Source organism: Haliotis rubra, unplaced genomic scaffold (assembly GCF_003918875.1).
Source record: "Haliotis rubra isolate DU_JTF1 unplaced genomic scaffold, ASM391887v1 Scf846, whole genome shotgun sequence".
Taxonomy (NCBI): Eukaryota; Metazoa; Mollusca; class Gastropoda; order Lepetellida; family Haliotidae; genus Haliotis; species Haliotis rubra.
The window spans coordinates 197,722-269,810 of record NW_025767575.1 but is presented as its reverse complement, the minus strand read 5'-3'; the positions used below and the strand labels follow the sequence as shown (position 1 = coordinate 269,810).

Below are 72,089 nucleotides of genomic sequence, written 5' to 3'. Positions count from 1 at the left end.
TGTAGCACCATGAGCGGGTATTAGTACCTGGATGTAGCGCTATATAAATACCCACATTATTATTATTATTATTATTTTGTTTTACAGTTTAAAGATACTATGCAGCAGAGAGGGTTCGGGTGATCCTGGCACAGTCAGGCTGGTAAGGCTCATCATCAGCTCAGGGACCTTGCCAACCACACGCAGCCCAGACAGCGAATGGGACTTCTCCCAGGAAACGCCGCCTAGTAGAACCCACCAAGAACTTTCCGAAGAATATGAAGACTCCCCAACACTGCAGCCGTCTGCATTACCCAGAGTGTCAGAAGGGCTGTACTCCCGGTGGAGAATCCGGGCACTCTCCTAATCTGCGCCAAGAGATCAGGAGGTACCAAACAAGGGCACCGAGAACAATGGGGAGCCTGACGACAGTGTACTTGGGTTGCAAGCGAGACATTTCAAAGGCGAGGTCCGCATATTTATCGTGCTTTTCCTGAATCTTGCAAATCACATTGGTGTCAAAAGGGACAGAAAATTAAATGATATAAATAAATTCATTGGCTTTATCAAAAAGGACAAGATCAGGTTTGTTGGCTGGAATTCTTCTGGGGCTGTATATGGGCCTATTCCAGAGAAGTTTGAAAGCATCATTTTCCATGACGCCCTGGACATGTTCAGGGTCGTACCATGGATGGACCTCGGAGTCAAAGCCACAGGCATGTCGGAGACGGTAGTAAAAGCAGCGAGCCATGCCATCATGTCGTTTAAGATATGATGTTTGTGCCAAGGAAGGGCATCCACTGACAAGGTGTTGGACAGTCTCCGTGAATTCATTGCAAAGTCGACATTTCATATTGATATTTTCTTTAAGAATCACATTTAGGCGATTGCGAGTGGGAAGTGACTGGTCCTGAGCAGCAAAAAGGAAGCCCTCAGTTTCACATTAAAGACCAGCCGACTTCATCCAGGCGAAGGAGTCGGTGGGATTGCTATTATTATTTTATTATTATTATTAGGTGAAATGCATCTCTTTCAGAAGAGTTAAATTGTCCTATATATATAAATGAACCAATAGTAGTGATTTTGATATCCAAATAAAGGTTGAAATATAATTCTGCTTGGGGACAATGATAAACCATTGAAAGTCACCATTTTTCAACTACTATAACAAGAAACAATTGTTGTTGAGTGTGTAAAATTGTTCGCGGTGGGCGAACTGGCTAAAGCGCCAGGCTGGTGATCCAGCGAGCTTGAGGTGACGGGATCGAGCCCACCAGTGACCGGGTGTAAAAACCTTGGAGTCAACTTTGTGTGCAGACTCTTTCAGTGTTGTCACAACGCCTAGTGTACAGTACACAACCCTATGCACTTAAAAGAACCCACGAATCCGTTGGTATATGACCAGATGGTGGCCACATGAATACGTGCAAACACCCGGTTGCGGGTACAGCAACGTGCAGTAAAAAGGGACAAAGTGCTGTGACTATGTGTCCCAGTCCACCCAGCTGTGAATGGGTACCTCGTAAGGATGGGAATGCCACAATAACTCGGTGCGCCTAGTGGCTGCAAGAGTTGTATGCTCCCCAGGGAGTTGAGATTGACATTACGATGTGCCGTTGAGATTGACATCCAGTGAACGAGGGAAAAACAAAGCGCCTTTGAGCAGCTCAGCTGAGCTGGATATAGGCGCTATACAAATGTTAGTATGTATGTATGTATGTATGTATGTATGTATGTATGTATGTATGTATGTATGTATGTATGTATGTATGTATGTATGTATGTATGTATGTATGTATGTGGGGCGGTGGGGTAGCCTAATGGTTAAAGCGTTGGCTCGTCACGCCGAAGACCCGGGTTCGAATCCCCACATGGGCACAATGTGTGAAGCCCATTTCTGGTGTCCCCCGCTGTGATATTGCTGGAATATTGCTAAAAGCGGCGTAAAACCAAACTCAGTCAGTCATGTGTATGTATGTATGTATGTATGTATGTATGTATGTATGTATGTATGTATGTATGTATGTATGTAAAAATAATCATTCCTATGATTTCAGTCTTTTAAAACATTTTCTGCTGATTTGCATTAGTTAAAACAAGTAAAACGTGTCTTTGATATTGTGAAAAAATGTTTAGGAACATCTAAAATTGTCTTTGTTAAAATTTTATCTTGCACAGTAACACTTTTCCATTTTCTGTTTACACATAGCAATATCAATCGCCAAAACGCAGCAATATTAAAGCAGTAATTACATCCATTCCACATGTAGAATGATTCTATAGGGTATAAAGAGAGCCTAGTATACCCATATTATTATTATTATTATTATTATTATTTATTAAGCTCAGTAGCACATAACTATGCTTGGTGAACTACAAAAGCCATGTTTGACCCGATACATTATAAACTGTACTTTCAATGATACATTCATATCATTTTCACCGCTAAGTTGCCCTCTGTTGGAATCTGTTTTCTCTATATTTACAAGCTATAGACGTTGTTCAAAATTAACACAGTTTCAAAACGTCAGTGTCAACACTGACTCAACGGGTTTTCAAGCCCACAATCACTTGAATGTCTGGTCTGTTTACAGGCGGCCGTTGTATTGCACGGTGTCAAGCAACAAACACAACTTCTGTACGCACACTGTGTGTGTGGCGGGTAGGGCAGGACACCCGGTGTCATTCATATACTTGTCTACGTTATGTTGCCTTTTACGGCCTATATTGACTGGTTATTGTCTGGCCATGGCGTTATATTCGTCTATCGTTCTCTCTGATTCTGTGTCAAGTACCTCCTTTGTTCTGTCTGTTACAAGGACACCACGCGTGGCCTGATATGTCAGGCATTCTGTGTCAAGTACCTCCTTTGTTCTGTCTGTTACAAGGACACCACGCGTGGCCTGATATGTCAGGCATTCTGTGTCAAAGTACCTCCTTTGTTCTGTCTGTTACAAGGACACCACGCGTGGCCTGATATGTCAGGCATTCTGTGTCAAAGTACCTCCTTTGTTCTGTCTGTTACAAGGACACCACGCGTGGCCTGATATGTCAGGCATTCTGTGTCAAGTACCTCCTTTGTTCTGTCTGTTACAAGGACACCACGCGTGGCCTGATATGTCAGGCATTCTGTGTCAAGTACCTCCTTTGTTCTGTCTGTTACAAGGACACCACGCGTGGCCTGATATGTCAGGCATTCTGTGTCAAATACCTCCTTTGTTCTGTCTGTTACAAAGACACCACGCGTGGCCTGATATGTCAGGCATTCTGTGTCAAGTACCTCCTTTGTTCTGTCTGTTACAAGGACACCACGCGTGGCCTGATATATCAGGCATTCTGTGTTCAGAGAAAAACTGTTTGGAGGAGACCATCATGGCGTCACCGAGACTCTAATTAAGTTACAGAACGGTTGAGACAATTGATGGTCCATCCACAGTCACGTTGGAGGTGAATCTGGAGACTGGCTGACCGGGACCAGCATTACAGTTATTTAAAGGGCAAGTGATTCTCCGGTAAACAGGACTTGTATGAGTAAGCCGCCGGTGTGATTCTACCAACAGTAGACAAGATTTGTTGGCTTGGCTTCTAAGTCACCAAGCTTCGTTGTCAATAACACCCAGGGGCGGCGCCCTGTTAGTAATCGAATTACGGTAACCTAGTGATGAGCAGTGCTCGGCGTACAGTGTCAGAACCAGAACATCGAGTGATTAACATCATGAGCATTAATATCCACGCATATTTTATACGATGATATTTAAACTTTAAAGTCAGTCAGCCTGACAACCCTAGGTAGTCAGAAGTCTCTTATTACAAGTACAAACTATAATCCGTTATCAGAAGTGTTTAGTCGTAACAGTGAGTACTTCCTAATTAATTCCTTCTTAATTAATCCTAATTAAATAACAAACAAGTGACACCTTCAACTCAATTAGCCCCAATTAGTTTACACTACCGCATCCCTTTTGATTCATGCCGCACCGAGAGTAAACGTCTATAAATCACTCACCACATCCCTCTAAAGCCATTAACGGGAATGTGATATGTGAAATCTGACAAAACGGTACCACCATCAGCTCACACCATTAGCCACGTGTTCCCCCTTATTACATGTAGTAGTCACACAGCATGGATCACTCACTCGTTTACTCACTCACATACACACCCACTCACTCACTAACTACTGAACTCACTCAAACTCACTCACTCACCCATACACACACCACATTGTTTACTCACCCACTCGCTCCCTCCCTCCCTCACTCACCCACCCACTCACTCACTCACCACTGAACTCACTCAAACTCACTCACCCACTCACTCACTCATCTACCCACGCACTCACTCACTCACTCACACTCACACACACCCATACACACACATTGTTTACTCACCCACTCACTCCCTGACTCACCGCACTCACTCACTCACTCCACTCACTCCACCCATACACACACCACACCACCACATTGTTTACTCACCCAGTCATCCTCCCATTCACTCTCTTATTCAATCAATCAATCAACCAATGAATCACTCATTCACTCAAACAAACTCACTCCACACATACACTCACTCACTCAACACTCTCAAACACACACACACGCACACACACACACACACTCATTCACACAGACACCGACGCACCCCACCCACACCCCCCACTCGCTTACTCACCCAGACTCACTCACTCACTCATAGTGAAAAGACCAGAATCAGACAGCGGGAGCAGGTTTGTTTATTATGTAACCCTGTGGAATTCATACAAACAATATCAACACATCTCGCTGCAATTGCGGGGACTTGAAACGCCAATAAAACCAACCAACACGTCTTTTCACCAATGTACAACTTATCAATATAACATTTTCCAACACACCTTCAAAGAAAGCTAAGTGATATGTAAGTGTCTGGATAAATCAGATGTCTGTTTGAGAAGACAGGGCTGTAGGTACAGTTCTCGTCAGTGTTTGGCTCAATACTCAAAGGGGCAGTCATCTTAGTTGATTCTTCAAGAAGACACCGGTCACCAGGGTCAACAGAAACCCAAGGACATGCGGACAGTGACCATTACTACTACTACTACTACTACTGTCGTCTCCGTTGCCAGGCAGCGGAGACTGGGTTGGAGCACCAGGCAAGGGACACTGGCTTGGAAACTGAAGTTTCGGTTTAAGACATTGAGATGACTCCCTTCCGCCCGGGCACAGAAGCGTGGCATTTAGACCATCTAAACGTCTCCCAGGGAACACAGTCGAGGTGTTGTGGCACCGGTTTCGGTTGAGCGACGCGGCAAGGTTCAGGTTAGTCTGCGCCGCCTCAAACAACCAAGCAAGCTGGCAGCTGCAGTTGAAGGTTAGCTGGTAGAACGAGAAGACGTTGCCAACGTCTTCCTGGAGGACGTCCAAGGTGTTGCAGTGAGTATTTGCGATGTAACTGGAGTATATGCTGGCTGATTTGGTTCCGTTGAAATCTTCGAAAGCTGAAGTGTCCATGAAGTCAATGTTTGCCAGATACAACGAGAAGGACTTGGCCGATATGTTGTGGAAGGCGAAGGACCTGATGATTGTAATGTTGGCGCTGTAGATGCTGAAGCGGGAGTCCGAGAGTGAAGAGAAGGCGTAGGGCTTGATGTCTCCAATAGTGATGCTGTACAAAGAAAACGATCCTGGATTTACGAACGACATGTTAGAAAACGCCCCGGACTCAATGGTATCAATGTTCGATTGGTAGATGTTCAATGACTTCATCTGGGCCAAGTTCTTAAAGGCGCAGTTTCTTATTTTCCCAATGGTGTTCTTGTACAGCGACACCGTGTTAAGGAGAGGCAGACCCTTGAACGAATCCGGCGGTATCTCCGGTAGGGAAGATAGATAAATTGTAACTACTTCCGTTGATGCTGGGAAGGATTTCGGGAAGGAGGAGAGCCCTGTACAAGACACGTGACCAGGTCTTGGACAAATACATCCGGTCGGACAGCTCTGTGCGGCAACTGTTGTGATGACCAATCCCAACACGACAAATAGACTGATCTGAAATAAAATCATTTTGTCTGATTAATACATTAATTAAACATGCGTCTGAGTTGCTGCAACATGTATCTAAGTATGCATAGTTCATTCAAATCATAGCACGACATAGTCAAACAATTCAAGCCGACATATATCACGGCTTGTAACAAAAGACACACAGTGAAGTGACGTAAGAACGACTCTTGTGTTTGATTGACCGTATCCGGTGTTTACAAGTGCTCCGTGTGTGGTGCGCGTCGCTCTCAATAAAGGTCCAGCTATGGCCGCGGTCGGTAACAGTCCAATCCCTGGACAGATACCATGATCCACGCCACAGGACAATTACCACAGTCCAATTCCTGGACAGATACCATGGTCCACACCACAGGACAATTACCACAGGACAATCCCTGGACAGATACCATGGTCCACACCACAGGACAATTACCACAGTCCAATTCCTGGACAGATACCATGAGTCCACACCACAGGACAATTACCACAGTACAATCCCTGGACAGATACCATGGTCCACACCACAGGACAATTACCACAGTCCAATTCCTGGACAGATACCATGGTCCACACCACAAGACAATTACCACAGGACAATCCCTGGACAGATACCATGATCCACACCACAGGACAATTACCACGAGTCCAATCCCTGGACAGATACCTTGTCCACACCACAAGACAATTACCACAGGGACAATCCCTGGACGAGATACCATGGTCCACACCACAGGACAATTACCACAGTCCAATTCCTGGACAGATACCATGGTCCACACCACAGGACAATTACCACAGGACAATCCCTGGACAGATACCATGGTCCACACCACAAGACAATTACCACAGTCCAATTCCTGGACAGATACCATGGTCCACACCACAAGACAATTACCACAGGACAATCCCTGGACAGATACCATGGTCCACACCACAAGACAATTACCACAGGACAATCCCTGGACAGATACCATGGTCCACACCACAGGACAATTACCACAGTCCAATTCCTGGACAGATACCATGGTCCACACCACAGGACAATTACCACAGGACAATCCCTGGACAGATACCATGGTCCACACCACAGGACAATTACCACAGTCCAATTCCTGGACAGATACCATGATCCACACCACAGGACAATTACCACAGTACAATCCCTGGACAGATACCATGGTCCACACCACAGGACAATTACCACAGGACAATCCCTGGACAGATACCATGGTCCACACCACAGGACAGTTGCCAACAGGAATGGCACTTCGATTTTTATCTGAAGTTCCTAAATATCATTTTGCCAAAGTTATATATTTTGCAAAATGCGAGGCTAATTCGAGGTATGATGTATTTGAAACCTGCATGTAGAAAATGGTCAAATGTGGACTCAAACACAAAATGTACTGGTCTGTACTTTACTGATAAAGTGTTATCCCAAATGAAACGCGTTACGTTAAATATCTCCGTTATTTGACACAAACCTGTATATATACGAGGTTCGCTAGAGAAACCACTCATCGATCTCTACTCGAAGTTAGACGAGACAAGCCACTGGTCAATATATACTCGACGTTCGGCAAGATAAACCGCTCATCGATATATACTCGAGGTTTGCCAGACAAGCCACTGATCGACCTTTACTCAAATGTTCAGCCAGACAAGCCACTGATCGATCTGAACTCAACTTTCGACCAAACAAGCCACTGATCGATCTGTACTCAACGTTCGATCAAACAAGCCACTGATCGATCTGTACTCAACGTTCGACCAAACAAGCCACTGATCGATCTGTACTCAACGTTCGACCAAACAAGCCACTGATCGATCTGTACTCAACGTTCGACCAGACAAGCCACTGATCGATATGTGCTCGACTTTCGGCCAGTCAAACCACTGATCGATCTTTACTCGACTTTCAGCCAGACAAACCACTGATCGATCTGTACTCGAGTTTCGCCAGACAAGCCACTGATCTGTGTTTGTTTCAGTATTGCTGTGATTATATACGACCGCCGGCCGAACAGGTACTTTGTCAGCATCACTTTCAGACAAGTAGTGTATAGCTGTATCAGGGAATGGGCTGATGCTGTAGATACATATGATCTGTTTAAGGTAAGGAAATACTCACATGTCCCTCCATCCTGGCTGACAGCAGTTCAATAACAGCTCGTGGAAAGGGATTCTATTTAAACACACACACGACGCAGAACACAGTCCAAACTGACGTCGGGAACAGTTCCTGTTTGTGTGTCCTCTCGTGTCACTCACTACAAGTGTAGAGACAGTGGAGCAAAACAACAAAACTATGACGTACATACACTGCCGACTTAGTACTCGAGTAGACAATCACCCTACAAGTCCCGAAGTCATAGGATGGTACTAGAACCGGGGCGGGCCTATTGAAGTGATGATACGCCTGTATGCCGCTGATGGAAAGAGTTTGTTTTGAGAGTCGAACGGTTGAGGAAGTGTGTCATGTCATGAAACATTCTTTTAAAGAAACGTAGAGAAGGTTGTAATGGTTGTACTGAATTTATCAACATGGAGTGAATGTGCCGTCCTGCCACACCCAGACACTGTGGTCTCAAGTACAAACACTTCCAGGTGTCGCGCAGGTTTCAGCGTTCGTGCGTGCGCTCGCGTGTGTGTCCACACAATGTATAAAAGCATTAACAATATATCATAGCGGAAATAGAATAAATAGGCATGATACATAAGATTATATATGACTGTTTGGGGGCATGAGGCTATAGTAGTGATACACACAGGGAGAAGCTACCCGGTACTTGATGATGCTGGTGTCGTCTCAGTTCGCCGTTACGTCGCTAGTGTAGCTACTACTCGTATTTCTCAGGGATCAAGACCCAGGAAGATCCGGGCCAGAATTGGTCTTCAGTAACCCATGCTTATCGTAAAAGGCCACTAACGGGATCGGGTGGTCGGGGTCGCTGACTTGGCAATATCCCAATTGTGTAGATCGATGCTCATGCTGTTGATCACTGGATTGTCTGGTCCAGACTCGATAATTTAGAGCCCGACGCCATATAGCTGGAATATTGTTGAGTGCGGCGTAAAACTAAACTCACTCACTCACTCACTCTTAGGAATCAATCATATAATAATAGATAATAATCCAACAAATAATAACTGAAATATCCTGGTATACAAAGCCTGGGTAAACCACATAGGGCCTCACCTACATGATGAATGAATGGACAGAGACATACTATCCGATCGAAGTTCATCTGCACGGAGCAGGTGACAACAGCCACACATGCAGCTTGGGAATGGAAACCAGCTCCTTGGAATGGCATTGTACATGACTGCAACTCGCAAACAGCGAACATTGATTGAGGTGCTGTAAAATCCCGCATGGCGACAATTATTCAGCCAGACGAATGTCGTGATACACGGCCGTTGTTGTGTGTACTTTCGGAATACAGCTGTGGGTCACGTGGGTGGTGCAATAGGCTATGCAGAGTTGCGTCCCTTGATTAGGGGGGTTCGAATCGCGATTGCTCCACATGTGTTTCTGGATTGTCAGCACCAGTCACTCTCACTCTCATGTAACCGTATGCTGTAAGTGTATTACTTGTTCAAGCCGTTTACGAGCAGTTATAAATGTTTTTGACATTCCATAAATATATAGCGTCACTACAAATGAATACATATTCCTGACGATCTTCACATACAGATTTCATTTGCAAGACAGTTAGAGAAGTGCGAAATAGTGGAAGTTGTAGAAATGGACCACCGAATATAAGTGATGACATCACGGGCCATGCACACAATTTACCTTGAAAAGTAAGAGTTTACAGACCGACGCAGTAACAATTTAAATTATCTATAAACTACCGGGCAAAAGGGAAAAAACGGGGCCATATCTCTTACACTGGGAAGTAGATGTACAGTAAACGTTCGATTTGACTTTACAAGTGTAACCGGTGGTCCGTCGCTGGCAGACGAACGGGCAAATATTCTGGATAAACTTTGGGCAGTGCAATATGCGTGGAGGGCGATATAAGTACTCTTCTATCACCAGGTAATTGCCATACTTCAATGCCTGGATGGCCATGTAACACATCATCATAAAGCTAGTTATCATATAATGGAGGGTGTTATCGGTGCAATAAAGCAATCTGATAAACTTGGTATCCAAATCTGATAACTATGCAAATTACGTCAATCCACGAACTACTTTCGCAAAACTCCATACACGCCATGCGAATCCTAAAACGTTTTAACATTTCATTGATGACGTCGTCGCGAGATTACATTGTTTGTAACCAAACATGGCTGCCCCCATTTCTCAAAATTGGTGATTCTGTAAGAATTGATGACAGAGGTTCTGGAGTCGCTACTGCAGTCTTTGGAAAACATGAAACAGAGTACTTTGTTCAAATTGAAGGTACGGATTATGAGGCACAACTGAAAGGCAATCGTCTAAGAAAGGTACCAACCAAGGATCTATCGATCTATCGATCACATTACAGACGACGAATCGATTCCGTCAGGTATCAACTGATATTGATGAGGTGATTACCCGCAGTGAAAATAGAAACACCCCCAAGAAAACCCTCTCCACTGCCCTCTGGTTCAGTACTGTCTCAAGGAAGAAACCTACAAGACTAGATTCTTAGGATCTTCACCTGATGGTAAGCGGATATGAATTGCATCAGTTTATTTGCATTCTTTTCACACTATCAGTTCTCTCTACACTTGCTTTAAGGTTGAAGTAATGCCGATTCGACGTAAAATGGTACCTCACTTTAACTTGCGATAGTGTAATTGAAAACGAAAGCAAGATATGTGTGAGGGACATTGCAGTTGTGTAAGTTAGATTCTCAATCCGTTTATAACAGGTACTTTCTGATGCACGAACGCCAAGTACCAAGAGACAGATACTTGAGAGGGATGTTCCAAAACCGAGAGGATCCAAATGGTATTGGCCATGTATGGAATGATCGTGAGTAAGTTGTACCTAAAGGGGCCATCCAGATTGTCTAGTTGTCTGCCTTTGGGTTACTCTGTCTGGATCACCCATGCCTGCTCCACTACCGTCAGAAACGGTACTTTCTGCCTCTTTCTTCGGGCCTGCAATACCCACACCATGTCAAAGTGTGGTGCAGCCAACGAGGTGGGGCAGACTGAACTGCTCATGACGGTGTTGGTCATGCCTGGAATGGTCCTTACAGTGTTGAACCAAATGGGGGTAAATTGGACAGTCTGGCTAGTTGCCTTTGGGTGCTAGGCTCTCTTGATCACCCATGCCTGGTCCACTGCCCTCTGGTTCAGTACTGTCTCAAGGAAGAAACCTACAAGACTAGATTCTTAGGATCTTCACCTGATGGTAAGTGGATATGAATTGCATCAGTTTATTTGCATTCTTTTCACACTATCAGTTCTCTCTACACTTGCTTTAAGGTTGAAGTAATGCCGATTCGACGTAAAATGGTACCTCACTTTAACTTGCGATAGTGTAATTGAAAACGAAAGCAAGATATGTGTGAGGGACATTGCAGTTGTGTAAGTTAGATTCTCAATCCGTTTATAACAGGTACTTTCTGATGCACGAACGCCAAGTACCAAGAGACAGATATTTGAGGCGGATGTCCCCAAAGCGAGAGGATCCAAATGGTATTGGCCATGTATGGAATGATCGTGAGTAAGTTGTACCTAAAGGGGCCATCCAGATTGTCTAGTTGTCTGCCTTTGGGTTACTCTGTCTGGATCACCCATGCCTGCACCACTACCGTCAGAAACGGTACTTTCTGCCTCTTTCTTCGGGCCTGCAATACCCACACCATGTCAAAGTGTGGTGCAGCCAACGAGGTGGGGCAGACTGAACTGCTCATGACGGTGTTGGTCATGCCTGGAATGGTCCTTACAGTGTTGAACCAAATGGGGGTAAATTGGACAGTCTGGCTAGTTGCCTTTGGGTGCTAGGCTCTCTTGATCACCCATGCCTGGTCCACTGCCCTCTGGTTCAGTACTGTCTCAAGGAAGAAACCTACAAGACTAGATTCTTAGGATCTTCACCTGATGGTAAGTGGATATGAATTGCATCAGTTTATTTGCATTCTTTTCACACTATCAGTTCTCTCTACACTTGCTTTAAGGTTGAAGTAATGCCGATTCGACGTAAAATGGTACCTCACTTTAACTTGCGATAGTGTAATTGAAAACGAAAGCAAGATATGTGTGAGGGACATTGCAGTTGTGTAAGTTAGATTCTCAATCCGTTTATAACAGGTACTTTCTGATGCACGAACGCCAAGTACCAAGAGACAGATACTTGAGGCGGATGTCCCCAAAGCGAGAGGATCCAAATGGTATTGGCCATGTATGGAATGATCGTGAGTAAGTTGTACCTAAAGGGGCCATCCAGATTGTCTAGTTTTCTGCCTTTGGGTTACTCTGTCTGGATCACCCATGCCTGCTCCACTACCGTCAGAAACGGTACTTTCTGCCTCTTTCTTCGGGCCTGCAATACCCACACCATGTCAAAGTGTGGTGCAGCCAACGAGGTGGGGCAGACTGAACTGCTCATGACGGTGTTGGTCATGCCTGGAATGGTCCTTACAGTGTTGAACCAAATGGGGGTAAATTGGACAGTCTGGCTAGTTGCCTTTGGGTGCTAGGCTCTCTTGATCACACATGCCTGGTCCACTGCCCTCTGGTTCAGTACTGTCTCAAGGAAGAAACCTACAAGACTAGATTCTTAGGATCTTCACCTGATGGTAAGTGGATATGAATTGCATCAGTTTATTTGCATTCTTTTCACACTATCAGTTCTCTCTACACTTGCTTTAAGGTTGAAATAATGCCGATTCGACGTAAAATGGTACCTCACTTTAACTTGCGATAGTGTAGTTGAAAACGAAAGCAAGATATGTGTGAGGACATTGCAGTTGTGTAAGTTAGATTCTCAATCCGTTTATAACAGGTACTTTCTGATGCACGAACGCCAAGTACCAAGAGACAGATACTTGAGGCGGATGTCCCCAAAGCGAGAGGATCCAAATGGTATTGGCCATGTATGGAATGATCGTGAGTAAGTTGTACCTAAAGGACCCATCCAGATTGTCTAGTTTTCTGCCTTTGGGTTACTCTGTCTGGATCACCCATGCCTGCTCCACTACCGTCAGAAACGGTACTTTCTGCCTCTTCTTCGGGCCTGCAATACCCACACCATGTCAAAGTGTGGTGCAGCCAACAGGTGGGGCAGACTGAACTGCTCATGACGGTGATGGTCATGCCTGGAATGGTCCTTACAGTGTTGAACCAAATGGGGGTAAATTGACAGTCTGGCTAGTTACTTTTGGGTGCTAGGCTCTCTTGATCACCCATGCCTGGTCCACTGCCCTCTGGTTCAGTACTGTCTCAAGGAAGAAACCTACAAGACTAGATTCTTAGGATCTTCACCTGATGGTAAGTGGATATGAATTGCATCAGTTTATTTGCATTCTTTTCACACTATCAGTTCTCTCTACACTTGCTTTAAGGTTGAAGTAATGCCGATTCGACGTAAAATGGTACCTCACTTTAACTTGCGATAGTGTAATTGAAAACGAAAGCAAGATATGTGTGAGGGACATTACAGTTGTGTAAGTTAGATTCTCAATCCGTTTATAACAGGTACTTTCTGATGCACGAACGCCAAGTACCAAGAGACAGATATTTGAGGCGGATGTCCCCAAAGCGAGAGGATCCAAATGGTATTGGCCATGTATGGAATGATCGTGAGTAAGTTGTACCCTAAAGGGGCCATCCAGATTGTCTAGTTTTCTGCCTTTGGGTTACTCTGTCTGGATCACCCATGCCTGCTCCACTACCGTCAGAAACGGTACTTTCTGCCTCTTTCTTCGGGCCTGCAATACCCACACCATGTCAAAGTGTGGTGCAGCCAACGAGGTGGAGCAGACTGAACTCCCTCATGACGGTGTTGGTCATGCCTGGAATGGTCCTTACAGTGTTGAACCAAATGGGGGTAAATTGGACAGTCTGGCTAGTTGCCTTTGGGTGCTAGGCTCTCTTGATCACCCATGCCTGGTCCACTGCCCTCTGGTTCAGTACTGTCTCAAGGAAGAAACCTACAAGACTAGATTCTTAGGATCTTCACCTGATGGTAAGTGGATATGAATTGCATCAGTTTATTTGCATTCTTTTCACACTATCAGTTCTCTCTACACTTGCTTTAAGGTTGAAGTAATGCCGATTCGACGTAAAATGGTACCTCACTTTAACTTGCGATAGTGTAATTGAAAACGAAAGCAAGATATGTGTGAGGGACATTGCAGTTGTGTAAGTTAGATTCTCAATCCGTTTATAACAGGTACTTTCTGATGCACGAACGCCAAGTACCAAGAGACAGATACTTGAGGCGGATGTCCCCAAAGCGAGAGGATCCAAATGGTATTGGCCATGTATGGAATGATCGTGAGTAAGTTGTACCTAAAGGGGCCATCCAGATTGTCTAGTTTTCTGCCTTTGGGTTACTCTGTCTGGATCACCCATGCCTGCTCCACTACCGTCAGAAACGGTACTTTCTGCCTCTTTCTTCGGGCCTGCAATACCCACACCATGTCAAAGTGTGGTGCAGCCAACGAGGTGGGGCAGACTGAACTCCTCATGACGGTGTTGGTCATGCCTGGAATGGTCCTTACAGTGTTGAACCAAATGGGGGTAAATTGGACAGTCTGGCTAGTTGCCTTTGGGTGCTAGGCTCTCTTGATCACCCATGCCTGGTCCACTGCCCTCTGGTTCAGTACTGTCTCAAAGGAAGAAACCTACAAGACTAGATTCTTAGGATCTTCACCTGATGGCAAGTGGATATGAATTGCATCAGTTTATTTGCATTCTTTTCACACTATCAGTTCTCTCTACACTTGCTTTAAGGTTGAAGTAATGCCGATTCGACGTAAAATGGTACCTCACTTTAACTTGCGATAGTGTAATTGAAAACGAAAGCAAGATATGTGTGAGGGACATTGCAGTTGTGTAAGTTAGATTCTCAATCCGTTTATAACAGGTACTTTCTGATGCACGAACGCCAAGTACCAAGAGACAGATATTTGAGGCGGATGTCCCCAAAGCGAGAGGATCCAAATGGTATTGGCCATGTATGGAATGATCGTGAGTAAGTTGTACCTAAAGGGGCCATCCAGATTGTCTAGTTTTCTGCCTTTGGGTTACTCTGTCTGGATCACCCATGCCTGCTCCACTACCGTCAGAAACGGTACTTTCTGCCTCTTTCTTCGGGCCTGCAATACCCACACCATGTCAAAGTGTGGTGCAGCCAACGAGGTGGAGCAGACTGAACTCCTCATGACGGTGTTGGTCATGCCTGGAATGGTCCTTACAGTGTTGAACCAAATGGGGGTAAATTGGACAGTCTGGCTAGTTGCCTTTGGGTGCTAGGCTCTTTTGATCTTTAGAATCTTCACCTGTTTGTAGGTGGATATGAGTTGGAATATTGTGTTTGCTATAATTATCACTTTGCCTGCTGCTTCTACGTTTTGCGTCCGAACGATGGTGTAATTGCAAACGAATGCAAGATATGTGTGAAAGCTCTCAATCCTTTTAACAGGAACGTTCTGCTGTCTGACCACCAACTACCCAAAGAAAGATGTCTGAGGCAGATGACCCAAACTTAGATCACCCGAACGAGGCAGATGACCCAAACTGAGATCACCCGAGCCCAATCGCTCATGCACGGACTGTCCTTGACTTCGTTCTACCCAAACAGACTCACCAGACACGTTTGCATGGAAAACAAGGCGTGAAGAACATTGTTCATGTATGCTACATATTATCTGTCTATGGAATAGTTACTGAGTTAAATGATCATCCGCTGTCCTGTTAGTTCTGCTCAAGTTGATGTATCCAGTTTTTCCTGGTGTCGATTTTATCGCAGGGTCCACGATCAACCATTGCGTGAGTGGTTGCTATGACCGGAACAGTCCTGATGGTGTTCATCCAGTCCAGATCATCGTAATGCTTTGGAAAACTCTTTCCAAAACAACTTACTCGTAATTATATTTTAGATGTCACCAAAGTGTTGGATGTTAATAGTATTATGCTGGAAACTATAACTTCATAACTTCAAAAAGTTAAGTATTCTGAAGCTCAGGCTTCAACTGAAGACACTGCGACGATATGTACTCATGTTAAGGATCAGAGCCATTACAATACGTGATTGGTAATATCTGTCTTAGGAGGTACATTTATACCCTTACATGACTGCTGCGTAATGTTACATGTCTGCTGTAGTTTAGGTTATCATATACGAGTGTGTTTTTGATGCTGTACTTTTCTACTGTAAACCTTCCAGTAGCTAGCACTGCTGTTGCATTCGTTGAGGGGGCACGGTTCCAGGGGTATTGTCAGACTAGTCGTTAGTTTATCTCTGGTTTTACGTGTAGGGCTTCACCAGTCCCCATGTCATAGTTGAATGTTAATGCTTGATGATGCAAAATATATCGTCGGCGGCTCCGAGCACAGCGTTTACTTGTATGTTGTGTAGCATGACACTCAGCAATATGTCAGCTGTATGAACCTTGGTACAGACATAATCCACTCACACAATCCAGTGACAGACTAACACTGTCCCACGACGTCTAGGTTCTATAAGGCGCCATCAGCCCAGTCAACAACCCTCACGTTCACGCAAGGAAACAACCAGATTCGAGTTACTTGTGCCCTGAGAGAGCGGTTGTGCGAAACATCGGTCCCAGCATTCCATGTTTATAATTCACCAATAAGTACGTTCGACCCGGAATATATATCTGTTTCTGCAACGAAATTTAATAAACGACTGAATCTGAGAATATGGGTATCTCGATCGAACTCTGGAGATCTAGAATTGGGACTTTTTATCACCGACCCAAGCTCAGTTCCCGCCGAAGTGACAGCCATGACAGTGACCACTACACACTGACCAGCCGATGGTCACCCGGGATGGACACAAGCTACCGGATTGTTAGTGTGACGTTTGTGATCTTCTGTATTGTCATGGTAGGCTGTACACTCACACAGCTCTATCGGGATATTGAGATTAATTTTCACATTGGATGTTCATGGAGGATTTCACATCTCGCATCTGACGACGAAAAGGTAAACACTACCCTTACTCTGATATACCGAAGTGCTCTTCTCATACTATCTGGTGACATCGAACTTAACCCAGGACCTGTTGATAATGTTGTTTCATTTCGTGAAGAAATACTATCAGCATTTAAAACGATGAAACAGGATATCACCTCGGAAATCAGAGACCTGAAGGTAGATATGGGGAAGATGAGTAACACGCTAGATAACATAAGCTCTGAGCTGGCAGATCTAAGATGCAGACAGGAAATTCTACGTGCTGATGTTGACGAAGTTGCAGATAGGTTAGATCGCCTAGAGATGTCTCCAAGCAACGACAATATAACCATGGTTACTGATAAACTAGACAGTATAGAGGATATGCTGGAGAAACAAGAACAATACAGTAGACGCTGCAACGTCATTCTGTATGGTCGACCTGAAAAGCACGAGAGACAGTCTCTGTGTGTAAGAAATATGTATGTGACACTTTGAATGGACATAACACAGACGGTGATAATGATATCACTAGCGACTGTATCGTTGCCGCACACAGGTTAAAGGGGAAGCCAGGCCAGCCAAGACCCATGATAGTCAAATTTCTCTACCCAGAGGATAAAGTGTGGGCCTTGAAACTGATAGACAGACTTAAAGAGGACAGATACGGAATTTCCTCAGACCTCACGAAAAATCAACGACGGAAGCTCAACGATTTGAAAGCTGAGAACAAACTTGGCTATTTCAAAAAATGGTAAACTGTTTGTGACCGAGAGGCAGAATACAGATACCACCCCCACTCAGCCAGATGCGTCGTCTGCTACTAGGCCCGACCCAGAGCCCCTTACATCAAGCAACAAGAAGCCTGGACCCAATCTACGCTCTAGGGACAAGCGGGAGAGGAGGAGATAGGGGTGTGGCCAGGGCCCAGATGTTAGTGTCCATACCATCAATAATCACTCATTTTTAGTTTGGAATGTCAACGGACTCACTTCTAAATCATCGGATGCTGACTTTGTGAGCTCTGCTGAAACATTCGATGTAATTGGCATGTGTGAGACGTGGAATACACAAGAAGACCATGATATGTTCTCGGATGAGTTCATGTGCTACAATCTAGATGCAGTTCGAATCTCTGCCCATGGCAGATCATCAGGGGGAATGTCTAAGATTACTCCAAATTGTGTATCCCTGTTGTTCGACAAAGTGTTTTTTAATTCAGAAAAAGATGTGTTATTAGGTTGTGTATATATTCACCCTGAGACATCTACATGGTACGCTCATAATAACGTACATTGTGGTATATCCTTGCTACAAGACTCACTAACTGATGTTCTACAAGAGTTGAGTAACATCTCACTTCTGATTGGTGGTGACTTCAACGCAAGAACCGGCACTAACCTAGACTATGTAGAGGACGATATAATATCTACTCTAAAGATGGACTATTGCGAATTCTTACACGATAATATTCAACATAGACGGTACTCATGTGACAATTTTGTTTCAAACTATGGTAAAAAATTATTTGAATTATGCGCAAGTTTGAATATCTCAATTTTTAACGGCAGAACTGGAAATGATAAATTAATTGGTGACTCCACGCATATCTCATCAAACGGAACAAGTGTGATAGACTATGTTATCGGATCGAGTGACTTGTTTACGTTGTGCAGCGGATTCGATATCGGATGTAGGCCAGAGTCTCCACATCTGCCAATCACTTGTGCATTTCAGTCACGTGGTGACATTGACAACCACAAGGAAGCACGTGCACGCGATTCACACTCTGGACAGAACTTCAGGTTCAAGTGGACTGATGACTGTGTAAACGAATTCCGTGCTAATCTGCTTTCACCTGATGTAACAAAGACTCTAGACGATTGTGCTTGCCAAGCTATCTATGATGTAAATCAATCAGTTCAATCGTTTACTAATGCCTTAATCAAGGCTGCTGACTTTACAAAGAAACGCTGCAACAACTATACTAAATCTAACCAGCCATGGTTTGATTACGAATGTAATTTCCTTAGATTAGAAACGCAAAGATTGTTAATAATATTTAGAAGGGTTAAATCTGACATATCCCGACAATCATATGTCGATTGCAGAAACAAGTACAATGATGCTTTACGAAACAAGAAAAGACTCTACAATATGTCAATAAAGGACAAATTACTACAGAATATCTATAATGCAAAAATATTCTGGAATACGCTTAAAACATATACAGCCCCCAGAGCGAAAATGAGCAATGTTGATATTGATGTATGGTTTTCCTATTTTAAGAACTTGTATGAAGACTAAAGCACTGTGTCTGATCATGCCGAGCCCCAAATTAGTGAATGTGATTTTGATTATGACGTTGATGACATAAAATGTACTATATTAGATTCACCTATACTGTGGAATCACAAGCAGGGTTTAGGGAAGGTTATTGTACAATTGATAATATTTTTATTCTACAATCTGTTATCCAACTTTATCTATGTAAGAAAAAGGGGAAGTTCTATGCTATATATGTTGATTTCAAAAAGGCTTTTGATTTTGGTAACAGGGATAAACTATGGGCCATTCTCAAATATAGAGGCGTTTCACCTAAGATGCTTAAAGCCTTAACTTCTATCTATAAGTGTGTTAAGGGACAGGTGCGTGATATTTCTCTCTCTCAGTTGTTTGATTGCCTACAGGGTTTGCGACAAGGGTGTGTTTTAAGCCCGCTATTGTTCTCATTCTTTATCAATGGATTAGCTCTAGAAATTGAATCCACATGTTACCCAGGTGTACAGCTCCACCCTGATGTTGTACAAATGTTCCTACTACTTTTTGCTGATGATATTGTACTTTTTGCAGACTCTGTATTTGGTTTACAAAAACGTATAAATATTTTAGAAAGTTTCTGTAAAAGTCATCAATTAACTGTTAACTTGGAAAAACACAAGATTGTTATATTTAAAAATGGTTGTAAATTATCAAAATATGAAAAATGGCATTTCGATGGAATTCTTTTGGAAACTGTTTCATCTTACAAATGTTTGGGTATTTTATTTGCACGTTCTCTATCTTGGTCTCCCCATGTGAATAACGCTGCTTTGCAAGCTAAGAAAATTGCATATGGCATTCTAAAATCTCTTTATACGTTTAATCCACTTCCTTATGATGTATTTTTTAAGATATTTGATACAAAAATTAGTCCGATTCTTTTATATGGAGCTGAAATATGGGGAGTTGATAACTTTAAAGAAGTCGAAGTTGTACATATGTTTTGTTGTAAACGTTTTTAAATGTCAAACGGTCGACTTCGAACCATGTAGTTAGGGGAGAATGTGGCCGTTATCCAATGTATATATGTATATATAAAAAAGTTGTTAAATATTGGTGTAAAATATGCAAAATACCCGATTCCAGATTTGTAAAGAAATGTTATAACATGTTAGTTTTAGACTCTGTAAATGGTAAAACAAACTGGGCATCAAAAATTAAGAATATTCTTTACTCTTTTGGATTTGGCTTTATGTGGGAACAGCAGCAAAATTTATGTAACGTCGATAAATTCATATCAGAATTTGTTTTTAGATTAAGAGCAAGTTATGAACAAGAATGGCACACATCGCTTGTAAATAGTCCTAACTTTTCACTTTATTCTTGTTTTAAAATCTCATTTAATGTTGAATTTTACATAAAAGATTTATCAATTTCAAAATTCCGATCGGCCCTTGCTAAATTCAGATTTTCTTCACACCGCCTCCAAATTGAAACCGGTCGATATATTAATCAACCCAGATCAAATAGATTATGTTTTGTATGTAAAGATAACTTTATTGAAAATGAATTTCATTTTATTTTGGTATGTAAATGTTATCAAAATCTGAGATGTTTGTATTTACCACATAACTTTTATTCGAATCCCACTATTCATAAGTTTAATATGCTCATGTCAACTGGCAATCCATATATTGTAAAAAACCTAGCTATTTATATACACAATGCAATGAAACTTAAAGATTCACTTCTATGCCAATAATATCATATTTCCTTTTGTATACTCTGTAAATTAACTTATTGTCTTCTGAACTATATATGCACATATGTACCGCTCTGAAATCCTGAAGTGTAGCCTGGGCCTATGGCCTCCACTACAAAGAAAATAAAGATTGATAGATGCTGTACTGTAAACCTTCCAGTAGCTAGCACTGCTGTTGCATTCGTTGAGGGGTTCCAGGGGTATTGTCAGACTAGTCGTTAGTTTATCTCTGGTTTTACGTGGCGGGCTTCACCAGTCCCCATGTCATAGTTGAATGTTAATGCTTGATGATGCAAAATATATTGTCGGCGGCTCCGAGCACAGCGTTTACTTGTATGTTGTGTAGCATGACACTCAGCAATATGTCAGCTGTATGAACCTTGGTACAGACATAATATACTCACACAATCCAGTGACAGACTAACACTGTCCCACGACGTCTAGGTTCTATAAGGTGCCATCAGCCCAGTCAACAACCCTCACGTTCACGCAAGGAAACAACCAGATTCGACTTTCGCCGATACAGATTCAGGCTAGAGCGTTAAAACCAAATATTTGAGTTTATTAGGCTTTCTAAAATCTTCGTTAAAAGAGCAAATGTTTGCCCCAGATACAGGTTTGCCCCAGGGGCAGGTATGTCCCCACCTTCAGGGACCTGGTGAAGAGACAAGACGTGAAATGCCCTTACAAAAACACACGTTTTATTTAGAAAACTGCTGTTGAATGAAAACTTAGGATGACCAAAGATTAAGGTTGTGTATATATTCTCTCCCTGATTTAATTCAGAGAAATCTTGCATTTTATAAAGAGTCAGCCACGCCCACGTATCGGAGATCTAAACGTATCCACTTGATGTGTTGGGAGGGGCATTATATGAACCAACAGTAAAGGATTATAGTGACAAGTCTGAAACCTACAATAGCTGCGTCCCTCTGTCGAGCAAACATTTGTGGCCGTTGTTCAGAATTCACCTGTGCTCTGACCGTTCCGTGGCAGCGCCCTCTAGTGGGTGTGACGTAGTAGACATCTAGGGACGACATGGCATTGCCCTGAAGACACAGTGTATACAAACACTGCACATCTACATACCTGTCACTCATATCAAGGTGAATGACACCACGCTGCTGGTTGTCGGCGTATATACAAACACTACAATCAACATACCTGTTACTCATATCAAGGTGAATGACACCACGCTGCTGGTTGTCGGCGTGTATACAAACACTGCACATCTACATACCTGTCACTCATATCAAGGTGAATGACACCACGCTGCTGGTTGTCGGCGTGTATACAAACACTACAATCTACATACCTGTCACTCATATCAAGGTGAATGACACCACGCTGCTGGTTGTCGGCGTGTATACAAACACTACAATCTACATACCTGTCACTCATATCAAGGTGAATGACACCACGCTGCTGGTTGTCGGCGTGTATACAAACACTGCACATCTACATACCTGTCACTCATATCAAGGTGAATGACACCACGCTGCTGGTTGTCGGCGTGTATACAAACACTGCACATCTACATACCTGTCACTCATATCAAGGTGAATGACACCACGGTGCTGGTTGTCGGCGTGTATACAAACACTGCACATCTACATACCTGTCACTCATATCAAGGTGAATGACACCACGCTGCTGGTTGTCACATCTACATACCTGTCACTCATATCAAGGTGAATGACACCACGCTGCTGGTTGTCGGCGTGTATACAAACACTGCACATCTACATACCTGTCACTCATATCAAGGTGAATGACACCACGCTGCTGGTTGTCGGCGTGTATACAAACACTGCACATCTACATACCTGTCACTCATATCAAGGTGAATGACACCACGCTGCTGGTTGTCGGCGTGTATACAAACACTGCACATCTACATACCTGTCACTCATATCAAGGTGAATGACACCACGCTGCTGGTTGTCGGTTTGTGTGAAAACGTTATCCCATCAACCAAACTAAGTAGAGGACACACAAGTCGTGAGAAACACACACATCAATGACATCATACATATCCTGCTACTTGGTGTACTTCTGCTACAGATGTTAGTTATGTTTCGCATCAACAGATGAAACATGGCAACAAGCGTCCGGCATCGCGGCAACATGTGTGTGTCATGTGGGAATCAGTGTTTGAAATATGAGTCTGTATTTGAGATTAATATCAGCTCTGCCGTTAAGGAGAAGGCCTAGTGGGTGTCAGCCCGATCTGTCGACAAGTGAAAATTAGGATGTTGCTAATCGTCGACAGAACAAACACCCCGGAGTGTCGACATCGCGTGGGCAACATACCGTGACGGTGTTAATTAGTGAAAGAGAATTTGCTTAGTGATTTGCAAGTGACCATGTTCGTTTCATGAGTAAATGAATTACGTTAATTATAGAGAATGTCCTTTTAACAATTTGTAAGAGAATTAAGGTTGCAAACAAACTATTATTTTTAAAATACGTTATGCGATTGGAAGGATTGCCATTTTGGAGTTTAACATGCAAAAAAAAAATACCGCAAAGAAACAGAGAGCTCACAAATTATTTTGTGATATTGGGAGTAGAAGGATTATTGAAATGCTGTTAAAAACATTTATTTGGACAGGGCTCCAGATAATATTTCAACATCAGGAGTACGTACTCCATATTCTTTCACTGGAGTAGTGGAAAACCTTACGAGTACATTATTGTTTCGTTTCATATACTCATGCCAATAATGGTTGTCACCCCTTCCCCACCCCAACCCCACACACCCCACACCCACACCACCTCTCCCCAAAAAAATAATTGAAGGGGGTGACAACCATTATTGGCATGAGTGTATATGCACCACAGCATTGATAGTCTTGTGTAAACAGGTCAATAAACAATAAACCAATATTTTTCTTCAGATAAATACGTCTGTAAATGATTCTAAGACCGTACACCATTGCTGTGGTGCGTACCTGCTACGTTTTCTAAATTATTTGCTACCGTATTGTGCATATTTTTTATCCGTACATACGCCGATACGGCCCTTATCTGGAGCCCTGTTTGGATACATTTGGATTCCGTTACTACCACCTGGGTAGAAGGTCCATGGACTCTGCCAAAATGGAATTATGTTGAAAATGATGGACACAGAACTAACAATACTTTGGAAGGTTGGCACAACAAAATCAACAAGTATGCCATAAAGACGCATCCGAATGTGTTTGAGGTTGTGCGAATGCTGCAAAAAGAACAGCCAGCTACTGAAGTTAAAATTCAGCAGATCCGAGGACAGCAGAGATCCCGTCCGTAGACGTCGCTACCGAATCATCGACGCTAGGATTCAGTCCTTCTTGCCAACAGACTTACTGACTTGAACTACACAGACCATGTGTCAGAGTTGCTTCATCTTGGCTGAACATTACAGATTACTTTAGTTCAGATATAAAGGAGTTTTGGCAAGAAGAAATATCTGGACTCATCTTTTATATATTTATTGCTTACACACATGCAGAAATCACTTATTTTTGTAAAACACACACACACACACACACACACACACACACACACAAATATATATACTGAGTCAAAAAAGAAACTTCACAAAATGTAATTTGAAAAATAATGAATGATTTTTCTCTGATGATACATCTATGTATCCGAAATGGGATCCCTATCTTTCAACTCTAGAAAAACATTAGCAAAACCCACTCAAACCCATCCATTTCTCGTTCAAATGACGTTAGTGCCAAATCAGGTTTCACGTGATCTCCGCATCGAAGTTTTCTTCATATGCACGAGTTTGCATTGGCCTCAAGAATTGAAAAAACACTTTTAAACCACAGTTCTAACGGTACTTGAAATACCACGATTGTCAAATGTGCAACGTGAACGTGCCGTTGGCATGTTGCAAGCGGGAAAATCACTTATTGACGTCGCAAGAGCAATGGGATGCAGCCGTCGTACTGTGTATGACTTGCGAGGTCGTCTACAACACACTGGCACCACTTCTGATTGCCCAAGGTCGGGTCGTCCACGTGTGACGTCACGAGCAGAAGACCGTCCAATCGTCCTACGTCACCTACGTGGCAGATTTCTGCCGGCTACACGAACCAGGGCTGAGATGTTTAGAGGTCGACTGTCCTCACAGACCATTCAAAATCGGTTGCGGGCTGCCAATCTCCGTTCTCGACGTCCATATTGTGACTTGACATTCTGTATACCCATGTTTTGGAACGGCGGTGTAGCCTTATGGAACTGATTATGGCACTGTCAGTGTATCGATTACATCACACAGATCTCAGCAATTAAAGCATAACAATTTAACCATCTTACCATCTCTTGTTCTTTTATAGTGCCCTGAAGAAAGAATGTGAAGTTTCTTTTTTGACTCAGTATATATTGTGTGAGATTTCTGAAACATACAAATATGTTACATTGTGTAACATATGATACATACATGTTGTTATATTGACTAAATAAATATATTGTCTACTATATATATCGCACTCTGTTTTAATTGGTTTGTTAATTTCAAGAACACTGGGCGTGAAGTCACTCATGTAGAACTTCATCTCCCTTTACCCGGACTGTCGACAGGTAATTTGGACGGATTATTTGTTGTTGTCGACAGTCCGGGTATAAACCGGTCTAGTGGAAGAGAAGGTAGTGCCGTGAGAAAATAGTGGCTTCCTTGAACTGGTGAGCTCGCCAAAACCCATCGGTGGGAGGACGTCTTGGCTTTTCATCTGGAAGTACAAAAGTAGAAGATATCAGTACAACAGTTACTCAGAAGCTTGAGGCATATTGAAGTAGTTGGCACTTGTACACAAACGAAAGCTACATGGCATTTCCTTTCGCTCAATATGTAAGGGAATACTGATTCCATTACACAATGCCATTTAGAAAGTGGTCAGTTGTAACATCTGTTATGTTTAGGATTACACTTTCTTAGTAAAGTACAGATTCTAGTACTGTTTTGGGTTGAGTCCCATCCGACTTTCCAACCCACACCATCAGAGTCAGGCACCAAATCGACAGCACAAAAAGTCAACCACCGCCACTTTCACTTCCACCGCAACCTGGACTACCAGTTGTTCGACGTCCATCGTGGACACCGCGATGGCTGAGCTGGTTAGGCGGATGACTTTGTGTGCTGGCGATTTGGTGCCTGACTCTGATGGTGTGGGTTGGAATCCAGGATGGGACTCAGCCCCACCAAAATACTAGAATCTGTACATGACTGAAAAAGTGAAATACCAAATGTAACATATGTTACATGTGACCACTTTCTAAATGGCATTGTGTATTCACATTACTACGTTACTATAAATATTTAGTTCAAAATGCCTTGCCTGTTCAAAGTGCTGAGGGCGTTGCAGTTTCACAGGTAGAACAATGATGCTAGTCACGCCTTCCTTGCATGCGTCGTGCCTCGGAGTGACAACATCCCCATTCAGAAGGTGCTCCACGAGGATCTTGCACGAGAAGGTGTCGGGGGGCGGATCACCACATGAATACACCCACTGCAAGTTGTCCTCACATTGGTGATGGGATTCAAACTCGGAAGATGTCACATTGTGTTGTTTGGAGCAGCTGCACCTGATCAGTTCCCGCAGTCGCCGTACCTGCAACAGAGACCGCTGAATCCTGGAAAAACACCTCTCCTTGTAATTAAAGTTACAGAGATACAAAAATGTGCACATATTACTTGAACTCAAAAGCAAATCCCTTATTTTCCTTCTATATTCACTGGACCAGGGGAATATATTTCCGTGTTCATCTTATCTCAGATTAGACAGGGGTTGTATGAAGAAAAAAGAAACGAAAAAGCTATCAATGGTCATAAGAAATCGATTCTGCGGTTCAGACTACACCATAAACATGTGTGTATTGACGCCCAGTAAATAGTGATGATACCAGGTGTTCGCGAATAGGTGAGCAGATCCTGATCCACTAGTGGCACCTGGGACAAACACACGCACAGGCAAGGCAACTGTTGCTGTGATTGTGTACAGCCAGTTTGTACAAAACGGGTTATAGCACAATTGCCATATTCAGATGAGCACATCAGTAGGACAGAATTGTCCTAAGTAGAAATGTGGCTTCTACAAAAACATATTCGAAGCAAAATCGCAAGCAAATGGTCTCTATTGTCATGTTCTTGTCTAACCACCAAGAAGAACACTGTACTGTGTCCAGTCAGACAGAAGGATTATTTTTGTCGAGACAGATAGATATTATTAACAAGGTTGGTTTATTGGCGATATATATATCTACATTGCATTTTATCTAGTCACATATCTACATTATATTTTATCTAGTCACATAGATACACTGTATTTTATCTAGTCACATAGCCACATTGTATTTTATCTAGTCATATAGCTACATTGTATTTTATCTAGTCACAAAGCTACATTGTATTTTATCTAGTCACATAGCTACACTGTATTTTATCTAGTCACATAGCTACATTGTATTTTATCTAGTCACATATCTACATTCTATTTTATCTAGTCACAAAGCTACATTGTATTTTATCTAGTCACATAGATACACTGTATTTTATCTAGTCACATAGCCACATTGTATTTTATCTAGTCATATATCTACATTCTATTTTATCTAGTCACATAGCTACATTGTATTTTATCTAGTTACATAGCTACATTGTATTTTATCTAGTCACATAGCTACATTGTATTTTATCTAGTCACATAGCTACATTGTATTTTATCTAGTCACATATCTACATTGTATTTTATCTAGTCACATATCTACATTGTATTTATCTAGTCACATATCTACATTGTATTTTATCTAGCCACATATCTACATTGTATTTATCTAGTCACATAGCTACATTGTATTTTATCTAGTAACATTTCTGCATTGTATTTTATCTAGTAACATAGATACATTGTATTTGATCTAGTCACATATCTACATTGTATTTTATCTAGTCACATAGCAACATTGTATTTTATCTAGTCACATAGCTACATTGAATTTATCTAGTCACATAGCTACATTGTATTTTATCTAGTCACATATCTACATTGTATTTTATCTAGTCACATTTCTGCATTGTATTTTATCTAGTAACATAGATACATTGTATTTTATCTAGTCACATATCTACATTGTATTTTATCTAGTCACATATCTACATTGTATTTTATCTAGTCACATAGCTACATTGTATTGTATCTTGTAACATGGCTTATTATATTTTATCTAGTAACATAGCTACATTGTATTTTATCTAGTCACATATCTACAATATACTTCATCTAGTCATATATCTACATTGTATTTTATCTAGTCACATATCTACATTGTATTTTATTTAGTAAAATAGCTACATTGTATTTTATCTAGTCACATAGTTATTGTATTTTATCTAGTTACATAGCCACACTGTACTGTGTCTAGTCACATAGCTACATTATACTGTTTCTACTAACATAGCTACATTATACTGTGTCTAGTCACATAGCTACATTGTACTGTGTCTAGTCTCATAGCTACATTGTACTGTGTCTAGTCACATAGCTACACTGTACTGTGTCTAGTCACATAGCTACACTGTAGTGTGTCTAGTCACATAGCTAGATTGTATTGTGTCTAGTTACATAGCTACATTGTACTGTGTCTAGTCACATAGCTACTCTATACTGTAGCGTGGCAAGTTAGATGTACTGTGTCCAGCCAGACAGTTAAATTGTTGTGTCTGTTCAGTTCGCTAGATAAATAACAATATTGTATTATGACAAGTGAGATAGTTCGATTATATTGTTCCAAGTGAGATAATTAGATTATATTGTATCCAATCAGATAATGTGATTGTGTTTGTATCCGACCAGAAGGCGAGGTGTGATACATGAAGGACCAACAGCGTATCACCCTTGGATCTTAAGGTCAGTCACTGGATTGTCCTGTCCAGACTTAATCATTTTCAGCTTAGATCGTGCTGGATGGCGTAGTAACAAACCCACTGTGCACACGCACACACACACGCATGTACGTAGACGTTTCCGTCTGAGACTGCTTGAAGTCATCCCCTACCTGCTGATCCCCGGAGTCCGTGTCAGCGTTCCTCCACATCTCGGCGTGACTCCGGACATGGAGTGTGAACATCAGCCGACTCTGACAGTCATACGTCTCCACCAGACGTACCGGGCGTTCAGCCACCAGCTCACTGCCATTCAGAGCCTTCTCTTTGTCAATGATTTTCTACAACAGGGAAATATATTCAATATAATGTCTGCTATATAAAAAGTCAATGCTTGAGACGAGCTGCCAATTAAACACATCCTGGAAGATAACTGACCCCGAAACTTAACTGATAATCCTCAAATAATAATCATTTTCATTAGCTAATAGCAAAACGCTACTTCAAGTCCGATTTAGACACCTGTATATAGTTGAGATTATGGTATGGGTGTATCCCTGAACTGTCGTTGATCTACCGTTCATGAATGTAAACAGGGAGTATTTACATTGTATCCATTGAGTAGCAATTCGCATGTCCCATATTACTTTTAATAAACACTATATCAGATGTCAGACTGAATCTGTACAAGTGGATACACCGCGCAGAATTCTTCTGTCAAATAAAGCTTGCTTACAGTGTGTAACGCGAGCTGTTTTATCTCCCCGGGGGATGTCAAGCTTGCATCAGCAACACTGTCTGTCCCAGACTTGAACCAGTACCAGCTGTTATCTATGACATTGATAGCAAACATACCACTCCCTTCCTCGCTCCCATACCTGTCTGACTTCTGGGATGCTGTTCCTGCGGTCCCCTACAACCAGAGTGATCCAGGCCTCGTTGCCATGGCGACCGTAACACCCGAACACCAGGGCCAGAAGGTCAAGGGGGCAGGTGTGTCCGCAGACAGAACAGAAGAAGCCAGTGAAATGCACGGTGAAGATCTCTACATGATTTTCCTTTTTGACGTAATACAGTTCCTGGTTTAATCCATCCTCCTTCACGGGAACATCGCCAAACTGTAAAACATAGGCGCTACTTACTGACTGCAGAATCGCAGAATATACTGAACCCAAGGGAGATAATAGTAACGTAGGATGGGGGCCCGGGTTGAACAATGAGTGAGTTTGGTTGTTACGCCGATTTTAGCAATATTCCAGCAATATCACGACAGGAAACACAAGAGATGGGCTTCACACATTGTCCTCATTAAGGGAAACTAACTCAGGTCTTCGGCGTGATGAGTTGACGCTTGACCACCAGGCTACTCCACCGCTCCCGTGGGCAAAAACACTCACCACGATCTCAGGGTATGAATGTCCACAGATTGATTCATTATGCCCAGACTTCGTTAATGTTGGAAATAATTCCCATATACTCTGCGTGCTTATGAATATAGTTATATTTGTATAAACGAAGGGGAAACCTACCAGGAGGTATTACTTTATTCTCACGAAACTACCAAGTTCAAGGTTTCAGGAATATCCCTATATATCAATGATTGTTTTTATCCTACCGTGTTATCAGACAAGGTGACATTCACAGGGGAACTTCCTCATTGAGGTACATTGCAAGAAGTCCCATAATTATTGTACTATTGCCAAATATATACATTACTGCACAATTAAATAGGGGATACATTCCACTATTCGGTATGGCAATCATACATTATATATCATGGACGGTGACCATCCACTCACAATGCCATGTCACCATGAGCCATATTTATAGGAAGCCCAGGGAGACAGAAACCCTCATAGTTAGGGAAATCGTCTTGACAATAAAACAACACAGTGCCAAATCTGACATCAATATCACTTACCTCCACATTGCCAGAAGAATCTTTCTGGAAGAATCTAACCCTGAAAGTTTCTTTTGGGTTCCTCTGGATGCATGGTATATGTATCTTGACGTGTCTGTACCACTTCCTCTTGCACGACATTTGAAATTCACCAACTGGGGATACAACAACCTCGTCATCGTCCATGAAGGGTTGAAGGTTGTGGAACTCCGGACTGACAAACGCCTGAACACACACACTCTCCCCTTTGGGTACGGCGTCCCTTGGAACCTCGAGGGTTATGTCCGACTTTGGAATAGCTAGAAGTCCTCCCATGGATGTAAAGTCAGCAGATTTGTTCCATTCGTATCCGAATATTGTTCTTGTGTTTTCATGATTATACTTTGTTTGTGTCCCTTTTGATGTGAATAGATTTCCATAAACATTTTCGGGTCTGACGTTTAGGTGTTTCTGATAGTCCAGGTTATTAGAGAAATTATCGAGCCGGGTAGAAGGTATGCTACTGTTCGTACTAGTGCAGTTATTTAGCCAGCAGATTTCAGCTGGCGACGTTACCTGAGTAGAACCTTCACTGCTGTGGCTGTCAGTATCAGCCGAGAAATCCTCATCTTCTGTTTCAGATGAGGTTTGGCTGATGTCACTCTGCAGCAAAGTGTCACGACTGGTACGTTCATCCCCTCCAGTTCCTGATGCTAGGGACCTGACCGGAGTGTCATCCCCTCCAGTTTCTGCAGCTAGGGACCTGACCGGCGTGTCATCCCCTCCAGTTCCTAGTGCTGGGGACCTGACCGGGGTGTCATCCCCTCCAGTTCCTCGTGCTAGGGACCTGACTCGCGTGCCATTCCACCTAGTTTCTGCTGCTAGGGACCTGACCGACGTGTCATTCCTTCCAGTTCCTGGTACTAGGGACCTGACCCACGTGTTATTCCGACTGGGAATCACCTGAACTGAGTGGGGACCAACATCAGCTGGCTGTGACATCCCCAGTGTGTTCTGTGGTCCTTGAACACATTTAACGTTAGTTTCACCGGGGTGGTGTCCAGACAGTGACAGGTTTGCACCTGAGATCACTGAAGTAAGACAATCCTCAGCATCTGAAATGTCATGCAAAGGACTTGCTAACGTTTCACTGCAACTGCCATACATCGGATACCGAAGGACACCTTCGGAGTAAGATTGACGCACCGTAGCTGCTTGCGGACAGGGTCTGCGTAAAGGCAACGAAAGAGCCCAGTTTTTCCATTGCCTGTCAGGATCGCACTCTTTGGATACCATGTGAGGCAAATCGCGAGCTAACTTCATCTGTCGGTCGTCATCAACGCACTCCCGCTGACTTGTAGATGTTTCTGTTCGTGTTTGCAGGCGTGATAATTGAGGAAACCGGCAATAACTGGGTGGAATATCCTGGGTCGATGTAGTTTGCAGACTTTCATCCAAATTTGATCTATCCGAGGAATATACATTACCGTCCAGTGCCCGTTCGTGTTGTGTGGAACTGTCCTTCAACATCTGATGTTTAACATGATGCCTCTTTAACAGTATTACAATGAGTACCAGAAGGACAACCGGGCACACTAAACCAGCTGCCAAGTAAACGTAGTTGGTCTCCTCTGGAAAGAAATCAAATATTAGATTCATCCCATAAAACAGATTCAAACAGGCGTAAAGGCTGAAACCTTTGGCAGTTATATGGACAGATCATTGAAGTCCGTAATACCATGTAGCACCAGAAACGTTACAGATATACATTTAGTTTGCAAGATAAACACTTCAATATGTTTCAACGGCAACAAAGCAGCCCGATAGTATTACACACTGACTGCTTGTCACAGATATCTACAAAACTCTGAAATATGCAAAGTTAGCAAAGGCAAATGTGAGAAAGTTTTTAAATCCTTGTAATTAAGTCGTACTTTGTGATTTTCCGTAATATCTAAACTTCTTAACATACTCACCAGGCTCAGGCGGCTGCGTTCCTGATTCCTGCTCTTCGTAGTTTGCTTCGTTATATGCAGATAGTGCCAGTGTTGAGTAGGAACTGACGACTGTAGGTGTACTTCCTACCGTTGTTGCTGTTGTTGTTGTTGCTGCTGCTGGTGTTGTTGTTGCTGTTGGTGTTGTAGTTGAAATGTTTGGTGGTGGTGGTCGTGATGTTGGTGTACTTACTAAAGTACTCCTTGCTGAATTGTATTCATATTGTAAGATTTTTTCATCATCTTCCGCATGCAGTGTTTCTTTTCCATGCCCTAGAAAGACAAATACGACATCATATATAGGTTCGTTAGGGCGATACAAACCTGATACAAACTCTTTAAAAATAGTAGGGGAACCTGAACTTTCAATATAGATTATCTTGCATCTCACAGATTGAGTTGTTACAAAAAAAATTATGTTCTTCTTGAAAATGAAAATCGTACACATGCTAATTACACGTCATACACCAATCATCTTTCAAGAGCCATTACTGTACAAACAAACTACATATGTACAATGTATTGAAAATGCAATTGGTGATGTACTCTCAACACATTCATTGATATCATATTAACATTGATTGACTCCGTTATACCTCCCTGATATTTTCAATCGTAAATTAAAAATGAAATTCACCTTCTTTTTTAAGAGTTTATGTTGACCATGTATTTAAATTCATTGCATTAGCGTAATGCCTGTCTACTGTTACTTGTCAAGACTAGCCCAAATAGATGCCCCAACTCCGTGCTGGCCAGTCCATGTTTAATCCCTTTCCTACTGAACTCTGGGTAGGGTCACAAGGCCTATGGGCGGTCTCAGGCCTGCACGGGGTCACAAGGCCAATGGGTGGTCTCAGGCCTGCACGGGGTCACAAGGCCAATGGGTGGTCTCAGGCCTGCACAGGGTCACAAGGCCAATGGGGGCGGTCTCTCGGGCCTGAACAGGGTCAAAAGGCCATGGGGGCGGTCTCTCGGGCCTGAACAGGGTCACAAGGCCAATGGGCGGTCTCTCAGGCCTGCACAGGGTCACAAGGCCATGGGGGCGGTCTCTCGGGCCTGTACAGGGTCACAAGGCCAATGGGCGGTCTCTCCGGCCTGCACAGGGTCACAAGGCCACGGGGGCGGTCTCTCGGGCCTGAACAGGGTAAAAATGCCATGGGGGCGGTCTTTCGGTCCTGAACAGGGTCACAAGGCCAATGGGCGGTCTCTCAGGCCTGCACAGGGTCACAAGGCCATGGGGCGGTCTCTCGAGCCTGGACAAGGTCACAAGGACAATGGGCGGTCTCTCGGGCGTGCACAAGGTCACAAGGCAATGGGGGCGGTCTCTCGGGCCTGAACAGGGTCAAAAGGCCATGGGGGCGGTCTCTCGGGCCTGAACAGGGTCAAAAGGCCATGGGGGCGGTTTCTCAGGCCTGAACAGGGTCACAAGGCCAATGGGCGGTCTCTCAGGCCTGCACAAGGTCACAAGGCCAATGGGCGGTCTCTCCGGCCTGCACAGGGTCACAAGGCCATGGGGCGGCCTCTCAGGGCCTGGACAGGGTCAAAAGGCCATGGGGGCGGTCTCTCAGGGCCTGGACTGGTCAACAGGTGAGTGAGCATGTTTGAGCTATATTCCAGTAAAATCACGGCTGGGTACACACACTGAATCCGAAAATCGTCTGAATGTTAAAGGTGGGAGCTTATTACATCAAAACGGTCAAACGCTAACGCAGTTGAATATGATTGTGCCAATATGTCCATCAACGATATGGATACCTTTCCCTGGCACTTCAGTCCTAAGATTTGCGTGAGCACTTTCATGTGGCCGCGACATTCCTTTCTGACTTCCTGGTGTTGTGGCCACATCCGTATACAGTCTGCTAATGACACTGGAACAGAGCATGGGCACTGTCATACAACAACCCAACGATTTACTGACCTTATTATAAAACAAGGAATTATTCCTGAAGCAAGTGCACTCCTCGAACAACGCCTTCCACACACACAACACAAACAACCCAAAACACACACACTTACTCACACAGATACACAGGAACACACACACTTACTCACACAGATACACAGGAACACACACACTTACTCACACAGATACACAGGAACATACACTTACTCAAAGAGATACACAGGAACACACACTTACTCACAGAGATACACAGGAACACACACTTACTCACACAGATACACAGGAACACACACACTTACTCACACAGATACACAGGAACACACACACTTACTCACAGAGATACACAGGAACATACACTTATATACTCACAGAGATACACAGGAACACACACTTACTCACACAGATACACAGGAACACACACTTACTCACACAGATACACAGGAACACACACACTTACTCACACAGATACACAGGAACACACACTTACTCACACAGATACACAGGAACACACACACTTACTCACACAGATACACAGGAACACACACACTTACTCACACAGATACACAGGAACACACACTTACTCACACAGATACACAGGAACACACACACTTACTTACACAGATACACAGGAACACACACACTCACACAGATACACAGGAACACACACTTACTCACACAGATACACAGGAACACACACACTTACTCACACAGATACACAGGAACACACACACTTACTCACACAGATACACAGGAACACACACTTACTCACACAGATACACAGGAACACACACACAGATACACAGGAACACACACAGATACACAGGAACACACACACTTACTCACACAGATACACAGGAACACACACTTACTCACACAGATACACAGGAACACACACTAAACATTTGACACTGTTTTGTGTGTAGAACATGCTGTTGAAAATCGACAAAAGCAACACGGTACAAGATTCAATAAAACATGAAAAGAAAAGATTTTTATACATTTTTTGCAAACTGCATTCTTCTTTCTGCTGCACTTCTTCCTGTACCCGTGGGTGCACGTGCGACAGTGCTTGCACCGTGGTTCAGAGCCACCATGGGAGAAGGAGCCATCTTTGCATCGTTTGCATTTCCATTCTTGTTGACCATTCTTCCTCAGCTCTTTTCCTGGTGCGCATGTCTTTAAAGACCTGTGTCGCCCCTGCAATGAATTATAGGCATGTTGTGATACTGGAACCTAACGTAACAATCTGTACATGGCACGGGTGTGCAGCACACGTGTCACTGGCGACATCCACACAATCAGCCTCGACAAAATCAACCAAGCATACACCGTATCCCACTGTTGGGCCAGGTACAATCGCCAAGCAATTGTCTTGTGTATCAAGGATTACACACACATACCCATATCCCTGTATATTGTAGTCTTCGTCGGACTGTAGGTATAAACAGGTATAAACAGTTTTACAGCATGTCACTTGTATGTCAGTCCTACTTGATCAACATATACAAATGTCTGTTCTATATTCTCATCGCTGCCTTCCACTTCTATATCCACATTTCATATTTGTTAAATGATGATACAAAGACATGGCTGTCAACTCACCTGTACCAGGAGCGACAGGAGTACAATCAGTGCAGCTACCAAGCCTAGCTTCACCATTGTGACGCCTCGCATGCCTGCAACAGGTGATTAGGAAGATTGGTACGACAACACTGCAACCAGTCGGGTAGTGGCAATAGTTGTACACATTGGGATGGCAATAGTTGTACACATTGGGATGGCAATAGTTGTACACACTGGGATGGCAATAGTTGCACACACTGGGATGGCAATAGTTGTACACATTGGGATGGCAATAGTTGTACACACTGGGATGGCAATAGTACACAGTGGGATTGCAATAGTTGCACACACTGGGATGGCACTAGTTGTACACACTGGGATGGCAATAGTTGTACACACTGGGATGGCAATAGTTGTACACACTGGGATGGCAATAGTTGTACACACTGGGATGGCAATAGTTGCACACTGGGATGGCAATAGTTGTACACACTGGGATGGCAATAGTTGTACACACTGGGATGGCAATAGTTGTACACACTGGGATGGCAATAGTTGTACACACTGGGATGGCAATAGTTGTACACACTGGGATGGCAATAGTTGTACACACTGGGATGGCAATAGTTGTACACACTGGGATGGCAATAGTTGTACACACTGGGATGGCAATAGTTGTACACACTGGGATGGCAATAGTTGTACACACTGGGATGCAGTAGTTGTACACACTGGGATGGCAATAGTTGTACACACTGGGATGGCAATAGTTGTACACATTGGGATGGCAATAGTTGTACACACTGGGATGCTATAGTTGTACACATTGGGATGGCAATAGTTGTACACACTGGGATGGCAATAGTTGTACACACTGTTAGTACACACTGGGATGCTGTAGTTGTACACATGGGATGGCACTGTAATGACTGGGATGGCAATAGTTGTACACATTGGGATGGCATAGGTACAATATCTGTTGTACACACTGGGATGGGAAGCAGTGTAGTGGGATGGCAATAGTTGTACACACTGGGATGGCAATAGTTGTACACATTGGGATGGCAATAGTTGTACACACTGGGATGCTGTAGTTGTACACACTGGGATGGCACTAGTTGTACACACTGGGATGGCAATAGTTGTACACATTGGGATGGCAATAGTTGTACACACTGGGATGGCAATAGTTGTACACACTGGGATGGCAATAGTTGTACACACTGGGATGGCAATAGTTGTACACACTGGGATGGCAATAGTTGTACACACTGGGATGGCAATAGTTGTACACACTGGGATGGCAATAGTAGCTACTGTAAAACTGCAGTAACGTGATGGGAAGCATTGTAATGACTATACAACTGTCACATGTTATATCTAATATCTGATACAGATTTATGTACTTTTGTTGGGTCCAGGATTCGAACTCAGAGAAGTCTACTTCACTGAGAAACTTTAAGCCCAAATATAAAATATGTTACATTTGATTTTCGGAATGACAATGTGTATTGGCAACTATTTCACACATTGCAATAGTTGTTCAATCATTCTGCCACTATTGCAATAATGTTCAATCATTATGGTACTATTTCCATAGTTGGTCAAACATTATGGTACTATTTCAATAGTTGGTCAAACATTATGGTACTATTTCCATAGTTGGTCAATCATTATGGTAGGTACTATTGCAATAGTTGGTCAATCATTATGGCACTATTGCAATAATGTTCAATCATTAGGGTACTTTGCAATAAGTGGTGAATCATTATGATACTATTAAAATAGTTGGTCAATCATTATGGTACTATTGCAATAATTTTCAATCATTATGGTACTATTGCAATATTTCGTCAATCATTGTGGTACTATTAAAATAGTTGGTCAGTCATTATGGTAATATTACAATAGTTCTTTAATCATTATGGTACTATTGCAATAGTTTGTCAACCAATATTGTACTATTACAATAGTTGGTCAATTATAGTACTATTGCAATAGTGGGTCAATCATTATGGTACTATTGCAATAATTCAATCAATCATTATGGTACTATTGCAAACAGTTGTTCATTCATTATGGTACGATTGCAACAATAAGGTCAATCATTATGGTACTATTGCAAAAATTGTTCAATCAATAAGTTACTATTTGCAATAATTGTTCAATCATTATGGTACTATTGCAATTAAATTGGTCAATCATTATGGTACGATTACAACAATAGTTGGTCAATCATTATGGTACAATTGCAATAATTGTTCAAATCCTAAGGTACTATCGCAATAGTTGTCAATCATTATGGTACTATTGCAATAGTTGGTCAATCATTATGGTACTATTACAATAGTTGGTCAATCATTATGGTACTATTACAATAGTTCTTCAATCATTATGGTACTATTGCAATAGTTGGTCAATCATTATGGTACTATTGCAATAATTGGTCAATCATTATGGTACTATTGCAATAGTTGGTCAATCATAATAGTTACTTTTGCAACAATTCGTCAATCATTATGGTACTATTGCAATCGTTGGTCAATCATTATGGTACTATTGCAATAATTGTTCAATCATTATGGTACTATTGCAATAGTTGTTCAATCATTATGGTACTATTACAATAGTTGGTCAATCATTATGGTACTATTACAATAGTTGTTCAATCATTATGGTACTATTGCAATAGTTGTTCAATCATTATGGTACTATTGCAATAGTTGGTCAATCATTATGGTACTATTACAATAGTTGGTCAATCATTATGTTAATATTGCAATAGTTCTTCAATCAGTATGGTACTATTACAATAGTTGGTCAATCATTATGGTTATATTACAATAGTTCTTCAATCATTATGGTACTATTGCAATAGTTTGTCAATCATTATGGTACTATTACAATAGTTGGTCAGTCATTATGGGACTGTTACAACAATTGATCAATCATTATGGTACTATTGCAAAAATTGTTCAATCAATATGTTACTTTTGCAACGATTTTTCAATCATTATGGTACTATTGCAAAATTTGTTCAATCAATATGTTACTTTTGCAACAATTGTTTAATTATTATGGTACTATTGCAAAAATTGTTCAATCATTATGGTACTATTACAACAATAACTGTTTAATCACTATTGTACTATATAATAATTGTTCATTCATTATGGTACTATTGCAATAGTTGTTCAATCATTATGGTACTATTTAAATAGTTGGTCAATCATTACGGTACTATTACAACAATAATTGTTCAATCACTATAGTACTATGGCAATAATTGTTCAATCATTATGGTACTATTGCAGCAATTGTTTTTTCACTGTGGTATCGCCTATCACGTCTATTTTGAGCACAGACCGTTACTGAATAAATGACGTTCTACATTACATGTATGTATTTATCTCAAAGTCAAGTTGTAATAATTTCATATTAAAAGTGGAATTAGGAAGACACAGTCACCCTCTCCATAATGAACTATTCTGTGTAAATATACTGAATAAGAATCCCGTGTTCTGTTTGTAGGAGAACAATACACCATTACAAGAAATTGTCTCTGCACTTTCTTGCTTACGAAATCCTCATGTGTAGATTTTCTTACTTTTCAGTTAAATCACTACCTAGGTCATAAGTAAATCAGTTAGACAATGCAAAGAAGTGTGTGTGTGTGTGTGTGTGTGTGTGTGTGTGTGTGTGTGTGTGTGTGTGTGTGTGTGTGTGTGTGTGTGTGTGTGTGTGTGTGTGTGTGTGTGTGTGTGTGTGTGTGTGTGTGTGTGTGTGTCTTTATTTTTATTACTTAATAGGGTTCAAGTAACTTTACCTGACAATTTACCATTCCACTTGGCCTATATATGTGCGACATTACAATGATATGAGCGGAGGTTTTGTTCAATTCCGACTGATCAAGTGTTTATGAATGACTTCCAAACTGTGATGATCAAGGTGATATTGAGGATCTGCATTGGAAAGTCAATATTTTACTGTGGCCTTCGTTGTTGTAACCGTAATCAAACAATTTTTGAGATGTTTGGTGTGTCAGTAGAAAGAGAATGCTCGATTGTAAAGTTGTAAAATGTAGAATAATGACAATTATTATTGATATACAACTTCTTTTTATTCTGTGGAGGCGACGTTTCGACAAAGGTTCTAATGTCGTTGTCAAGCAAGTGATGACGCCCTTTGACATTAGAACCTTTGTCGAAACGTCGCCTCCACAGAATAAAAGAAGTTGTATGTACATAATGATTGTCATTATTCTTCATCAACTCAACTTCTAAAATGCAAAAAAAAATCAAAGAAGTTGCAAAATGCAGGCACCAAAGACTAAGCAGCTGGAATACGGAGTTAGATACAAATTCACAACGTGATTGATACAAATATCGCCCTCGATGAAAGACAAGACACGAAGCCCTTTGTCACAAGATACCTAGTTGTAAGGCACAGAAGACTGTTAGATCGATGGAGTTGTCAAGGTGCTACAATCTGAATAGTACACTGAATACAGGCTTAGAACAGCGGATCAATGACAAGTTTTACGTGATTCAGCCTCCTATAACAAGCCCGATCCTTATAATTTGTATAACTGGTGCCACGGTTCATTTTACAGATTTTGAATAGTTGCTAAAATTGCATGTTCATATGCACACATTGAAATGGCCAGGTCTTTTGAATGAGTGTACCCTAGTCGACAGTAATCTCTACCATATCTGGGTCAGCTCGGGGGACGCTATACTCGGAATGAGGAAGTTATTTGTACCCGTTGTTTCTTCACAAACTTTGTGTATAAACACCGTCTCTACCCGTGCGGAAATATATGTACTGAGATTTTAGTCATTCTCATTTTGTTCCACGCACTGACATTCCTGTACATGGACACACAGTGGACGGTGTCCTGAACGACGGTATACATTGCGGCTACATTACTGTGCTTCTCATGACTACCTTGCTCGAAATTGTTCAACATCATCACGCAGTTGATATTAATCATAGCATTACATGGACCTGAAATACCTGTAGATATCAGCACGTGTGGGTATTGCTAGACACATTATCAAGACACATACCTCCGGCTCACACCTCCTCGCTGCTGTGTAATACCCTATTGCGCAGTTACGTTTATCAACGGAGGCACAGGTAAAGCGGTCTGCTATTACTTGGGTATATTAACGGATGGGTCTGTTATTTATAACCTCTCCGTCATTTTGTCAGCGCCATCCACCCTTTGTGGATAGCTTTACGCCATGGTTGCGCTGCCGTGATGGCATACCGGCGCTTTGTTCATTGTTGTATCAGGGTCTTCAGGGGTCGGTGTGAGCAAAGATAGGCACAGATATGATTCAGGAAGTTTCAAAACAGTGCATCGTTATGTGACATATTATCAATCCTGCAGGAGTGAATGGTTCGACTGAGGTTCGACTGAACACCCTTGAGGCGCCGAGTATCCAGGTCTGTCACAGTGACGTTGCAAGCCTCTCTGGTAATTAAAACACAATGTAAATATTTATAGTCACTGCTCACGTGGTGAGGTGAGGTGTGGTATTTTTTTTTTATAATTTTTGATTTTTGATTCTCCATACATCCAGGTCATACAGTTCATTACATAACGGGTTGGTATAAACACGATTCGCAAATATATACAAAGTCGATTTACAAGCAAATGTGCATTGGTGGAAATGAATAGGTACTTGAAAATATAATAGCAGTACATTATATATAGTGCTAGGCTAACAGAACAGATTGTGACATAGTGACCAAATTTTTGTGAAGCTGTCCTATTTGCAATTTGAATAGGCATTGAAACGTTCAGCGTAATATGTTGTCTTTACGTCTTCTATAATGTAGTTCAAATTGGGTGTTTTATCTCTTTGTTTCATTTTGTATATATTATATTTCAAATTCAGAACATGGTTTCTCTTTTCACAATATCCTAGAATAATATTTTTCTTTCAAAAGATAATATTTGGCCCTGTTTTTTCGAATATCCATTCTTCTATTTTCTTCCAAATAGTTTTTATGACTTTACAGTCACAAAATAGATGTAGAATTGATTCTTTCTCGGATTTGCAAAATGTGCATGTGTTGGAATCATTTTTGTTAGCAAATCATTTGTTGGCAGAAACCTATGCAGTATGCTGTATTGAAACCAGGAGTGTTTTACACTATCATACGATTTAAAGGTTGTTTTTTCTATCGTTTCCCATATGTTATCGTCAATAGACTCATTAAGTTCTTTTTGCCACTTGTTTCGATATGTTAAAGGTTTTCTAGATTTACCATTTATGAGTATGTCATAGATATCTCTACATCCTTTTGGGTTTCCTACTATATTTCGTAAAAGAAAGGATAAGATCGGAGCTTGGATTTTCTCTTCAATAAGGATGTTTATGGATTTGCAGTAGTATTTAATTGATTCCACTATTCCTTGACGCTCTAGGAAGTTAGTTTTGCACCCAAACGATTTTTTTAATTGTTCCACCGTTAAAAAGTTACTTTGCGCGTCAAACATGTCGTTTATATACGTAATCCCTTTGCTTGAATAATGTTTATAATTGATTGGTTTTCAATCTATTTTAATATTGTCATTTAACCATAACGGTTGGGATAAAATATCACATGCATTTTTTGCTTTTTCTGCTTTTCTGGTTACGAATTTACCCCATGATTTCAAAGTGTCTTTCCAAAAGTGATTTGTTTCCTGTGTTATTACTGATTCAAGTATGTGTGTTTCGCATGTTTGTATAAAGCTGTCGATGTCCTAATGTGTCTTCGTTTGTAGCAATTTCCTTACTTTTGAATTTGAGTTGGTGAGTCTTTTAATCCATGATATTTTTTGTGATTGAATAAGATTTTTTTATCTCTGGGGCTCGTATTCCTCCGTATTAATAATTCTTTGTGATAGTTTCTCGACTGACTTTGCCTGGTTTGTTTTTCCATATAAATTTATAGCAGAGCTGCTCAATTTCCTTAATAATTTGATCATTTGGGTTGGGTAGAGTTACAAATAAATGATTAAGTTGCGGTAAAAAGTAAACTTTTCAATATGGTATTTCTACCTAAGGGGGTTAGATCTCTTGCTAGCCATTGATTCATTGATATTTTGAGATTCTTAAGTTTATAGTTGCGTTCAACCATTTCTGCGATGTTGTGAGTAAATACAATTCCTAATAGTGTAAACGAGTCACTCTTCCAGTCTAAATTCCAGTTTCTGGAAAATTTTCTTTTAGAGTTTTTTTCTGAGCTTATCCTTAATAGCTGTGTTTTGTTTACATTTATTTTTAAGCCTGAAAATGAGGCATATTTACTACGAATTTCTAATGTCGCCTGTAAACAATTTTCAGTGCCATATAGTATCAATGAAGTATCATCAGCGTATTGGGAAATTAGATATTCTGTATCTCCAATTTGTATTCCTTTTATTTTATTATTATTTCTAATCATTGTTGCCAAATTTCTGCGCACAGTATAACAATATAAGGGGAGATGGGATCTCCTTGTCTGCATCCTCTTGAGATATTGAAATAATTTGAAAGGAAACCATTTGCAACAACACAAGATTGAATGTTATTAAAGAAGGTATTTATCCATCTAGTAATCGATGGTCCAAAGTTAAAGAATAGAAGAACTTTTTGAATGAAATGCCAGTCTTCAGACTCGAATGCTTTTTCAAAGTCAATAAGAAGTAGAATTCCTGGTATATTCATATATTCAGTATAGTCAATGATTAAGAAATAAAGTTCGCTCTACCCCAATGTGTTTTGTAATAAAGTATAGTTTTGCCCTGAACTATTATAATTAAAGCACGAGGACGGTAGTCCGAGTGCTTTGATGTTATAATAGTTCAGGGCAAAACTATACTTTATTACAAAACACATTGGGGTAGAGCGAACTTTACATCTTTTCTAAGATGCTAAATTTAATACTTTCTAAGGATAATTACGATTAATTTAAGGCAGAAAACAAATGACGGTGTCTGTGACCTAAATTAAGAATCCTCGCACAGGGCTAACTGGTGCGCTGTTCTATTGATGTGTCTGCCCCCCTACGTTAAGACGAACGTTACCAGAAAAAAACAAATGATAACAGTTTGATGACGATTTACGTTCGGATTAAATATCTTCTCTGAATTATTTTAATTACATCTATCATTAACGTAAACCATATGGGGAAATATCAACGTCGCATTTCTTCTACCAACGTAAGTTTAGATCAGTATATCCAGATGAAGCGGAGTAGTCAAGCGACATTCCACGATTGCATTGTGGGAATGTAAACATTACGACCGTTACCATGTCGCTGAAAACTTGTGAGTCGAATTGACACATTTTAACCGTCGTAAAACATAAACGTTATGTTTCCACCAGTGATGTTAGCTGCGTGAAGCAACTGCAAACCAAGAAACGGGATGCAACGGAGTAGTTTACTGTAGGAGGCCGTACGAGGCGATGACAACTGACATGCACTTACATTGTGACGTAATGTAAAATAATTCGATTACGAGGGGGCACACTAGAATGGCGCAGTGACGGAATAACGTCATTCAATTGTTACGTCATCAAAAAACTATACCTTTATTGTCTCATTATGTATTTTTTTTTCGATTGTTCTAACAGCTTGGCATCTTAGAATGTCATATATTAGGCGAGTACACTCACCAATATATCTTTTTGACATAAACCCTTTTTGATCCTCATTTATTATAGAGGGTAGGACTGTTTTTGTTCTGTTTGCAATGGTTGATGATCCGATTTTATACGCTACATTCAGCAATGAAATGGGTCTCCAGTTCTGAAGCAAATGTTTGGATTTACCTTTTTTGGGACAACAGGTTATAATGCCTTGCTTTTGAGTCAAAGACAATTCTCCTTTCTCGTAAGCTAAATTTAATGATCTTATAAGATACTCGTGAATATTGGACCCAAAAAAATTGAAGAATTCAACAGTGAAACCCGATGAGCCAGGGCTTCTTTCATTTTTCATTTTTTTTAAGACTGTTTAATACTTCTTCATATCTTAATTGTCCTTCTAGATTTTCTTGTTGATTTTTTTATAGCTTTGGGACGTCTATGTTTTTAAGCAATTCTGTTAGGTTCACTTTTTCGCATGGTTTTTTCGTGTATAGGTTATGGTAAAACGATTTAGTTTCAGTTATAAGATCTTCTTTTTTGGTTAGGGTTTCCTTTTGATTGTTTTCAAATTTATATATTGCTTTGTTTAAAAAGTTTCGATTTTCTAGAGACAGAAAATATTTTGTCGGTTTTTCTCCTTCTTCTTTCCATTTAGCTTCAGATCGTTGTAGTATCCCTTCTGGGTTTTTTTATTAATAGTCTCTAATTCTCTATTTGCTTCTTTTAATTCATCCTTTAGCTTTGTTTTTAAATCTGTATCATGTGATGAATCTATTTTTATTTCAAGCTCATCTATGGGTTTTTTCAAGCGTTTGGCGCATATTCAAATTTTCTTTCTTTTTATAGGATAAATAATTTATTGTGTGTCCTCTGATCATTAACAAAAGCGGTTCAAAGAATAGCTGATCGTTTACTTTGAAGACATATTTCCCTGTTTCGTCTACGTCAGATTTGTATTGTTCTTTGATTTCATTTATCAGTATTTTGGTTTTTTCCACATATGTTTTATCTTAGAGTAAAGAATTGTTGAATTTCCAGTAGCTTTTGCTTCTTTCTATCTCACTGATCTTTAGATTAATCCAAATTATTGAATGGTCAGACCTATATGCTGCGTCAATGGTCAGACCTATATGCTGCGCCAATGGTCAGACCTATATGCTGCGTCAATGCTCGGAGCTATATGCTGCGTCAATGGTCAGACCTATATGCTGCGTCAATGTCAGACCTATATGCTGCGTCAATGTCAGACCTATATGCTGCGTCAATGTCAGACCTATATGCTGCGTCAATGTCAGACCTATATGCTGCGTCAATGGTCAGACCTATATGCTGCGTCAATGTCAGACCTATATGCTGCGTCAATGGTCAGACCTATATGCTGCGTCAATGTCAGACCTATATGCTGCGTCAATGTCAGACCTATATGCTGCGCAATGTCAATGTCAGACCTATATGCTGCGTCAATGTCAGACCTATATGCTGCGTCAATGTCAGAGACCTATGCTGCGTCAATGGTCAGACCTATATGCTGCGTCAATGTCAGACCTATATGCTGCGTCAATGTCAGACCTATATGCTGCGTCAATGTCAGACCTATATGCTGCGTCAATGGTCAGACCTATATGCTGCGTCAATGTCAGACCTATATGCTGCGTCAATGTCAGACCTATATGCTGCGCCAATGCCGGTATCGTGAATTAAACTTTCGAGGTTTTTGGAAATTATAAAGTAGTCTAGTCTTGCCTGTTTGACGGGTTTTCTGTCTCCATGTGTATCTCTTGCTATCTAGGTTTTGTTCTCTCCATGGGTCTATTAGATCATTTTCTTCCATAAATTCTAACCAGGTTTCTCTAGCTTTTGCATTATTAGCGTTTTTATAGTTGAAATAATCCATTTTTATATCTTGTACAAAGTTCCAATCACCACATATGGAGAAGATGTCGGATTGTAACTCAGCGATAATTGAGATGATTTCATGATAAAAATTCTGGCGTATCGGTGTTTGGTCCGTATATTGTTACTAAAGTAATTGTCTTATCCATAATGTTCAGTTTTAGTGCTACATAGTTTCCATTTACATCATATCTAGAGTCCTCAATGGTAAAATCAAAGTTATCATTAAAAAGTATTGCTGTTCCTCTGGCATTGCTTTTAAAAGAACTGAAATAACAGTATTTTGATCCCCTTTCTTCTTTAATTTTGATTTCCATTTCTTGTGTAAATTCAGTGAGGTGTGGTATGATGAGGGTGGAGAGGAGGGGAGTTTGGAGTAGAGGGTGGAGCGGGGGAGGGGTGTGGTATGATGAGGGTGGAGAGGAGGGGAGTTTGGAGTAGAGGTTGGAGCGGAGGAGAGGTGTGGTATGATGAGGGTGGAGAGGAGGGGAGTTTGGAGTAGAGGTTGGAGCGGGGGAGAAGTGTGGTATGATGAGGGTGGAGAGGAGGGGAGTTTGGAGTAGAGGCTGGAGCAGGGGAGAGGGAGGTGTGTATAATGAGGGGGTGAAGAGGAGGGAGGTTGGAGTAGAGGGTGGAGCGCAGGAGAGGTGTGGTATGATGAGGGTGGAGAGGAGGGAGTTTGGAGTAGAGGTTGGAGCGGGGGAGAGGTGGGTATGATGAGGGTGAAGAGGAGGGAGTTTGGAGTAGAGGTTGGAGCGGGGGAGAGGTGTGGTATGATGAGGGTGAAGAGGAGGGAGGTTGGAGTAGAGGGTGGAGCGGAGGAGAGGTGTGGTATGATGAGGGGTGAAGAGGAGGGAGGTTGGAGTAGAGGGTGGAGCGGGGGAGAGGTGTGGTATGATGAGGGATGGGGGAGGGAGAGGTTGGAGTAGAGGGTGGAGCGGAGGAGAGGTGTGGTATGATGAGGGTGGAGAGGAGGGAGGTTGGAGTAGAGGGTGGAGCGGAGGAGAGGTGTGGTATGATGAGGGTGGAGAGAGGAGGAGGTTGGAGTAGAGGGTGGAGCGGAGGAGAGGTGTGGTATGATGAGGGTGGAGAGGAGGGGAGTTTTGAGTAGAGGGTGGAGCGGAGGAGAGGTGTGGTATGATGAGGGTGGAGAGGAGGGGAGTTTTGAGTAGAGGGTTGGAGCGGAGGAGAGGTGTGGTATGATGAGGGTGGAGAGGAGGGGAGGTTGGAGTAGAGGTTGGAGGGAGGAGAGGTGTGGTATGATGAGGGTGGAGAGGAGGGGAAGTTGGAGTAGAGGGTGGAGCGGAGGAGAGGTGAGGTATGATGAGGATGGAGAGGAGGGGAGTTTGGAGTAGAGGGTGGAGCGGAGGAGAGGTGTGGTATGATGAGGGTGAAGAGGAGGGGAGGTTGGAGGGGAGGGCGACAACCCTCTACTCCACCCTCCACCCTATGCATTACATGCATTAAGAATGACGCACATCACAAAATGTACATCTTTAATGGAGACTGAAGCAGTAGGTATAATTATACGCCGCTTTTAGCAATACTCAGCAATACCACGTCGAGGAACACCAGAAATTTTAACCATGTGGGGAATCGAACCCGGGTGTTCAGTGTTGACGAGCGAACGCTTTCACCACTCCGCTACCCACCCTCTATGGCAGTAGTCACGTTGTCTGGTAAGTTAAAGTGAGGCCACATGGAGGCCACTTTGAGGCTTTGGGTGATAAACACCCACAAAAAGATTACAAAATATTTAGGTATGTTGTGTATAAGAAACGTAATGATTATGGGAAGAACTACACTCACAGAAACTCTCACTGTCAGAACACACCGTTTACAGTTGCCGCATCAACAAGGACTTTGTTGAATGAAACAGGATATTGTTTTATATGGTACTCTGAATAAAGTGACAACGATATTATTTTATATGGTACTCTGGATAGAGTGACAAGGATATTGTTTTATATGGTACTCTGGATAGAGTGACAAGAATTAACCTGGAAAAAAATTCCAAGGATGAGGCACTTACAATTATACAGTCTCTGAAGCTACCCACTTAAAAATGTGTTTCAAAAATTGCTAGTTACCGGTCCAAGCTCATTGCTATTCAAATAATTGTTTAAACATGAGAGATGTGACATATTATTATTGATATTTTATGCCTAGTCCAACACTCTTCTCTTTTTTCATAAATGAGCTTTCTATAGAAATTGCACAAATAGAAACCATGGAATCCAGTTATTTCCGGATATGACAGAAAGTTTTCGCTGATGATGTTATTTTAGCTTCAGATACTTAATGTGGTACTTAATGTGTAAACAATTACATATTTTAGCATTGTATTGAAATACACACTTTAAAGGTAATAACTTAAAGATAGTCAATAGCTATAAGTATCTCAGTCTTCTATTCACATGTAATGTTAGCCTGGGCAAATCATTATCCGATCTCTCCTTACGTGGCAAAAAGACATTAATGGAATCAAATGGTAACCTTAGAAAAAATCGGTTCGTTGTCACCGGATATCTTTTTATCTATCCTATCATATGCTTCAGAATTGTGGCGATATGAAAATATGACTGTATCCCGATAATCCATCTTTCGGCTTGTAAATTGTACCTATACGTTGGATCTTATGCTCTAGTGTATGGTGAATGTGGCCGTTTTCCTATTTTTGTAAATGCAGTGTTGCCGTTGTCCTAACTATCGTATTAAACTAACAACAATGCATAAAGATGGCATACCAAAAGAAAGCTTATGTAATGTTACTTAATCTCGATATCTTGGTATGAGACATGGGTATGAGACATGGGCTTCAAAACTTCGTTATTTGCTCTTTTTGTCGTATGCATTTGGATTTGTTTGGCCATCATAAACTGTTGGAAATCAGAATGTTCAAAACGCAATTAGTGGATGTTTTAAACAAAAGTTGAGATCTGATTTTGACAACAGCACACCTTATGTTTTGTATAATAGCTAATTAAACCCTGAAAATATCTTTTTGAAATTGCAGATTATAACATGCGTAAATATTTAGTTAAATTTAGAGCTGGATCATCAAGGTTAAAATGTAGTGAAGGACGATGGTGTAAAATTAACACAAATCGAGAACATGTCCGATCTGATGCTTGATGGGTATTTAGAAGCTGGATGGTAACATAACAACGTACGGTATGGATTTACAACTTCTTTACGATTTACAACACGACGTTTCATCAGGTGAAGCGAAAAGAAGTAGCACAGAAACGGCGTGTTGTAAATATTAAAGAAGTTGTAAATCCATACCGTACATTGTTATATCCTGTCTGTTACGGAGGTCTTGAAGAAGAATACCATTTTACTTTCATTTGCCCTAGATATGATGATTTACGTCGTAAATATTTACCAAGTGACTTGAAAAGGAATATGTGTAACTTTAAGAAACTACATATGAGAAATAACGTACATAGTTTGAAAATTCTCAGTCTATATATAATGCACTCTATTGACCGAAGATGTAATTATAACAATGATAATATTAAACGCCATATTATACTTTTGTACTACCATATCATACCTCTGTGTGTGTGTGTGTGTGTATGCGCGCGCGTGTGCGTGCGTGCGTGCGTGCGTGCGTGCGTGCGTGCGTGTACATGAAACTAGGAGGTGCATTGAAACATTTCCATCACAACACATACAAAGACAACAGGTGCGATCCCTCAGTGTTTATTGAGGTGTCTGTTCAGTTGCAGCGGCGGTTATACACGTAGTCATGGAGATACTGAACCCGGCGGACCGCTGACGTGAACTCTAGCTGCCCTCGGTTGAAGCTCCACACAATCAACTCCGAACTTTGCGGGGACAGAGCAGAAAACACCAGCAACTGCAGGCAATCAAACAACAAAAACACTTCACAGAATGTCATCAAAGTATTCTGACTATTTTCTCATGAAGCACATACATATCAACGAAAAGCTTTTGTTGTTTCTTCTTGTTTTGCTTGTTTTCATTCATTAGACTAAATTCCTTTATCTTTATGTTACTGAAGCGTTGTTGTGTTCTTCACACAAGACTCTGTTATGTTGTATGTGTTGCTGTTCCCGAAGTACATCCAGCAGATGACAATGTATCAACCGACCTATCAGATGTACGATGACACTGTATCAACCGACATAAACCTGTAGATGTACGATGACACTGTATCAACCGAATACTAGATGTACGATGACACTGTATCAACCGAATATAGATGTACGATGACACTGTATCAACCGAATACTAGATGTACGATGACACTGTATCAACCGACTATAGATGTACGATGACACTGTATCAACCGAATATAGATGTATGATGACACTGTATCAACCGAATATAGATGTACGATGACACTGTATCAACCGAATATTAGATGTACGATGACACTGTATCAACCGACTATAGATGTACGATGACACTGTATCAACCGAATACTAGATGTACGATGACACTGTATCAACCGACTATAGATGTACGATGACACTGTATCAACCGAATATTAGATGTACGATGACACTGTATCAACCGACTATAGATGTACGATGACACTGTATCAACCGAATATTAGATGTACGATGACACTGTATCAACCGACTATAGATGTACGATGACACTGTATCAACCGAATACTAGATGTACGATGACACTGTATCAACCGACTATAGATGTACGATGACACTGTATCAACCGAATACTAGATGTACGATGACACTGTATCAACCGACTATAGATGTACGATGACACTGTATCAACCGAATATAGATGTATGACACTGTATCAACCGATGATGTACGATGACACTGTATCAACCGAATATTAGATGTACGATGACACTGTATCAACCGAATACTAGATGTACGATGACACTGTATCAACCGAATATTAGATGTACGATGACACTGTATCAACCGAATACTAGATGTACGATGACACTGTATCAACCGAATATTAGATGTACGATGACACTGTATCAACCGAATACTAGATGTACGATGACACTGTATCAACCGACTATAGATGTACGATGACACTGACACTGTATCAACCGAATACTAGATGTACGATGACACTGTATCAACCGAATATGTAGATGACGATGATGACACTGTATCAACCGAATACTAGATGTACGATGACACTGTATCAACCGAATATAGATGTACGATGACACTGTATCAACTGAATAGATTAGATGTACGATGACAGATGTACGATGACGATGACACTGTATCAACCGAATATACTAGATGTACGATGACACTGTATCAACCGAATAGATAGATGTACGATGATGTACTGATGACACTGTATCAACCGAATACTAGATGTACGATGACACTGTATCAACCGAATACTAGATGTACGATGACACTGTATCAACCGAATATAGATGTACGATGACACTGTATCAACCGAATACTAGATGTACGATGACACTGTATCAACCGAATATTAGATGTACGATGACACTGTATCAACCGAATATAGATGTACGATGATGTCAACGATGACGATGACTGTATCAACCGAATACTAGATGTACGATGACAACCGAATATTAGATGTACGATGACACTGTATCAACCGAATATTAGATGTACGATGACACTGTATCAACCGAATACTAGATGTACGATGACACTGTATCAACCGAATACTAGATGTACGATGACACTGTATCAACCGAATACTAGATGTACGATGACACTGTATCAACCGAATATGTAGATGACACTGACATCAATCAACCGAATACTAGATGTACGATGACACTGTATCAACCGAATATTAGATGTACGATGACACTCACTGAATCAACCAATGACGATGACATGTATCAACCGATGACAGATGTACGATGACAACTGACCGAATACTAGATGTACGATGACACTGTATCAACCGACTATAGATGTACGATGACACTGTATCAACCGAATACTAGATGTACGATGACACTGTATCAACCGAATACTAGATGTACGATGACACTGTATCAACCGAATATAGATGTACGATGACACTGTATCAACCGAATATTAGATGTACGATGACACTGTATCAACCGAATACTAGATGTACGATGACACTGTATCAACCGAATATAGATGTACGATGACACTGTATCAACCGAATACTAGATGTACGATGACACTGTATCAACCGACTATAGATGTACGATGACACTGTATCAACCGAATATAGATGTACGATGACACTGTATCAACCGACTATAGATGTACGATGACACTGTATCAACCGAATACTAGATGTACGATGACACTGTATCAACCGAATATTAGATGTACGATGACACTGTATCAACCGAATACTAGATGTACGATGACACTGTATCAACCGACCAACTAATAGATGTACGATGACACTGTATCAACCGAATAATAGATGTACGATGACACTGTATCAACCGAATACTAGATGTACGATGACACTGTATCAACCGAATACTAGATGTACGATGACACTGTATCAACCGACTATAGATGTACGATGACACTGTATCAACTGAATACTAGATGATGACACTGTATCAACCGAATATAGATGTACGATGACACTGTATCAACCGAATATTAGATGTACGATGACACTGCCTGTATCAACCGAATATAGATGTGTACGATGACACTGTATCAACCGAATACTAGATGTACGATGACACTGTATCAACCGAATATTAGATGTACGATGACACTGTATCAACTGAATACTAGATGTACGATGACACTGATCAACTAATATAGATGTACGATGACACTGTATCAACCGACTATAGATGTACGATGACACTGTATCAACCGAATATAGATGTACGATGACACTGTATCAACCGAATATTAGATGTACGATGACACTGTATCAACCGAATATTAGATGTACGATGACACTGTATCAACCGAATAACTAGATGTATGCGATGACACTGTATCAACCGAATATAGATGTACGATGACAATGATCAACCGAATACTAGATGTACGATGACACTGTATCAACCGAATATAGATGTACGATGACACTGTATCAACCGAATATTAGATGTACGATGACACTGTATCAACCGAATATAGATGTACGATGACACTGTATCAACCGAATACTAGATGTACGATGACACTGTATCAACCGACTATAGATGTACGATGACACTGTATCAACCGAATACTAGATGTACGATGACACTGTATCAACCGACTATAGATGTACGATGACACTGTATCAACCGAATACTAGATGTACGATGACACTGTATCAACCGACTATAGATGTACGATGACACTGTATCAACCGAATATAGATGTGACGATGACACTGTATCAACCGACCGATATAGATGTACGATGACACTGTATCAACCGACGACCGTACGATGAGATGTACGATGATGACACTGTATCAACCGAATACTAGATGTACGATGACACTGTATCAACCGACTATAGATGTACGATGACACTGTATCAACCGAATACTAGATGTACGATGACACTGTATCAACCGAATATTAGATGTACGATGACACTGTATCAACCGAATATAGATGTACGATGACACTGTATCAACCGAATATTAGATGTACGATGACACTGTATCAACCGACTATAGATGTACGATGACACTGTATCAACCGAATATAGATGTACGATGACACTGTATCAACCGAATATAGATGTACGATGACACTGTATCAACCGAATACTAGATGTACGATGACACTGTATCAACCGAATATAGATGTACGATGACACTGTATCAACCGAATACTAGATGTACGATGACGATGACACTGTATCAACTGTATCAACCGAATATTAGATGTACGATGACACTGTATCAACCGAATATAGATGTACGATGACACTGTATCAACCGAATATAGATGTACGATGACACTGTATCAACCGAATATTAGATGTACGATGACACTGTATCAACCGAATATAGATGTACGATGACACTGTATCAACCGAATACTAGATGTACGATGACACTGTATCAACCGAATATTAGATGTACGATGACACTGTATCAACCGAATACGATGATAGATGTACGATGACACTGTATCAACCGAATATTAGATGTACGATGACACTGTATCAACCGACTATTAGATGTACGATGACACTGTATCAACCGACTATGGATGTACGATGACACTGTATCAACCGAATATAGATGTACGATGACACTGTATCAACCGAATATTAGATGTACGATGACACTGTATCAACCGACTATAGATGTACGATGACACTGTATCAACCGACGATGACGATGACACTGTATCAACCGACTATAGATGTACGATGACACTGTATCAACCGACTATAGATGTACGATGACACTGTATCAACCGACTATAGATGTACGATGACACTGTATCAACCGACTATAGATGTACGATGACACTGTATCAACCGACTATGAGATGTACGATGACATGATGTACGATGTATCAACCGACTATAGATGTACTAGATGTACGATGACACTGTATCAACCGACTATAGATGTACGATGACACTGTATCAACCGAATACTATGTACGATGACACTGTATCAACGATGATGTACGATGATGACATCACTGTATCAACCGACTATAGATGTACGATGACACTGTATCAACCGACTATAGATGTACGATGACACTGTATCAACCGACTATAGATGTACGATGACACTGTATCAACCGACTATAGATGTACGATGACACTGTATCAACCGACTATAGATGTACGATGACACTGTATCAACCGACTATAGATGATGACGATGACACTGTATCAACCGAATACTAGATGTACGATGACACTGATGTACGATGACACTGTATCAACCGACTATAGATGTACGATGACACTGTATCAACCGACTATTAGATGTACGATGACACTGTATCAACCGACTATAGATGTACGATGACACTGTATCAACCGACTATGTACGATGACACTGTATCAGATGTGTACGATGACACTGTATCAACCGACTATAGATGTACGATGACACTGTATCAACCGACTATAGATGTACGATGACACTGTATCAACCGACTATAGATGTACGATGACACTGTATCAACCGACTATAGATGTACGATGACACTGTATCAACCGATGATAGATGATACGATGACACTGTATCAACCAACCGAATATAGATGTACGATGACACTGTATCAACCGACTATAGATGATGACGATGACACTGTATCAACCGAATACTAGATGTACGATGACACTGTATCAACCGACTATAGATGTACGATGACACTGTATCTCAACCGAATGTGGTGTGGCTGGACCTACACGGAATGGCAGGTCCCCGAGGGCCTGGTAACTCAGCTCCTGTAAGCCATCAATCCGACGTCTCAAGGCATGCTCCGCACTGGCTCGTATTTCCTCCTTGTACTCCGGGCCGGTGAGACCTGGAACAACGTTGTCAAACTATCATATCAACTTTATAGCTGACAACTTCTTGCTTATTGCATAGAACGACGATTCTTACATCCTTATCACACGTCGATTTATGCAATAAACAATTGAGAACTCGTCAGCCATAAAATTGTATGTTTCATTTTTATTATACCATACTTGCATAACGTTGTCCAACTATTACACCATATTTGTATAAGGTAATCAGACTATCATACTCGTATAATTACACTATATTTTAACTAGGTAGTTAATTTTGTTTTGCATACAAGATAATGCAGGCAGAGGGCGGCCAAACCATGTATTGTACCATACAACATGTACACAGATAAAATAGAAATAGGAATGACAAACAAGTCACGATCCCAAAGACATTTGATATTAACAAAACCCGCGGTATCGGAACCACTCGCTATGTTGCGGTCACCAGTGAAAGTATAGCCGAAGCGCGCGATGACGTAAACTCATCCTGAATGAATAATGTTCTTTTAGAATGAAGGAGACAATGACACGCCACAGATCACCTTGCATGATAAAGGTCATATCCCAAAAATAGATGTAGTCCCCGGTTAAGTTGGCCGGAGCGGGAGCCTTCGCAAGGAGGTCGCTGTCGATGTTCAGGTCCGCGTCGAGGTCCTCTGCTCTGTAGAGGGACGTCACGGTCATGCTGATGTTGGCTGCAAACAAGGCATCCTCCAACGGGCTCCAGGCACACAGGGCGTCAGACCTGACAACTGATGAACCAACATTTCTCAATGATCTCTGTGTACAGTTCACAGTCCCTATACTGATCGCGTACAGTCAATGTCATATTTGTACTGGAAGGCCACAATCAGCAATAGTCAGTCCAGCTTTGTAAGTGTGGCCTGGAACTATTGTAGTCTGTACCAGACATGATTGAACTATTGTAGTCTGTACCAGACAATCCAGTGATTGAGGAGGATGTGTTGACAACCCTGTCAACCCTGTCACACAGTCCTGACCGTTCGGTTCAGTACATCTGATGACCAGTCCTGACGACCAGCATCTGTTGACAACCCTGTCACACAGTCCTGACCGTCCGGTTCAGTACATCTGATGACCAGCATCTGTTGACAACCCTGTCACACAGTCCTGACCGTCCGGTTCAGGACATCTGATGACCAGCATCTGTTGACACCTCTGTCACATCTGATGACCCGCGTCTGTTGACAACCCTGTCACACAGTCCTGACCGTTCGGTTCAGGACATCTGATGACCAGCATCTGCTAGTGACTCAACGGGACTGTCGATACCCTGCCCTATGTGAATATAACAGCTTGGGTTATTACAACTTGAATATATTACAATGATCTGTCTGGATCAAGTGGGATGTCTATAGAGTGAAATATTCCACGTGCGCCTCACGAATAGATAGATAGATAGATATAGAAAGATAGATAGATAGATAGATATTCTTTATTTCCTCCAAATTATGAAGATTACAAATGAATATTATACAGCCTGATTTAGAGAACACTCCACTTCCGAACATCTGCCAAGTTTCACTTACCGCCTAAAACTCGGGGTTCTCCAACCACCTGTAAGAAAACAACACGGTATGAATGACGGACTCATGCATCTGTAGCACAGGGCCATACATAATACAACAGGATAATCTAATACAGTGTCACATTGTTATTATTATAATGTAATTTATAATATGAGTTGAAAAGACATACCCATAATCATAAAGATAGATAAAAAGCGAACAGATGTTTGTATAATATATACTAATCATAATTTATGTGTCCGACAGATGGCAGTCTCGCAAACACACGCAAGTCCATTGTTCAACTGAAACATTCATGGCAACATATCGAGCAGATAAACATCAGGGATTGCAACTGAAACAATATTTTTTACACGGGGAGGAATACTTTTGGGCGGTGTCATTGGAACTTCCGGTTACTTGTACATGCAGGTATCCTGAAGCACTTACAGCAGCTCCCCAGTTGTGTGGGATAGATGTAGGGCAGGATTTACTCACTTGTGATGTGAGAGGCTGGCGTCATCACTATCTACTGAGCAAAACTGAAAACTTGACACTCGGGAGTTTTGGACTACATTTTCAATATTAGGGTTAAGATAATGTCAATAACTTTAGTTGCATGCTGTGCACAGAACATCTTCACATCAGAGAAAACAAAAACATACTCTTCAACAACTATGACGTTCATGATGTCAGAGTACCATGATAACAGCGTGGAGAACAATTCGACTGAGGTCTTCAGTAAGGGTTGTGGCCTCCTCTAGGGTCAGTTACAGCCAGACAACGTCTCCTCATGGATCTTAGAACGTTAGTAAACACATCCCGAGGAAAACGTCGCCATTGCTCAACAAGGTGATGTTGAAGATCTTGCAACGTCTGTGGTGGATTGACTTGCTGACGAACACGTCGACCCAGCTCATCCTAGAAGTGTTCGACAGGATTGAGGTCGGGGCTACGCGACGGCCAATCCAGAACTTGAATACCTGCATTTCGTAGAAAATTGTGTGTAAGAATTGCCGTATGCGGCCTAGCGTTGTCTTGTTGGAACGTCAGTCCAGGGCCATGTCACTGTTTAAATAAAAAGCAGGACAGGTTGCCAAATCTGATCCCTGTACTGGGCAGCAGTTGCATTCCCTCGAACGACAAGGGGAGAACATCAGTGTGCGCAAAACTAACCCAGTACCATTACACTTCTGCCACCAAATCTGTCCACTTCATGGACGAAGACTTGAGCGTGACCTGGTACACTCGGGCTCTGCCGTCGGCAGATCTCAATGATAATCGTGTTTTCTCGCTGAAGACAACCGAATTCCACTGTCTTTTATTTAACCTTATGTGTCTTGTGGCCCACAACAGTCAGTTGCGGCGTTCAGGAGGCGTTAAAATTGGTCCATTATGGGGTATTCGGGCGCGAAGTCCAGCGGTACGCAAGCGATTTCAGACAGTTTGGGCAGTTATCCTTTCACCAGACATCTCCCTACTTGTGGAACTTGTAGTAACATTCGGCTTCGGGCGGTCAGGTACAGTTCCGGTTTGAAGCACAATCATCCTAAGATTAAAATTTGTTTGTCGTGAGCAATCAAAGGCTCCAGCAGCAGCGACCGCAGACTGACCAACATCAAGCCCTTTTTCATTTGAAGGGCGTGGCATTTCCAAGCAAGAAGATTAAAAGAAAGAAGTTTAATTTGTTTTTGTTTTTGTTTTTTTCGAGCTCACATTCAATATGCGTGTTCAGTTTAAGCAAACATGCACCAAACGTCATCATGAATTGCTTTTCACACCTGCATTTCGTGTTTTTCATCTTTATTAGGGTACAAAGTCAAGGTTTGCACGTGAACTTACATTTTCACGAAATGAACGCATTCACACTGACACTGTTACTACTGTTTAATATACTTGTAAATTTAGCTGATTATCCAGAAAAAGAAAAATGTCGAAGTTGATCAGTGTCAAGTTTTCAATTTTACTGAGTATATTTAACAGCTATTCCCTAAACCTTTACACTCGCACTTAACGAATTTGATATCTTATCATCAATGACGCGGTTTATGGCTTTACAATAGAAAGATTAATATCACCTTTTAAAACGTGACAAGAGCAGAACTTACTTTGAAGGCTTGTTCCACTCTAAGACCCTCCACACTATCCAGTGTATCATGTATAAATGCCACCGTGGCTCCCAAGTCTCGGCCGGATTCTGGAACTACGATGTCGACAAAGAAGGGCTCCTCTTTCTTCTCCTTCTTGCACAAACCACCCAGGAACATAGAAGTTCCAAGCAGAAGCAGGACAGACACCTTCATTGCTACGTCTCGTTCAGTGGGCATCCCAGAAGAATATGTGGAATAATTCTTTGGCCACATATGTTTTTATGAGGGTTAATTTACGGTGACAAATATTCACCTTAAACAGTCTACATCAGCATTGAACATCTGCTCGAGTTACTGGTAACACATGCTGCAGATGTAATCCACACCTTCACCCATATCATTATCAGTAGATTAACAGATATAGGAGATGGGAAACTAATACATACCTGTGACGGGAATAACCCATCAAATTACACGCTACCCACCTGTAGACGGGGTGAGAATTGGTCGTGGCCTCACTGTGAGAGGAGACATACTACACCAGGTTGTTCCAGGTACACGCTACCCACCTGTAGACGGGGTTAGAATGGGTCGTGGTCCCACTGTGAGAGGAGACATACTAGACCAGGTTGTTCCAGGTACATGCTACCCACCTGTAGACGGGGTGAGAATTGGTCGTGGTCTCACTGTGAGAGGAGACACACTACACCAGGTTGTTCCAGGTACACGCTACCCACCTGTAGACGGGGTTAGAATGGGTCGTGGTCTCACTGTGAGAGGAGACATACTAGACCAGGTTGTTCTAGGTACATGCTACCCACCTGTAGACGGGGTGAGAATTGGTCGTGGCCTCACTGTGAGAGGAGACATACTACACCAGGTTGTTCCAGGTACACGCTACCCACCTGTAGACGGGGTTAGAATGGGTCGTGGTCTCACTGTGAGAGGAGACACACTAGACCAGGTTGTTCCAGGTACATGCTACCCACCTGTAGACGGGGTGAGAATTGGTCGTGGTCTCACTGTGAGAGGAGACACACTACACCAGGTTGTTCCAGGTACACGTTACCCACCTGTAGACGGGGTTAGAATGGGTCGTGGTCTGACTGTGAGAGGAGACATACTAGACCAGGTTGTTCCAGGTACACGCTACCCACCTGTAGACGGGGTTAGAATGGGTCGTGGTCTCACTGTGAGAGGAGACATACTAGACCAGGTTGTTCCAGGTACATGCTACCCACCTGTCGACGGGGTGAGAATGGGTCGGGGTCTCAGTGTGAGAGGAGACACACTACACCAGGTTGTTCCAGGTACACGCTACCCACCTGTAGACGGGGTGAGAATGGGTCGTGGTCTGACTGTGAGAGGAGACATACTATACACCAGGTTGTTCCAGGTACACGCTACCCATCCGTAGACGGGGTGAGAATGGGTCGTGGTCTCACTGTGAGAAACGATTAGTGGACCTGGTACGCACTACCCACCCATGGGCAGCCCGGGGTAGAAAGTATCGTGATCTGACTGAGAGGAGACATAATAGACCAGGGTGTCCACTGTCAAGGTACACACTACCAACCCATGGGCAGCCGGGGTAGAAAGTATCGTGGTCTGACTGAGAGGAGACATAATAGACCAGGGTGTCCACTGTCCAGGTACATGCTACCCACCCATGGACAGTCCAGGTTAGAATGTGTCGTCGTCTGACGGTGAGAGGAGACATAATAGACCAGGTTGTTCCAGGTACACGCTACAGTCCGGGTTAGAATGTGTCGTGATCTGACTGTGACAGGAGACATAATGAACCAGGTTGTTCCAGGTACACGCTACCCACCCATGGACAGTCCAGGTTAGAATGTGTCGTGATCTGACTGTGAGAGGAGACATACTAGGCCAGGTTGTTCCAAGTACACGCTACCCACCCATGGACAGTCCAGGTTAGCATGTGTCGTGCTCTGACTGGGAGAGGAGACATACTAGACCAGGTTGTTCCAGGTACACGCTACCCACCCATGGATAGTCCAGGTTAGAATGTGTCGTGCTCTGCCTGGGAGAGGAGACATACTAGACCAGGTTGTTCCAGGTACACGCTACCCACCCATGGACAGTTCAGCTAAGAATGTGTCGTGATCTGACTGTGACAGGAGACATACTAGACCAGGTTGTTCCAGGTACACGCTACAGTCCAGGTTAGAATGTGTCGTGGTCTGACTGGGAGAGGAGACATACTAGACCAGGTTGTTCCAGGTACACGCTACCCACCCATGGACAGTTCAGCTTAGAATGTGTCGTGATCTGACAGTGACAGGAGACATACTAGACCAGGTTGTTCCAGGTACACACTACAGTCCAGGTTAGAATGTGCCGTGGTCTGACTGGGAGAGGAGACATACTAGACCAGGTTGTTCCAGGTGCACTCTACCCACCCATGGACAGCCCAGGTTAGAATGTGTCGTGGTGTGATAGTGAGGCAAGATGAGTTCCTCTGTCCAGCAATTCCTAACCCCATATTTTCTGCTGTTAGATTCGGTATATAGTACATGTATGTGGTTTGGCCAATGCATGCATTGTGTTACCTACTCAGAAACAACGAAGCAAAAAGTTATTAGAATCTGGGCATCATCGTAAACCCGTGCCTTCCTAATGAAAACAATATGCATAGCGAAAGAATACAATTAGTGTTCTTGTATTATGATAGAGAACATATACATAAAGACTCACACGATTAGTGATCATGTCGTTATCATAATAACACCATCAATATAGTCAACAGCTTGTAATTCATATACTACTCACACTTTGATAAGGATCATAAAAATTCACAACTTTACTTGAACGTAGATTTATAATTTTAAATTGTATCCATTTAAAACAGGATAAATAATAATTTGGTAACCCCTCTTTAGACAAATAGTCACTTAAATCTAACCGTATGCACTTGATACATGAGTAACCATAAAAATGGTTTTCATGGCATCAATCAACCATTTTGCAAATAATGGAACGAGTCATTGACAAGTACACCTGTCAGTAGCAGGTATTGGTTCCACAAGATTAAATGACATACTGAAACCTAGGATCCATGCTTACACTAGGCTTAGATATTTAAACCAAATTTCATCCCACACCATAGCTTTCTGTTGAATCCATGATTTGATCCTTAGCAAAGTGTGAATAGTATATTTGGAATGTTCTGACAAATTAGATTGCACCATCTGGTGAGCAAGCAAGCAAGCATCTGCAGATGATAAAGGAGAAGCCAGACTTTACTCCGACCTTAATATTGTCCTCGACACTTCCACTTGGTACTTATATTGTCCGAAAGTCGTCAACACAGACAGACAATGTGGCCGCAGGGAACTCAGTCAATCAAAGAGTTGTACATCCTGCAGCACCGCCTTCTCCAGGTGACTGATGAGTGAGTGAGGTGGGTGAGATCAGGTATCCCATGTATGTCACGGCCTGTCTGCTCAGCGTGGGGGTTGGGGGGAACCCCCGGAGCAGGTCTCCACAGACGTTCACCACTTTGGTGACACTCAGGAACATGGATGCGGTACTGACAACAATAGAAACTGAAATATGGTGAAACTGGATTCCGACAGACTATCAGCAGTTTCTGGCTCGCGTTCGAAATTAGCGTCGGCCCTTAGACCCGAAGCCGACTGAAAATCACCCGGACCCACAGCTTTTGTTTTCTGCAGGTCCTTATGGTCGACAGCTTAAATTAAACGCTTTAACTCAGTTTGTTAGTTGTCTCATTGTTTGTATTTGCTGGGAATTACTTATATTGCAGCTAAATTATAGGGCCTACACATCCTGATCTGTCCTCATCCCACCCGCCTACACTGAACTGATAACAGCAGAGCGCTCAACCTTTCATCGCTACTTCATCTTTTCAGTTATGTATTTTGTTCCTCCTCATGAACAGTAACTGTTGGCTTCCTCCATTTGGTTGTTAATCCATTTCCTGGATACCATCACGTTGTCTTTATTAACCCCTGTCATATGTATACTAACGGAAAAAAGTAACTGTGCATAACATAAAATTGCATGAAATAAAAGTTATTTGAAAAGATTTTAAATTAACCCTAAATAAACATGAAGCAAAGCAATTTGCATGAAATTTGATTTCTAGTACTGCGCGAGGCACGTGCGCTCTATGCACAATGACCCTACTTACTTTTTAATGCGTTTGACACCTGAAGTTCACACACCTGATATTGAAATTGGAAGAATGGCTGAATATTCTCTAGCCTCTGAATGTTTATTTCAACCTAAACTGCGCGTACGTCCTGCCATGGCTTACAGAAAATTAGCGTCTCCGTGCCATGGGTATGCTGGAGACTGAAATGGCCCAATATAAAGTGGCCAGACATTTTGGTGTCAATCGAAACACGATCTCATCTCTATGGAGACGTTTTCAACATGATGGGAACACGAGAGATTTGCCTCGGACGGGTCGTCCACGCTGGACGTCTCATCAGAAAGACAACCACATTCAACTGACCCATTTAAAGGCATCGATACCAGACTTCCAGTTTGACTGCTCGGACCATTTCTTCCTTACGTCCAATCAGTTAAAGGACTGTACGGAACCGACGGAAGGAGCACCGTACGTCCAATTATGTTCCAACGTCACCGACGGGCACGTCTTGCCTGGTGCATACAGCATGTCCGGTACAGGAAAGAAGACTGGGGTGGTGTTTTGATCACTGACGAGTCGAGAGTTCATCTGGCCAGCTCAGATAGCAGAGCAAGGGTGCACAGACGGCGAGGTGAACGGTATGCTGACGCGTACGTTGTTCAACGTCGACAGTTTGGTGGCTAAGGCGTTATGGTATGTGGAGACATCACATATGGTCGCACACCACTTGTCATTGTCATTGGCAATCTGACAGGTCTGCGATACAGGAATGAGATCATTGGGCCTCATGTGCAGTCGCTCTTTCAAGGGTAGAGACGTAACTTCACGTTTTAGCAAGATAATGACCGTCCACATGTCGCCCGTGTTGTGACAGATTTCCTGAGACAGCAGAACATTGCGAAACCCCCCTGCCAGATGTTTCTCCGGACTTGCCCCCTATCGAGCACGCTTGGGATAGAATATAGCCACGTGACATTCTAGAAGATGAAGTTCATCTCATTACAGACTGTTCAAATTCTGATGACTCAAGAAATTCCCCATTAAAGAGCGCCTGTCTACGAGATGACTTTGCAGACCTCCCATCACTTGAGAAGAATATTAAACTTATGACTTTTAAGGACATTCAGTATCTATTGTCAGATTGTTTTTATATGTTCATGAACAGAAGCAATGTCATAAAGTAAACACTGTATTGTGTAAATTAACAAATGTATAATGAGTAGTGAGTGAGTGAGTGAGTTAGTTCAGTTTTACTCCGCTTTTAGCAATATTCCAGCTATATCACGGCTGGGGACACCAGAAATGGGCTTCACACATTGTACCCAAGTGGGGAATCGAACCCGGGTCTTCGGCGTGACGAGCGAACGCTTTTACCACCAAACCGCCCCGTATAATGAGTAACTACCTACTACATAATATATAAGTTATGGTAATATTATTTTACCATTTTATGGCTATTGTCTGTGCTAGTATTGCTTTTCATGTATGTATTGTAATTTGCAATAATGTATTGAGGTAGGTCTTATATTATCTATATGGTTTGTGTGACTGAAAGTAAAGTGGGTGAAGGTTGCGTGTGATTTGTATGTGTGAAGTATACTGTGTGCATGCTGGTTGTATGACTTAATTAAAGAGCAGATAGTGGTTGTATGGCCTGTTAAACTGTGTGTATGTGGCTTAGGCTCTACATGCTGAGCGTGGATGTTTTAGACATTACTTAGATAAACCAGTAAAATAAAACACAACAAGTCTATTATGCTCAATTATGTATTGAATAAACACGGTTACAATGAACGATTTCTAATACAATACTATTGGACATCACAAATCTAAAATATTGGGTCACAAATCTAAAATATTGGGTCACAAATCTAAAATACTGGGTCACAAATCTAAAATACTGGGTCACAATATTGGATGCACGGATAGGAGATTGTTGACAGTTGTGAAAGTTAAATGTAGACGAGGCCTCTTGAACGGTGGCCTTGGAACGTTGATGTGAGCAGACAGATGAGCGTAAATCCAAAGTTGTAGTCCCGTACATCTCAGCAACAATCCCTTATATAACTATTATACAGTTTCGGAGAATTCTAGCAAACACTAAGCCACACTACGATCATTTACAAAATACTGGAATCCCTTCATGGTTTACAACATCCTACCGAAACACCAGAAACAAAGGGGATGTAACTCTAACTTACTCGTAACAAGTGAAATGACATAGCCTAAGTTCAAGATGCGACTTCAAATCTACACTCAGCGCTTTTAAACTTTTGTGACCCATAACAAGTGAAAGTCAATCAACACATCCTCACAACAATATTGTGTGCACGGGGAAGTTGGGTGGGGGGTGATCTGTGCTATTAATCTTGTTTATCTGCTAACGAGTGTGAAGTACTGTTACCAATACGGATGAGGGAAGCTGGGTGACCGAATGTGTATGTCTCTCAGAGGTGAACGATATGTGTGGTCTAGCGAGTGGTCTAGCGTGTAGCATTAACATAGCCTGTAGTTATGTGACAGTGATAATGTAAAAGAGAGTTGTACTAAGAGTTTGTTACTATCGAGTGGATGGCAGTGTTAGTGTATAACAACTGACAGTAATCGGGGCGTTTCTAGAGCAGCCGGCCTAATCCAGCTTTGTAAAGAAATATCTGGACGCTTTTCCCTATGCATATACGGACACACGCTTGCCTCTGTCATTTCACGCCAAGACAACCAGTTTGTGACGATCGATATGTTCAACATGGATATCCCGCCTAGGCCTGTTTTGAAGCTTGACTCTGGAATTTCAAAATTGACACGTAAAGGTTATTAAAATAACAACGGCCGTCGGTAGCCTGTGAACGTTAGTGTCTCTCATCATATGAATGAACCCGAGGCCATGTCTTCACTTTGTGGTCTTCACGGAGCCTGCACCACGCCCGCCAGACATCCCTGCTGGTGTCTGTGTGGGAGGGACGCTGTTGTCTGTGTGGGAGGGACGCCTGATCGGAAGATGTTCTCTTACACCAGCAGTCCGCAGTCGGACTCCAGCTCTCCATTGCGGGAGCAGTCCTTCGCTATTGGGTCCGGTGAGCTAGCCTAGTGGTTGAAGTATTCGCTCGTCGGGTTCGATTCCCCACATGGGTACAGTGTGTGAAGCCCATTTCTGATGTCCCCGCCGTGATATTGCTGGAATATTGCTAAAGGCGCCCTAAAACCATACACACTCACTCACTCCTCGGTATGGGTCATGTGATTGCGCCTTCCGAGACGAAATAGGATTCGGTCATCGCGGCCATTGGTGCTCCTCGGTGTTCCATATAATGTACCTCCCCGGTGGCCACATTCTTCCTCACATGTCCACCAATAACCTTGTAGTTAATGTTCAAGTTGGCACCGATGCGACAGGACATACCAGGGACATGCATGACAATAACATGCCATCGTATCTTTTATGAAAGTCTGCGTCTTGCCATATTCAATAAAGTAAAATTGTAGTGCTTTCAATCGGTTTAGAGAAATGTTGTCCACAAACTGCAATCTATATTTAATTTATACCCCAACGTGTTTGGCGGCTTCGCAGCAACGTGAACATGCTTTTGAGGTATTGTGTTAGGCACGTGTTTACGTGTGCATTCCAGTAGTTTAGGGGCGGTGGGGTAGCCTTGTGGTTAAAGCGTTCGTTCGTCATGTCGAAGGTCCTGGTTCCAGTCCCCACATGGCTACAATATGTGAAGCCCATTTCTGGTGTCCCTGCCGTGATATTGCTGGAATATTGCTAACAGCGGCGTAAAACCCAACTCACTCACTCACTCCAGTAGTTTAGGATATGAAAGCCTGTATGAACACAGATGTCCAAATTTCAAAACATAACTCATGTCCCACAATTTGAAGTAAGCGGTTGTTTATGAGAACCTACAATTTATACCAGTGACATTTTCACATCGAAGATGAGGGGGTTAAATTCTAATTAAGGGAGGCGCCCGTAAAATCAGTATGAAGGTGCCCTTTTTCCACTGGTCTCCATTCTCTCCTTCAGCAGCCAGAAGTTGGAATGTATGGATGTCATAGTCAGGTAATAATCGGTAAAAGGGGGAAGCAGTCAGTCAACATTTTACCGTAAAGAAAATGTAGCATTTTGATCATTATTAAATATGATGATGCTCAAAAAAACCAGCGGTGCATCCAACATAGCACTTAAGTCATTAAGATTTGTTCAGATTCAAAGCTACTGGAATCCTAAAAGAGATGTTAGCATCCGGTCATAAACACTTAAACATGTACGGGGATCTCGTATAGTGCAAGTCTAAACGGAGAAGTAAAACGGACATCCTCGATGCCTCAAATTGGGAAATCGTCCCTAACCTTCTGAAAGAGGTCGGTTATCATTCTCTGGCGTTGTTTTGATTCAACTTTGATGTTGTCAACTTTCCCTTTCTCTCGAGCAATATTTCACCAATGACCGCCTTTGATGTCCCCATTATACAGGTACAATCGCTGTCAATGAGCGTTGGGTATGCATGTTATGAGCAAGGCTATCATGTATCGGCAATAGCGTTTACAGATAGATTCTTATCTGCTGTGTACAGGTGATTTAAATAAGCAATAAAACCTTTTGAGAAATTATAATTTTGGGCTGTTGTGGAGGGAGAAGTTATAATGCCTTCAGTCAGTTCCACATGTCGTCAGTGAGATGATAACTTCCCACATGGTGAACAGATACCATGTTCTTATCAAGGTAGATTGTGAACAAATACCATGTTGTTATCAAGGTAGATTGTGAACAGATACCATGTTGTTATCAAGGTAGATTGTGAACAGATACCATGTTGTTATCAAGGTAGATTGTGAACAGATACCATGTTGTTATCAAGGTAGATTGTGAACAGATACCATGTTGTTATCAAGGTAGATTGTGAACAGATACCATGTTGTTATAATAATAATAATAATAATTACATTTATATTGCGCCAAATCCAGACACGAAGTGTATGCTCATAGCGCTACATAAGAGATTCTGACATCACGAGGTTAAGAGATAGCGGCTAGAAATGATTAGAGTCTATAGAACCGAGTGAAGAGAAATGTTTTGAGACTGTCTTTGAACATTTGCAGAGTAGGGATTCCTTTAAGATACTCTGGGAGTTTATTCCAGAGAGTGGTGGCATTGTAAGTAAATGATCTCTGACCAAATCTTCTCAGACGTGGGGTTGGAACAGAGAAGAGATGTTGTTAGGCAGATCGGAGGACTCTAGATGGGTGGTAGACTTGTGTGAGTTCAGACAGGTAGGAAGGGGCTGACTGGTGATAACACTGATAGGCCAGTGCAAGCACTTTATACTGAACACGTGCATCAACAGGTAGCCAGTGCAGTTTCATCAGTATGGGCGTGATGTGTACAGATTTCTTTGATCGTGTAACTATCCTTGCGGCAGAATTCTGAATGCGCTGAAGCCTGGACATTTGTTCATTGGTGATGTTACATAAGTCCAGCTTGGATAGCACTAAACTCCTGACAAGCATATGGGCAGTATCAGTAGACAGCAGGTGCCGGATGTTGCCGATGTTCCTGAGATGATTGTGACAAGCTCTGCAGGTCTTAGTGATGTGCTGATCCACTGACAGGTCATTGTCCAGGATAACTCCCAGATTTCTAACACAGTCAGTGAAAAGAACCTGGGACTGTCCAACACTAAGAGATGAAACATTTGCCTTGTTCCGCTTATCACGTGTACCAATCAACATGGCTTCTGTCTTGTCTGTGTTTATTTTCAACATGTTTGTGTTCATCCAACACTGAATGTTGCTGGTGCAGATACCCATATGAGAGACAGCAGTCTGGGCGTTCTAAGGCAGGAAGGAATCAGGTAACTAAGTGTCATCAGCGTAGAAATGGTGACCAATATTCATGGATGAGATGAGTTTTCCCAGATCAGAGGTGTAGATGGTAAATAAAACTGGACCTAGAACAGATCCTTGAGGAACACCACATTTCAACAGAGTCTTACTGGAGGAAACCCCTTGGATAACAACAGATTGAAACCTGTCAGTGAGGTTGGATGCGAACCAGTCCAAAGCCACGCCATCTATGCCAATGGAATTCTTCAAAGTTCCAATGAGTCTCTCGTGATCGATTGTGTCGAAGGCGGAGGACAAGTCCAACAACACTAATAGGCCGACCTTACCACAGTCGCATGTTGTAAGTAACTCATTGGAAACTCTCAGAAGCGCCGTTTCAGTACTGTAGCCAGGTCGATAAGCTGATTGAAACTTATCAAGAAGGGAGTATCTTGAAAGGTGTGATAAAAGCCTCACCTTCACAGCCCGCTCAATTAATTTTGACAAAAATGTCAGGTTAGAAACGGGACGATAATTCTTCAGTTCTGAGTCATCAAGTCCTTGTTTCTTAATGAGCGGACCTACAACTGCCTCTTTAAGAACCTTAGGAACTGTTCCAGACTGGAGACTGGTTAACAATCCTGGTGATGACTGGAAGACGTAAGTCCATGTAAGTCAGCAGGATCTTTGTAGGAATAGGATCAAGGCTGCACGTGGTTGGCTTACTGGACTTGATAAGAGAGAGGACATCTTGTTCAGAGAAAGTTTCAAGTATGTCCAATTTTTCTCCCACAAACTGAACCGGTACATGATCAGCATTCGAGTTTTTCCCAGAAAGTGTTTCATTGAGATTTTGACGTATCTTGTCAATCTTATCCACGAAGAAATTATTGAACTTTTTAACAAGTACATCATTAGTGTTAGCTGGAGGGAGAACAGTATCTTTCTTTCTGCCCATCAGCGCAAAGATAAAGTTTGTATAGAGCACTGGATGAGTCCTTGCGTTCTATAACCTTAGATGCACAATATTCACTTTTTGCTCTCCGAATCTGTTGAGTTACAGCATTTCTTGCATTTTGAAATATCAAGGTAGATTGTGAACAAATACCATGTTGTTATCAAGGTAGATTGTGAACAGATACCATGTTGTTGTCAAGGTAGACTGTGAACAGATGCCATGTTGTTATCAAGGTAGACTGTGAACAGATGCCATGTTGTTATCAAGGTAGACTGTGAACAGATGCCGTGTTGTTATCAAGGTAGACTGTGAACAGAGTCGACGGAATATCGAACATGGTTGACCGTAGTACAGTAGACTGACTCCTCTACATTGTCAAACTGGTCTGGAATATTGCTAAAAGCGGTGTAAAACCATACTCACTCACTCCTAAATATATCAGTTGTCCTTTAATTGCTATATCCTAGGGAAATGTTCTCTTATGTTCCCGTCTTATCTAATAGACCAACATGTCAGCGTGCGTGCCAACACTCATCATTGGGCGCTGAAACAGCCATTACTGCCCGATCTAAAAAACCTTGGAACTTATGTTATATCTGGATTACGCTTTCTCAGTAAAGCACAGATTCTTGTACCGAGCCTCTGACAGTGAGTCACTTTATCGCCAGCGCACAAAGTCAGCGATCTAACCCACTCAGCCATCACATCTTCAACAGAAATGTGAGTCTGACAACTGGTACTGTACTTCACGTACATTGTGTAGCCATGTATTATTTGGCACAGATCCCACGGCGGATGGGTACGCAATACCGACAAGAATCTGAATTTTGCTGAGAAGATGTAATCCTAAATATAACATATGTGACATTTAACCTCTTTGTAAAAGGTATTGTGTAGTCAAAACAATATTGACAATCCAGGAGTCTGAAGACTTCTATTGCCATTGTGGCGTTTCTGTTGAGAGGCATTCTCAAGTAGGCGTATGTGGGAACATTGTGTTAGATGGAATTAAAGAAGAGATACACTTTAATCTACAGAATGGAAATAACAGAATAAGATATAGAGGCAGTTGACGTCAAACACGCAAGATGCAAAGCTTGAAGCGCGTTCGATGCCTTTGCCGATGACGGTAAAACAATGCTGTTTTGGTCGCCCCGATAAGTAACATTACGTTTACATTAACATCAATAGACGGTTCCTTGTATGAAGAATGAATATTGTAAAGGCATGG

General features: G+C 41.9%; 6 protein-coding genes across 17 annotated transcripts; 2 read left to right on the top strand and 4 right to left on the bottom strand.

The window, feature by feature from the left end:
- Positions 1-4,700: 4,700 nt before the first annotated feature.
- Positions 4,701-8,270, bottom strand: LOC124262586 (slit homolog 1 protein-like). Its single transcript, XM_046697082.1, has 2 exons — positions 8,134-8,270; positions 4,701-6,008 (listed from the first exon to the last, which is right to left on the bottom strand). The coding sequence occupies exons 1-2, from the start codon at positions 8,143-8,145 to the stop codon at positions 4,971-4,973; spliced, it is 1,050 nt and encodes a 349-aa protein (XP_046553038.1). The 5' UTR covers positions 8,146-8,270; the 3' UTR covers positions 4,701-4,970.
- Positions 8,271-11,604: 3,334 nt separating this feature from the next.
- LOC124262587 lies at positions 11,605-16,502 on the top strand. Of its 11 annotated transcripts, none has more exons than XR_006894642.1 (6): positions 11,605-11,670; positions 12,258-12,365; positions 12,952-13,059; positions 13,644-13,747; positions 14,341-14,448; positions 14,674-14,783. XR_006894642.1 is itself a non-coding variant. In XM_046697085.1 (6 exons), exons 3-6 carry the CDS (start codon positions 12,268-12,270, stop codon positions 14,349-14,351), a joined length of 321 nt encoding a protein of 106 aa, XP_046553041.1. In that variant the 5' UTR covers positions 11,610-11,670; positions 11,896-12,050; positions 12,258-12,267; the 3' UTR covers positions 14,352-14,494. The 11 variants fall into 11 exon arrangements, 4 of the variants coding, with proteins under 4 accessions (XP_046553039.1, XP_046553042.1, XP_046553040.1 ...); XM_046697085.1 differs by lacking the exon at positions 14,674-14,783 and adding an exon at positions 11,896-12,050 and having other exon boundaries at positions 11,610-11,670; positions 14,341-14,494; XM_046697083.1 differs by lacking the exon at positions 14,674-14,783 and having other exon boundaries at positions 14,341-14,494.
- A 9,041-nt stretch (positions 16,503-25,543) lies between these two features.
- On the bottom strand, positions 25,544-41,552 carry LOC124262582. Of its 2 annotated transcripts, XM_046697077.1 has the most exons (11): positions 41,399-41,552; positions 36,369-36,442; positions 35,765-35,963; positions 34,619-34,731; positions 32,846-33,136; positions 31,919-32,500; positions 30,912-31,687; positions 29,869-30,108; positions 29,164-29,331; positions 26,448-26,720; positions 25,544-25,841 (listed from the first exon to the last, which is right to left on the bottom strand). In XM_046697077.1, the coding sequence occupies exons 4-11, from the start codon at positions 34,674-34,676 to the stop codon at positions 25,707-25,709; spliced, it is 2,523 nt and encodes an 840-aa protein (XP_046553033.1). In that variant the 5' UTR covers positions 34,677-34,731; positions 35,765-35,963; positions 36,369-36,442; positions 41,399-41,552; the 3' UTR covers positions 25,544-25,706. The 2 variants fall into 2 exon arrangements, with proteins under 2 accessions (XP_046553033.1, XP_046553034.1); XM_046697078.1 differs by lacking the exons at positions 31,919-32,500; positions 32,846-33,136; positions 34,619-34,731; ... (1 more) ...; positions 36,369-36,442; positions 41,399-41,552 and adding an exon at positions 31,759-31,912 and having other exon boundaries at positions 25,545-25,841; positions 30,912-31,716.
- Positions 41,553-47,182: 5,630 nt separating this feature from the next.
- Positions 47,183-48,307, bottom strand: LOC124262584 (extensin-like). Its single transcript, XM_046697080.1, has one exon. The coding sequence runs from the start codon at positions 48,305-48,307 to the stop codon at positions 47,183-47,185; it is 1,125 nt and encodes a 374-aa protein (XP_046553036.1).
- Positions 48,308-50,567: 2,260 nt separating this feature from the next.
- Positions 50,568-60,148, bottom strand: LOC124262580. Its single transcript, XM_046697074.1, has 5 exons — positions 59,954-60,148; positions 57,867-57,894; positions 56,859-57,068; positions 56,209-56,327; positions 50,568-50,717 (listed from the first exon to the last, which is right to left on the bottom strand). The coding sequence occupies exons 1-5, from the start codon at positions 60,146-60,148 to the stop codon at positions 50,577-50,579; spliced, it is 693 nt and encodes a 230-aa protein (XP_046553030.1). The 3' UTR covers positions 50,568-50,576.
- A 373-nt stretch (positions 60,149-60,521) lies between these two features.
- LOC124262583 lies at positions 60,522-61,352 on the top strand. The gene has a single exon (XM_046697079.1). The coding sequence runs from the start codon at positions 60,522-60,524 to the stop codon at positions 61,350-61,352; it is 831 nt and encodes a 276-aa protein (XP_046553035.1).
- The last annotated feature ends 10,737 nt before the right edge of the window (positions 61,353-72,089 follow it).

Bases quoted from the DNA above. Each gene is read 5' to 3' on its own strand.
- LOC124262587 (XM_046697083.1), top strand. From the start codon at position 11,615: ATGTCCCCAAAGCGAGAGGATCCAAATGGTATTGGCCATGTATGGAAT. The intron at 12,366-12,951 runs GTAAGTTGTACC...CGTTTATAACAG, and splicing joins CATGTATGGAATGATCGTGA to GTACTTTCTGATGCACGAAC. The intron at 13,060-13,643 runs GTAAGTTGTACC...CGTTTATAACAG, and splicing joins CATGTATGGAATGATCGTGA to GTACTTTCTGATGCACGAAC.
- LOC124262582 (XM_046697077.1), bottom strand. From the start codon at position 34,676: ATGTCGCGGCCACATGAAAGTGCTCACGCAAATCTTAGGACTGAAGTG. The intron at 31,688-31,918 runs GTGAAACTAACG...CTGGAGGGGATG, and splicing joins ACTGTCTGGACACCACCCCG to ACACCCCGGTCAGGTCCCCA. The intron at 29,332-29,868 runs GTATGGGAGCGA...TCCCTGTTGTAG, and splicing joins GCATCCCAGAAGTCAGACAG to AAAATCATTGACAAAGAGAA.
- LOC124262584 (XM_046697080.1), bottom strand. From the start codon at position 48,307: ATGCATAGGGTGGAGGGTGGAGTAGAGGGTTGTCGCCCTCCCCTCCAA.
- LOC124262580 (XM_046697074.1), bottom strand. From the start codon at position 60,148: ATGAAGGTGTCTGTCCTGCTTCTGCTTGGAACTTCTATGTTCCTGGGT. The intron at 57,895-59,953 runs GTAAGTTCTGCT...GTTTTCTTACAG, and splicing joins GAGTGGAACAAGCCTTCAAA to GTGGTTGGAGAACCCCGAGT. The intron at 57,069-57,866 runs GTAAGTGAAACT...TTGGTTCATCAG, and splicing joins AGAACCCCGAGTTTTAGGCG to TTGTCAGGTCTGACGCCCTG.
- LOC124262583 (XM_046697079.1), top strand. From the start codon at position 60,522: ATGGGTCGTGGTCCCACTGTGAGAGGAGACATACTAGACCAGGTTGTT.